Source organism: Malus domestica, chromosome 02, assembly GCF_042453785.1.
Source record: "Malus domestica chromosome 02, GDT2T_hap1".
NCBI classification, from domain to species: Eukaryota; Viridiplantae; Streptophyta; class Magnoliopsida; order Rosales; family Rosaceae; genus Malus; species Malus domestica.
The window spans coordinates 13,454,166-13,526,254 of record NC_091662.1 but is presented as its reverse complement, the minus strand read 5'-3'; the positions used below and the strand labels follow the sequence as shown (position 1 = coordinate 13,526,254).

The 72,089-nt window shown below is 37.5% G+C and overlaps 5 protein-coding genes and 1 long non-coding RNA gene across 6 annotated transcripts; 3 read left to right on the top strand and 3 right to left on the bottom strand.

Annotated features, from left to right (window-relative positions):
- Nucleotides 1-11,032: 11,032 nt before the first annotated feature.
- LOC139191167 (uncharacterized) lies at nucleotides 11,033-12,404 on the bottom strand. The gene is made up of 2 exons (XM_070811735.1): nucleotides 12,233-12,404; nucleotides 11,033-11,640 (listed from the first exon to the last, which is right to left on the bottom strand). The coding sequence occupies exons 1-2, from the start codon at nucleotides 12,402-12,404 to the stop codon at nucleotides 11,033-11,035; spliced, it is 780 nt and encodes a 259-aa protein (XP_070667836.1).
- Nucleotides 12,405-21,230: 8,826 nt separating this feature from the next.
- Nucleotides 21,231-23,038, bottom strand: LOC103402659 (dof zinc finger protein DOF3.7-like). The gene is made up of 2 exons (XM_008341414.4): nucleotides 22,740-23,038; nucleotides 21,231-22,540 (listed from the first exon to the last, which is right to left on the bottom strand). Exons 1-2 carry the CDS (start codon nucleotides 22,816-22,818, stop codon nucleotides 21,474-21,476), a joined length of 1,146 nt encoding a protein of 381 aa, XP_008339636.2. The 5' UTR covers nucleotides 22,819-23,038; the 3' UTR covers nucleotides 21,231-21,473.
- Nucleotides 23,039-33,868: 10,830 nt separating this feature from the next.
- On the bottom strand, nucleotides 33,869-34,833 carry LOC108174664 (uncharacterized). The gene is made up of 2 exons (XR_003771708.2): nucleotides 34,534-34,833; nucleotides 33,869-34,418 (listed from the first exon to the last, which is right to left on the bottom strand). It is a non-coding gene; the product is annotated as an uncharacterized lncRNA (long non-coding RNA).
- Nucleotides 34,834-44,494: 9,661 nt separating this feature from the next.
- Nucleotides 44,495-48,441, top strand: LOC103402652 (autophagy-related protein 101). Its single transcript, XM_008341402.4, has 7 exons — nucleotides 44,495-44,742; nucleotides 44,848-44,884; nucleotides 45,649-45,734; nucleotides 46,255-46,350; nucleotides 46,520-46,685; nucleotides 46,776-46,941; nucleotides 48,063-48,441. The coding sequence occupies exons 1-7, from the start codon at nucleotides 44,710-44,712 to the stop codon at nucleotides 48,136-48,138; spliced, it is 660 nt and encodes a 219-aa protein (XP_008339624.1). The 5' UTR covers nucleotides 44,495-44,709; the 3' UTR covers nucleotides 48,139-48,441.
- Nucleotides 48,442-56,182: 7,741 nt separating this feature from the next.
- On the top strand, nucleotides 56,183-56,857 carry LOC139191163 (secreted RxLR effector protein 161-like). The gene has a single exon (XM_070811728.1). The coding sequence runs from the start codon at nucleotides 56,183-56,185 to the stop codon at nucleotides 56,855-56,857; it is 675 nt and encodes a 224-aa protein (XP_070667829.1).
- Nucleotides 56,858-57,849: 992 nt separating this feature from the next.
- Nucleotides 57,850-59,080, top strand: LOC103402642 (methylesterase 10). Its single transcript, XM_008341390.4, has 3 exons — nucleotides 57,850-58,291; nucleotides 58,441-58,581; nucleotides 58,671-59,080. The coding sequence occupies exons 1-3, from the start codon at nucleotides 57,890-57,892 to the stop codon at nucleotides 58,950-58,952; spliced, it is 825 nt and encodes a 274-aa protein (XP_008339612.3). The 5' UTR covers nucleotides 57,850-57,889; the 3' UTR covers nucleotides 58,953-59,080.
- The last annotated feature ends 13,009 nt before the right edge of the window (nucleotides 59,081-72,089 follow it).

The following is a 72,089-nucleotide window of genomic DNA, read 5'->3' as shown; positions in this document are numbered from 1 at the left end:
GAGTTGAAATCCATACTCGTAGAAGACTCTCGCACAAAAAAGGTTTTTTCTTTATTTTCTAGTCCATTTGAATATTTTTCATACGTTCTTATTATTAGAATTTTTTACTTGCAAAGGTTCTTTGATAAAACGTATAAGCAAAATATAATGGCTAGAAATTTAGAAAATTCCACAAGTGAAAATTCTAATGTTCAAGAAATGGGATTGCGGAGATCCGTGAGGCTAAATGCGACAATAAGGGGAGCGGCATCATCATCACGAGCTTCCACCATGGGAACCACCGTGGTGGCTACTTCGGTAGCTACCCGCGGCGAGGTCCATGGTGCCTTCACCACGGCCACCATGGGAACCACCGCGGTGGCTACTTCGGTAGCCACTCGTGGCGAGGTCCATGGAGCCTTCACCACGACCCGGAGATCCGTAAGGCAAAATGCAACAATAAGGGGAGCGGCATCATCACCACGAGCTTCCACCATGGGAACCACCGTGGTGGCTACCTCGGTAGCCACCCACGGCGAGGTCCATGATGCCTTCACCACGGCCACCATGGGAACCACCACGATGGCTACTTCGGTAGCCACTCGTGGCGAGGTCCATGGAGCCTTCACCACGGCCCGAGCCGTGCCATCCAAGGCTCACGGTACCAAGACCACGATCCAAGCCGTGCCATCCAAGTTCACGTGGACCCAAGCCCAAGCCTCGCATTCACATGCACCGCGCATTGAGCAGCCTGCTCCCGTGATCCAGCCTGCTCCCGTCGAGCAACCCACTCCCGTGGCCCAGCCTGCTCCTGCCAAGCAGCCCACTCCCGTGGCCCAGCCTGCTCCTGCCAAGCAGCTTACTTCCGTGGCCCAGCCTGCTCCCGCCAAGCAACCTGCTCCTGCCAAGCAGCCTGCTTCCGTGGCCCAGCCTGCTCCCGCCAAGCAACCTGCTCCTGCCAAGCAGCCTGCTCTCGTGACCCAGCCTGCTCCCAACGAGCAGCCCACTCCCGACGAGCAGCCCACTCTCAAGGCCCACACTGCTCCCGTGGCTTGCCAAGCAGCCCAAGTCGGCCCAAAACTATCTCAACCATCTGGACCTACCATCGAGCCGGGGGCATTCTCACCACATTTTTTTACGGATTTGACATTTCCCAACTCAAATCTCGCGCCCGGAGTCTACCACCCTTCCACTACTCAAGGAGGCGCATTCCTTCCAAGCTCTTCCAATCCAAATGGCGAACAACACTTGTCTCGACAAGTCATAGAGTTGACGAGCACCCTTGCACAACAGACAACTTTGGTGAATCAACTTTTGCAACGCATCGGGATCCAACGTGCCCCGGATGAGGTATCCCGAAGTAGGACAAGGGCAGACGAACCTTTCCAGCAGCATCCCAGCAAGCAGCCATTCGACCAGCCACGAGCTGAACGTTTAGGCAGTGTACATTCCCGATTGGGCCCCCGAGATAGCGTATACTCCCGTCTTAGCGCGCGGAGGAGCGTGTACTCTCGACTAGGCCCACAGATGAGCATACATTCACGGTTGGGGTCACACTCCGATAGTCAACATGAGCAACCTTCCAGACAAAGTGTTCATTCGCGGCTAAGCCCACAAGGAGCATCATCCACCTCACATCAGAGTAGGCAGCACGACGGACGGAGAGAAGCAGTCACTCAATCCAGCTCAAGTACAACCAGCAGCCTGCGAAGAACTCGCTCGCCTGCTAGGAATGCACCATATGCACTGCATCTGCGGCATAGACGAGCCAAACACATGGAAGAGCAGCCTAGACCAGCAAGTCATGGTTGGGGGCAGCCGAGAGCTGCACTACCCCAACAAAGGAAAATTCAGGAAGAAGTAGAAAGACTCTTGACCAAGCGATTGCATGATTTCCAACGCAACGAGGTCACCAACGAGGCACTACGACGGAACATGACCAACATAAGCAGGTCACCCTTCACGGACGAGATCGAGCAGGCAGAGCCTCCACGAGAGTTCAGCATGCCACATTTCACATCTTTCAAAGGGGATGAAGACCCGGAGAGACACTTAAAGCGCTACCGAAGCGCAATGATCCTTTATCGAAACAACGATGAGCTCATGTGCAAGATATTCGCCACCACTCTACAAGGCGAGGCGCAAGATTGGTTCTACACCCTACCACCACAATCCATCCGGGATTTCTACGAACTTTCTTTGGTTTTCACCAAAGAATATTCATCCTATCGCTCAATAAAAAAGAAGTCTGATCATTTGTTCAACGTCAAGAAGAACCCAAAGGAGTCACTTCGCGACTATGTGAGGAGGTTCAAAGTAGAGAAGGCAAAAATAGTCGGATGCAACACTCGATAGCTAGAGCAGTCTTCCAAAAAGGACTTCCAGCAGACCACCCGCTATTCGGAAAATTGATCATGAAAGAAGATCTAACTCTGGCAGACTCTTTTGCTTTGGCAGAGAAGTATGCACTTTGGGATGAGGCTCGCCAATGCACATTCAAGGACTTGAAGAAGTACCCGACATCACCTCCCTAGAAGCAGCGGAGGACTTATTCACATGTTTGACGTTATCTAAAGTAGCAATAAGCTCTACCATCATACGAGAAGAGATGGGGGCCCGACTACCTGTATTCCACAGTTACCTGTATTCTACAGTTCAAAAGCTCTCATCGATGTTATTAAAAATTCAAAAGTTAACTTTGGCGATAGTTGTTGCAACCTAGAAACACAAATTTTACTTTCAAACGCATGCAATCATCTTAATGACGTACTATTCTGCCCAATCCAGACGCGCGACGATAAAGGCGTAGACCCTGGCGGATGTAAAGTTTTCTGACGAACGTAACACTGGAAAGACACACTTGAAAGTAAGTTTTGTCCTCGTCACCCTGAAAGATTCTACATAGGAGCAACATGTAACGGCAGTTGAGTACCATTTCTTGCTGCGCATCACACGGCCCTAGCCGACCCTTGCTCAATGATTCAACTCTAGAGTGGCCCAATACCGGCAGTTGAACATCTCCTGTTGCGTGTAACATGGCCCCATCTCCACAACTCCCTACTGCGCCTTCACGCCGAGCCTAGGTGACGCAACAGAGCGGCCCAACGATGCCTCAGAAGTAGCCGAGCACACTCTAGCTGCGCCTACTCCACCCGATGGAGACTTCTGGCATTTGCATGTCGACGGCGTAGAAAAGCCTTCATCACTGCCGGCAGAGAAGGCTCCAAAAAGATGGATCCCATCTGGGAAGGTCCGTACAAGATCAGCAAAGTAGGGGGCAAGAGTAATTACACCCTCACCACCATGAAGCGGCAAAAAGATTAAAAAAAAATGGATGGCCTACAATCTGAAGAAGTACCATGTGTGACCTCCCGCTACATCAAAACCCGAAGACTCAATAAGCTCGACGGGCACCACCTCACAAGCTGAGGACTATCCAGTTGTTATGCAGTTCCTACCTTACAGCTAAAGTTCTCGTTCGTTTCACTCGTTTTTCAATGAGGAATTTAGAAGTAATCACAACTTGGCTTGGCTGCATGCTTACAACAACTAATCACTCTTGCACTTCAAAAGAAGACTGCACCCTTCTTAGGGACTCATCGCAGGAATTGCGCCCCCCGAGGGACCAACCATGCTCTCCAGTGCGAGAGGGTAAACCAATTCTCCGACACCCATATGGGTCAGCTCTCCAAGACGGGAGGATAAACTTTACACTCCGAATATCCAGACGTGGATGAGCCTGGCTGCCCTAGTATAACTAGATGCACGATGGCTTGCGCCGGGATTCCTAGAAGTAGCCGCAATGGTCTTTTTCAAGGTTTAGCTAACTGAAGGATTTTGGGTCTCTTGGCCTAATCCGTGGGGAACTGGGCCCTAGAGACGGAGAGGGCACATTACGCAGTACATCCGATGGACGGCTGCCCTGGAATCCTAAAGCTGCTACCGAGTGCACTAAGGTAGCCTACGGATTCCGGAAGACTGCCTACGGCTTGCCCTTCGAGCAGTGAAGCCGCACTAGACTTATACAACCGCACATTCTTGTGAAAGGTTAGACAAGCTAGCGCGCATATACGAAGTTTTATCCACTGCCGACATGCTACGTAGTCGATAAGCTTCACCTCTGCCAAGCGCGGAACAACCTACACCAAGTCCTAAAGTGTTGTGATACTTGCTACGCAACCTACGGAATTGAAGAAAGTTAAAGTTAACAGCCTAGTGGTTACGCGGACTTGTCTGCTTCTGTAAGTAAGGCATCCGACTGCCAACCCTATGGCTAACAACTTTGCAAAAGTTCTACACCAACACCTACGGCTGCATAGGCTACGCGAGTTTGTCTGCTTATAAAAAAGTAGCATGCCTGCCACTGGTCTATCAAGTTTAAAGGTTAGGGCATGAACAAAAGAAGTGAAGATGAAGAAAAACGAAGGAAAACATGTTTATAAACAACTAGCAAAGGTTGAAGGAGTTCAAGCAAAACAAAAGCTACAAGGAAAAACGAAGAAAATCCTAAAGGCTACCTAAAATACTACACTACAGCAGCTTGGACATTCCACGACTACTCGGTCGCCACACCTTCAACAGCCGTAACGCTCTTAGCAGCGGCATCATCCGACGCTTCATCCCCGGCTGCCCCAATATAGGCACTAACTTCTCCAACTACTTCACCAATGGAAGCCTTAAAAGTAAAAGCAAGCAAGTCTTCCGGAGAAATAGAGAAGCTCATCCACTCTCTTCTTAGCATAAGTAGCGAAACGAAGCTCAGAAATTGCAAGCTTAAGATCTTGAATCTGAGGCGAATCAATCTCAGCAGCAAAGGGAGCAGGCTTTAGCGCCACTTTAGCAGCAGAGTCCACCTTACCACTGTTCATAATAGCAAGTCTCTACAAAGGTGAACCGGACTTGGCTCCCAAAGAACGTCCTGGTACAGACTTCGGCACTGGGGGCATGATAAAACCTTTACGCTGAGTAATCTTATCCACAATTGTACTAGCCATTCTCAACATGGAAGACGCCACATGCTCAGATCTAGCAGCCTTACATTTCTTCCCATTGGAAAATCATGTCAATCACATACCTCTCGGTAGCAAGCGGACCCTCATGAGCAGCAGAAGAAGTCTTCAGTTTTTTCTTAACTGGCATCTCATGAGTAGGCGGGGAAGATCTCTTCTTTCCATCTTCATTCATAGTAAGCTCCACAACAGCGATCAGACGAGCCAATGCATCCGCCTTGATCCTCTTTACCTCCTCTTTCTGGAGCAGCCCACCTTTCTTTCGGCAAAGAGGACTAAGCAGCCAACGACATTCATGGTACTCAGCAGGGGAGCTCAACCCAGCATTCCAACAGGCAGGAGGCCTGCATGCCCAACATTCCAGCAGCCCATGAGACCCGCAATCTCCTTATTTCTCTCAATCACCAGCCTGGCCCGAGTCAGGTCCAAGAGCCCAAAGGACATGAGCCATGCGGCTCGCCTAGCACTGCGCCCCAGCGCCACAATCCGCGACCCTAGTTGCACAAGCTGCCTTTTGGCTCAAGCCAAGCCAAGCTGCCCAAGCAGTGGTCCCTGCCACAACATCTCCTCGGCCCATGCCGAGCCAACTCCTGGCCCCTGCCAGCCTATGTGCCGCACCACCCCGACGGCTGCCCCGCAATAGCACTATCCAAGAATAAGGCAAGAAAAATTAATTTTTTCTTACATCGGTGCGGCACAAAGAAGACGAAGAAAGCAACGAAAGACGGTCCTTTGCACGGGCAAGATGTAGAAGATTGCTAGAGGAGGGGGAACAAATATCCTCTAAGCTATCTCTCTCTTGTAGGGTAGAATAAATCACTCTCCAAAGTTGATTTAATAACCCACTTAAGGTGACTTAAATAGGCTTTGAGAGAAATTTATTTCCCTTTCCTAGAAGGATCTAATTTCCTATTAAAGAGAGAATCAACATCAAAATAGGAAGCAATCTTAAGTTTCCTAAAGCAAGAAGATCTCTACACCTGCTGCCCTTTTTTTGCGAGCAGCCCAACAGGTGTGGGGGCATTTGTGGAGCCAAAAATATTCACTAGGCGACACGTGGACTTTTGGACAAAAGAGGACAAAAATACCCTCGAGGCATACCGGGTTTCCTACACGCGAGCAGTAGAGAATCATTTTTTCAACCAAGTCAAAAGTGCCCAAAATAGGTATCAACTTAAAGCCTAATTTATTCATATATTTCCCATTTCATTATTTAGCTAATCAATTAGCTAAATAATATACTTATTCCTTTCATATTTTATAAAATCATAATAATTGACTAATTAAGGAATTAATTACCTAATCAATCCCTTAATTGTCAATTTGAAACATCCATTCAAACCTAAAAAATAGAATAGGGCCGGCTACCCCATTCAAAACCTAATACATTACCTTTTTTCTACCTTTTCCATCATCTCTTCCCTTTTATTAGCCAATTAACACCATAAAGCACAAAAACATTTCCTTTCATATTTAATTAGCCAATTAATTGGCTAATTAAACCTAAAATAAACCCTAAAATCCCACCTAGTAGACCGGCCACATTCCCTCTCTTTGCTCCACACCTTTTCAAATTTCTTCCACTATATTAGCCAAATAATGATAACCATTCAATTTAGTAACTTCCCATTTATTTCTATTGTATTTTATTAGCCAATAAAGTGGCTAATAAAACCAAAAATTCACCCAAAAGCACACAAAGGGGCCGGCCCTTTTCTTGAAAATGTGGACCATTTTGGTCCTATAAATAGTCACCCATTTCTACCAAACACTCATTCCAAACCTCTTGCAAAAATTCAAAAACACTCTAAACACTATTTCTCTCTAAATTTCTAACTTTGGCATCGGAGGTTCTTCGGCCAAAGCCCCCCCCCAATTCATCGTGGGCGCGTGAGGCTTTTGGCCTTAACCTAAGGTGCTAGTTGTTTTGTAGGTGCAAAATCGTCCAAGATCGAAGAGGAGAAAATTTGCATCCACAGTATGCTCTGAACACGTTCCTAAATTATTAATTCATTGTATTTTAAATTTCTAACTCCTATTTATTTCTTATTCTTAGCCTTTGTATCAATTAATGGCTTTCGTCACCCTCGGGTGTCGGTCAGCACGTGCCTATCTTGGTATTTGAGGAATATCGGGATCGGGACGTGTCAGGATGTAACAATAGCAATGTCATTGGTGAGATGTTAACAATAAGTCAAAATGCATGCTCAGAAGATCGGCTTTCAATTAGTCAGTGCAGTTAACCACATGTTGCATTGAATTACATAGCACTAAAGCAATGTCTACTAAGAAAAAAGGAAATTAATTATTTTTATTTTGGTCAAATTAGATAACTTTCATTAATTAAAAAAAGCTAATACAATTAAAAAAAAAAAAAAAGTAGCTAATACAAGAGATAGAAAGCTCAAAGCAAACCAAATGAAAGTATAGCCTAAAAGAAAATATAACATAAAACCAAGGTCTAAAATATCGATGATATCGGAAATATTGGTAGTCCAAAAACATGGAAATTTCGATAGAAATATCGGGATATTATCGATATCGATAAAAATTGAATAAAAACCATGGAAATTGTAAGAAAAACTTGGAAATTTTTATTGAAACTTTGCATGATGTTTATTTAGTCAATTATCTATTAGTTTATCACAAAAAATTGGAAGGAAATGCATTGCATGATGGATTTACCTGATTTAAGTTGATTATATAGCGAGCTGGCAAACATTGTGAGTGTAGAAAATATGTATTAATTAATGAAAAAAGTTTAAACACACCATAATCATTTATATATAATGAATTAGTACAATATTTTACACTTTATACATTGCATGGTAAGATACATGAGTGACTTAGTACCACATAGAGTTCCTATCAAGGTCTAAAATATCGATGATATCGGAAATATCGGTAGTCTAAAAACACGGAAATTTCGATGGAAATATCGGGATAATATCAATATTTTAGACTATGCATAAAACCTAAAGAGAGAGAGCCCAACAACAAAATCCCTGAATCCGGAACACCAATGCCTTCACCACAAAAGATGGGTTGCCATCGCAAATTCGCCGCCACCATGAGAGCTAGTCCATTGGGGACCAATAGGCCGGCACCCAGCTTGAAAAATGGACCAAGCTCCGTTTTTTTTGCTCCACCCCAGCCTAATAGGCTGGCACCTAACCCAAGCTAGGCCATAGGCCGGCCTAAAATTGACAGACCTAAGAGACAGGCCATCTGACGTCAGGCTTGCGTCAGCCTAACGTCAAAGCCCACTGAAAAAAAATTTTGGGTTAGGCACGTGTGATACACACTTGAGTGGGGGCGCATCCCTAACAAAAAAAAGGTGTGGGGCCCGTCGTTGTAGTGTTATGGGCTCAGGTAGGGGCCCACCAATTTGCACCCATGAGTGGCCATGTGGCTCGTTATGGGCCGTTGGATTTCCAACAACTAATTTTCTGGACCGTTAGATTTCCAACGGTAAAAAAAATTTGATATTCAAACGTAATGGCTAGTTAACTTGGCGATTGCTGGGCTGTCCGATCCGAGATCAACGGTCAGCGTTTTTCGTTCCCAAAAAAAAAACAAACAAACAGTAAAAAATATGACCGTTGGTCCACGTGTCAACATCTGGACTGTTGGATTTCAATCTTTTTTAAATCCAACAGTCCAGATTAATTAAGTTAATAAAAATTATTAAAAAATAGAGAAAAAATTAAAAAAAATTCTATAAATACCTAACCATCATCTTCCACCTTACACCACATTTCAATATTTTCAACACTTTCAACCAAAGCTTTCATATTATTTTTCGTGGAAAAAAATGACTACGTGGAAGCTCATCGAAGATGTTACGTTGTGTGAATGTTGGGTTCAAACTATTCATGACCCGATTACAGGTAATGAGATGGATAAGTGAGAAATGTGGAGTAAAATTATGGAATCGTTTTGTGATGTACATGGAAAAGGCGCCAGAAGTAGTCAAGGTCGTCAAGGTCGCTGGAAAAAACTCAACGCATCCTTTACTTGTTGGAAAAACGCTATCTCTCATGCTTCCGGTAATCTATGTAGTGGGACAAGTTTAGCGGATCAGGAGACAATATTTTTATTTATTTATATGTATTCCACCCGCATCAATATTTTAATTTATTTATTTGTGTTATACCCGCATTTTATAATACTGTCTTATCTCACATTTATATACACTACAAGCACAAGCATTCTACAATGCAAATAACCATAACAAATCATTCAACAAATGGGAATATTGGCAAATTGTCAAAGATTGCCCCAGATACAGAATTGTGGCAACCAGTCCAAAAGTTGTCATGCACGACATGGGTTTACATAGTTCGCCAGAAGCAGACACGGCCGAACAAGAAGGCATCACATTTGAAGATACGGAAGGGACGCCTGAAGAAGTGCAGGAGACCCAGCCGACTCATCAGTCCCTCAGGCCTAAAGGAAAAAGGCAGCAAAGAAAAAAGGTAGTTCTTCCAAAAATGACTAGATATGAGGCAAAAGCTGCGACTATGGCACAGGAAACGGCTAGATATGAGGCAAAAGCTGCAACTATGGCAGCAATATTAGCAACTACTAAGAGACGTGATGCGGCTAATGAGAGACAAAGAGAAATACTTAATCGAGAAAATCAAATGCTTAGAGAAGAAATGACGGCTCAAGCAGATCGTGACACTATAAATAAGTCTCTAATAGGGATGTCTCCGAATTCTAAATATTTTTGGACATTAGAAAGAAAGAAAAAGACATGGTGCGAAGGTGGCATGCAAGAGATGAGGAATCAAGTCGAGAGGGTTCTAGCTACACATATTGTAGCAATGAAGATCCTAGCACCACATATCCTAGCTCCTCAAACTTTGTATAATTTCTTATTTATTTTTAGTACTTAATTTAATTTCTTATTTATTTGTAGTACTTTATGTAATTTCTTATTTATTTTTAGTACTTTGTGTAATTTCATATTTATTTTTAGTACTTTGTGTAATTTCATATTTATTTTGAGGCTTTGAAATCCAGGTCCAAAAATATAAAGTGTTTTTAGGGGTGAGTCCAATTATCTAATTATATGTTTTTATTTCGTTTATACTTATTTTATATTTTCTAAAAATATTAAAAATCAATTAAAATCTTCTAATATTATGCATTTTCCAACTCCAAAAAATCTAGTCAATATCTTATAACAAAAAAACTAATATACTAACATAAATCTATCTACAAAACATTCTACCCTAACTCAAGTAACAAATATATGAATGTATATTATACCTATAACTGAGATATAAAACCTAACTAAAAGATAGAAAAAATAATAATAATATACCTACAAACAAGACACATTAATCTATGACAGGATGCTTATAAAAAGGAATTTGTCATATAGATAGATAAAATACAATTAACCTGTGATATAGGTTGATTATAAAAATTAAAAATAAAATCTACAAATGGGGTTTAAAGCAGGAGGAAGAACAAAAAATAACAAAAAAAGAAATAAAAAGAAATAATCAAAGAGATAATTAAGAAGAAATTTGATTTTTATAATAATTCTTATCATTGAAAAGATAATTATTGATGATTAAATAATTAAATTTAAGAAATTGGACTTATTTTAATAAATTGGACTATTCCTAACTAAAAAAATTGGACTTATATCAAGTTTCCCCATTTATTTTAGTATTCTGTATAATTTCTTATTTATTTTTAGTACTTTATGTAATTTATTTTTTATTTTTAGTACTTTATGTAATTTCTTATTTATTGGTAGTACTTTATGTAATTTCTTATTTATTATTAGTACTTTGTGTAATTTCTTATTTATTTTTAATACTTTATGTAATTTCAAATTTATTTTTTGTACTTTATTTAAACACATCAAATAAGATTACATAAACTCACCAAATAAACTTTAAAAAAAAAAAACACCAAATAAAATTACATATCCTCACCAAATAAACTTTAAAAAAAAACACACTAAATAAAATTACATAAACTTAAAAAAAAAACACACTTTATTCTTCAACCACAAGCTCATTTTAATTATCTTCACCTTGTTGCAATCCCCACTGATTCTCAATCAAGTCTCTCTGACAGCTTATATGCCAATATGACTCTTGCACTGAAGTGTACCGCTTAATGATCAATTGATTGTAACTTCCATCCCGTTCCAACGACTTGTGTTGCACGGGATTTTCGGTCCAGTCATGAGCAAAGTAGATACGTGTTCTTGAGTTGTTCATCGTATCCAGCTCATATTCATCAACGACATCATAATCATACTCATCTTCCACAATCATGTTGTGGAGAATAATACACGTCATCATAATGGATCGAAGAGCCTTGACATCAAACATTCTAGCAGTAGCCCTGACAATCGCCCAACGAGCTTGCAAGATACCAAAACAACGCTTCACATCCTTCCTACACCCCTTTTGACATTTTGCGAAGTGTTTTTCTTTTTCACTCTGTGGATGTGGCACTGTTTTGACAAACGTTGTCCACCTTGGGTAAATTCCGTCTGCAAGGTAGTATGCTCCGTCGTATTTATGGCCATTAACCCAATATGTGCATCTTGACGCTTTTCCTTGTAGCAGTTCGTCAAATACTAAAGATTGGGCAAAGACATTTAGGCTATTTTGAGCTCCTGGAACACCAAAAAAAGCATGCCAAATCCATGTATCAAATGAAGCCACCACTTCCAAAATGATACTTTTGGCTCCTTTTTTGTCGCCATAAGCTCCTTGCCACGCACTTGGACAGTTTTTCCAAGTCCAGTGCATGCAATCAATGCTTCCAATCATGCTAGGGAAGCCTTGCATCTCACCCTTCCTCAGAAGCCTTCACATGTCCCTTGGCGTGGGGTTTCTGAAGGTACTCATTGGTGTAGAGGGCTTCAATTGCAGAGCAAAATCGCATCTATTTTTCCCATCCTCGCGATCTTATCCACTTGACCTGCAGATACTCCATATGCAAGCATTCGCAAGGCAGCTATAATTTTTTGCTAGGAAGAAGACCTAGAACATGAAAAACATTCTCTTTTTGCACAAAGTATGGATAATGGTTGCAAATAGTACTCATGATTTTGTTGAACAAACTTCGTTGCATTCTAAAACGATGTCTAAAAATATGATCAGGGAATACGTTGTTGGGAAGAAAATAATCTTCCAAGAGATCTTCACTTCGTCTTTCCCTTTTTCTATCGAAGTTTGCGGCACGTATAGGTTTGGCTATCTGACCCATAGCTTCCATGACACGACGGGAATGTGAGGCCTGAAACCTTCTATGTTCATCATCCTCATCCTCTTCCATTGCGAAAGCCTCATCTCCACCTTCCTCAAGATTGAACAATTCTTCTTGTTGTGCCAACACTTTTTTCTGTTGCTCATACAATCTCTTTGACAAAGACATTGTAAGAACTCAAGATTTAAAAACAATGAAGAAGGATTGAGTTTGATGTGTGAATGAAAATGGATGTAGGGATGTAGGGTTTATATGGACACAAAAAGAAATGATGATATTCTGGACAATGCCACGTGGCACTACATGATTGGTTGAAAATCTTATCGAAATCTTGGCTAAATTATTGTAAATAGATAGTAACACATGGCACGTCGGGATTGGTTGAAAATCTTATCAGAAATCTATCCATCAAATGTTACGTTCGGATAATGACACGTGGCGTGACAAGATTGGTTGCAAATCTTATCGAAATCTTGGCTAAATTAATTGTAAACAGATATTGACACGTGGCACATCAGGATTGGTTGAAAATCTTATCAGACATCTATCAACAAAATAGTACTTTCGGATCATGACACGTGGTGAGACAAGATTGGTTAAAAATCCTATCCGAAATTAAAGCTACATTTTTTAATTTATTATTTTATAAAAAAACAAAAAATAATAATATTTTAAATAAGTTGGGTGCCAGGGCATTTTGTAAGGGTGTAGATCGTTTATGCCAGCGCATTTTTTAGGGTGAAGATGCTTTTGGCCAATTACTGTTCATTGGATCTATCACTATTCACTGAGTGGATCAAAAGGGCTGAGTGTTGCATGTTTTTTAGAGGTAGACAAGCCACTTGTGCAAAACGTTCTCATAATCCTACCAAATAGTGTGATTGGCACTTTAATAACACTCAACACCAAAGAGCACCGTCTTTGAGAAATACACGATGGCCAAGTAGCAGTGGTCGGTGATGAAGGACTGACGACAGAAGAAACATTCGAGGAAGAAAAGGGCATAAAAGTCCAAATCTAAAACAAACTCAGGAAAGTTAAGACAAAGGCTCAAAGAACACTAGAAATTGAGGGCCAAGAGAAATAGAAATGCATAAGGCAAAGGAAATGCAGAAGGCAAAGGAGAAGAGGAAGAGGTAACTGAGGTTAGCAAGGAAAGAGGGGTTGCCACCGATCCTCACCCAAGAGCAGGAGTCGGCGGCCAGAGGGGAGTTTAGGGTTTTTTTTGCTAGCGCGAAGAAAGAGTAAGAAATGATTGCATGGCTAATTTCGTTGCTCAGATACTGAAGGATTCAGTTCCAAGCTTTATATATATTTCTGTTTCTCTATAGTCGATTGATTTGAAGCAGTTTTTGTTTAGTCCATTCTCTCATTATTCTTGGAAAGCATTACATAAATTGTGAATTCCTTAAGACATCCAAATTGTAAAGTGCAACATTGACTAATTCAATACCCCAATCATTTGGTAAGACATTTACCTTTTTTCATATTTTTGTCTAATAGCAGATCTAATGGTAGCAAGCATGCACTGATCCATTCTCTCCTTCCTCACCTCGGCACTGGAAACAGAAACACTTATTAGGGGCCAAACAAGGAGTAACTCTTTCCTAGGAAGGAGACACGCAATGTCTTTTATAGACTTATAGTGTGCCACATGTAGCGTACAACTATAATTTTCCTGACAGTGCTTATAATTGGATCCTGAGCTCAAGATGGGAATCTTCATGAGCAACACATCAAGGCTGTTGAAATTTGATCCAACGGCTTCAAACAAATGACCTTTCTAAAAGTTATAATAATTACAGCCGTTGGATCAAGTTTGAACGGTCCGGATGGGCTGCTCATGAGGATCTCCATCCTAAGCTCAGGAAATGATCCAGTTCCTAACATAGAGATGTGCAATTAATAAAAAAGTAGAGGTGATACTTGCCCCTTGCTTTGATTCCCCCTCCCTTTAGCCACAGTATGTGTGTGTGTGTGTGTGTGTGTGTGTGTGTGTGTGTGTGTGTGTATCCAAATTATTTCATTGCATGCTTTCTTTTTTTTTTTCTTGTTTACAATTCTTTTTGTTTTATGCAAGTGATAATGAGGAGAGAGAATCGAACTTAAGACCTTAGATGTAAGGGTAAGTGCTTTAAGTATCTAAACTACAAGCACATTGTTTTCATTTTCTTGTGTATAAACAAGGGAAATTTGTGGGCCTTTGGTGTTAGCTTAATTGGTGAGGGAGGGTTGGGTAATTGGATAGAATTAGATTATTCCATCTTTTAACTTCCGCCAATGTAACTAAAAAGTAGCTATAACTAGCAGATAAAAGGTGATGTCCCATAATAAAATTAATAGAAAACTAGATTTTAATCCTTAAATAAGATAAAGTTTAGAAAAATGTCTTATACAAGATTAAAAATTGATTTTAGTCCTTAGACTCTATTCAATGCCAGGATATTAAATATCTCTCTTTTTTATTTATAATTTTATGGTGTTCATAAATTAAATTTTATGAAAATATTATAAATTTTAATTCTCATTATGGTAAGCATCTTATATAAGAAAATATTTTTGTAAAGATTTTTCGGTACACATGTTTTTGCATATTTTCTTATGTGCCACTAATTCATTACAATATATCTGGGTACGAACATTTCAGTACACTAAGTTAGTATAATATGTGTTGATGTACAAAACCGGAGGTCTTGGAACAACGTAAATCTGACCGTGAATCTATAAGAAATGTAAATAACACAAGATGTATCATGGTTCACCCCAAGGTTTGGGCTACGTCCACATTGATTGTATTGTATTTCTCTGAGAAGTGAGGGAGAGAGCCTCTGTAATATGAGAAGGGATCTGAGAAGGTTTCAAGCCTAAGAGTTGGCCTCAGAAATGGCCTCCCCTAATTGTGAGGGTGATGGGTTCTTTTATAGAATAAGGATTCCTCACTTATTACATATTTGCCCTTTCCTTTATCACATAATTACATTTAAGTCCCCCGAGTATTTGTACGAGATCTAAATACGAGGCCCTAAATATGGTATAAACAATAATCCCCCAAGTCTTCAGTCAAGAGAGTCTTTTGGCTGGAGATTTGAAATTCAGTCCATGTGTGGGCCAAAGTAACTAGATGTTGTCTTGAACTGATGCTCGATATGAGGCGGTGCTCAATCTGAAATGATGCTCAACTAGAAGTAGCACACGTTGCGAGGCTGCTCGGCTCGTGGCTTATGTTGCCTTGGTTGGCTCGGCTTGTGGCGTTTGAAGGTGAGGGAGTCCCTTTTATAGAATAAGGGCTCACTCCTCAATACATAGATGATGGGCTAGAGTTGATGCTCTCCAATGATGGTGAGGGAGTCATTTTTATACAATAAGAGCTCGCTCCTCAATACATGAATGATGGGTTAGGAGTGATGCTCGCGGCGAGACGGTTGTTCAGCTGGCGGTGATGCTCTCTAACGAAGGTGAGGGAGTCATTTTTATAACATAAGGGCTCGCTCCTCAATACATAAGTGATGGGCTAAGTCCTCCAAGTATTTTTCATGAGTGCTCTCTAATGAAAGTGAGGGAGTCCCTTTTATAGAATAAAGGCTCGCTCCTCAGTACATAGATAATGGGCTAAGTCCCTCCAGTATTTTTCATAAGTGCTATCTAATGAAAGTGAAGGAGTCCCTTTTATAGAATAAGGGCTCGCTCCTTAGTACATAAATAATGGGCTAAGTCCCTCAAGTATTTTTCATGAGGCCCAGTTGAGGCCCAATATATGGTACATAATGTAGTCCCTCAAGTCTTCTGTCAATAGAGTCTATTGGCTGGAGACTTCAAATTGAATCCGTGTATGGGCCGAAGTGGCGGTTGTTCGGAGGCGGTATTTGTATACCCTGCACTGAAGCTTTGTAGGTGAAGCTTTGCAAGTGAAGCTTTGAAGCTAGAGCTCTGTAAATGAAGCTTATGAAGCTAGAGCTCTGTAAATGAAGCTTTTGAAGCTGATTGACATGAGTGATGCTCATAAATATTTATGTTGATTGACATGAGTGATGATCATGGATGTTGACATGAGTGACGCTCATGAATGTTTATGTATGATTTGGATGAGTGATACTCATGGATGTTTATGTATGATTGACATGAGTAATGCTCATGAATGTTTATGTATGATTTTATGTATGATTGACATGAATAATGCTCCTGAATGTTTATGTATGATTGACATGAGAAATGCTCATGTATGATGTGAAGTACTAGGCGTACTTTTGATCACCTGGTTGGTGGCATGAAGGAGAGTACGGGTTGTACATTTCATCACCTGGTTGGTGGCATGAATGGCTAGTTGCCAAATGATATTAGAGTACGGGTTGTACATTTCATCACCTGGTTGGTGGTAATAGCGGCGGGTTGCTGAATAATTTTTTGTAGTGCTGGGCGTACTTTTGATCACCTGGTTGGTGATAATAGAGGGCCTTGCTTTTTTGAGCATACGGGCCTTCGCTCACCACATAGTATTCCAGCCATTTATTTTGGGCTTTGTCGTTTTTTTTTTTCTAATTACCCTCTGATGGGGTTTATACAAATGTTTTCGAAAGATAATAAAAATAAATTACATCATTCTGGTGGGGTGTTTATTCCTTGCTTTTGAAGTGTCCCCATGTGCTTCCCTTTTGCTTTCTCTTTTCCACCGCACCACTCTCTTTGTCTCTGTCTGTATCTCTGCGCTGCTGTCATACATGTGCTCAGTCAAATCCCAATCTCAGATTTTATTCTCTTATCTTTCCACTGCGTCTTATTTTTTGCTTTTGCTTTTGGAGACTTGCTTTACTTCTTTTTACTTTCTGCTTTGCTCTTTTCTTTCTTTTAGAAAATGGTAGACAATAATAACATATGCCCAAAAGATGAGGTGACTATTCATGCTTGAGGATGAGGTGAGGACTCCGTCTCGCTGTTGTTGGTTGAACTGGATGGCTTGCTGCTGCTGGTTGTAGACACATATAGTCTACATTTCCTTCGTAAATTAAAGTTCCTTATTCGAACTTAGCAGGAGAGATGAGTCTTTCAAATGAGCAAGTGACAGATGGAGTTAGAGATGTTACAACAAAATAGTTAACAGTGGCAGTTTCTTTCTTTGGCCAGGATCACGAGTGTTGTTCCCTTTCTCCCAGTACTGCTGTGTATATTCACCGACCTTCTCTGTAAAGTTACATGTTTGCATTGCCTGAGAAATTGTTGCACTAGGAAGGAAAATGCCATCTTTATCGCCTGCAGCCTGAAATTGGCAATGTAAGGATCTTGCTGCTGCAGCACCACCAAATTGATTGTCCAAAAGTAAATGGTTGGGCCCTGCTACACGGTGCAGGATTGCCCGTGCCTTATTAGGTGACACTCCATCATATACATTCACCTTGCCGCGGTAGAAAATTGTCATTTTACTAACTAATGCATCAGTTGTACAATGATTTCTTGATTTTCAGGATCGGCGGGAAACTGAGGTGGTGTTGGTGTTAGGCGGTAAGACCCTCGATAGCACACGGGGGACCACAAAGCTCTTCTTCCGCTGTCAACAGCCGTCACTTGCAGGAGGATGTTGTCGACGACGAGAACACGAGTTTCTTCCGAAGTCAACTGGGGCGAGAGGTCGAGCCTCTCTGATCTCTTCTGCCATGAGACGACGCCGCACCGTGAAACATGATAAGCTACTGGTGCAATAGTAGGATCGAGAGCTGAGGAGATAAAGATTTGATTCCCTGGTTTCCTGAATACCAACCCAAAACCCAAAAAGCAAAGACCTTTATCTTCCCTGTGGGCTTGTGAAGAGTGTTTGAGATTTGAATCTTTTCTGTTTCTGGGTTTTTTGTGATTTTGTAGATTCACCCACAGAAAGGTTATGGATAGCAGGCACGCAAACCTGTAAAAGCAAGGAATAAATACCCCACCAGAATGATGTGATTTATTTTTCTTAACAGATGTATGATGTAATTTATTTTTCCTATTTTTTCGGAAACATCTGTATAAACCCCATCAGATGGTTAAAAAAAAGGGCAAAGCCCAAAATAAATGGGCTGGCATGTTGTGGAGGGCGAAGGCCCATAAGCCCAAAATAGCACCAACCAGGTGACCAAAAGTACGCCCAGTACTCCAAAATTATTCGGCAACCCGCCGCTATTACCACCAACCAGGTGATGAAATGTACAACCCATACTCTAATTTGGCAACTAGCCATTCATGCCACTAACCAGGTGATCAAAAGTACGCCCAGTACTTCATATTATACATGAGCATTACTCATAACAATCATACATAAACATTCATGTGTATCACTCATATCAATCATACATAAACATTCATGTGCATCACTCATGTCAACATTCATGAGCATCACTCATGTTAACATCCATGAGCATCACTCATGTCAATCAAACATTCATGAGCATCACTCATGTCAATCAAACGTTCATGAGCATCACTCATGTCAATCAGCTTCAAAAGCTTCATTTACAAAAGCTCTAGCTTCAAAAGCTTCATTTACAGAGCTACAGCTTCAAAAGCTTCATTTACAAAAGCTCTAGCTTCAAAAGCTTCATTTACAGAACTCCAGCTTCAAAGCTTCACTTACAAAGCTTTAGTGCAGGGTATACAAATACCACCTCCGAACAACTGCCACTTCGGCCCATACATGAATTCAATTTGAAGTCTCTAGCTAATAGACTTTATTGACCGAAGACTTGGGGGACTACACTATACACCATATATTGGGCCTCAACTGGGCCTCATAAAAAATACTTGGGGGACTTAGCCTATTATCTATGTATTGAAGAGCAAGCCCTTATTCTATAAAAGGGACTCCCTCACTTTCATTAGAGAGCACTCATGAAAAATACTTGGGGGACTTAGCCCATCACTTATGTATTGAGGAGCGAGCCCTTATTCTATAAAAGGGACTCCCTCACCTTCATTAGAGAGCAACGCCGCCAGCTGAGTAACCGCCTCGCCGCGAGCATCATTCCTAGCCCATATTTATGTATTGAGGAGCGAGCCCTTATTCTATACAAGGGACTCCCTCACCTTCAAGTGCCACAAGCCCAGCTAACCAAGGCAATATAAACCATAAGCCGAGCAGCCTCGCAACATGTGCTACTTATAGTTGAGCATCATTTCACTTTGAGCACCGCCTTATATCGAGCGTCAGTTCAAGACAACATCTAGTTACTTCGGCCCACTCATGGACTGAATTTCAAGTCTCTAGCCAAAAGACTCTATTGACTGAAGACTTGGGGGATTACTGTTTATACCATATTTAGGGCCTCGTATTTAGATCTTGTACAAATACTCAAGTGATTTAAATGTAATTATGTGATAAAGGAATGGGCAAATATGTAATAAGTGAGGAGTCCTTATTCTATAAAATGACCCCTCACCCTCACAATTGGGAGATGCCATTTTCCTAGGCCAACAGAGACCTCACTCTCTCCCTCAGAGGCTCTGAATCTCTCTCCCTCACCTCTCAGATAAATACAATACAATTAGTGTGGACGTAGCCCAAACATTGGGGTGAACCACGATACATCTTGTGTTATTTACATTACATGCAGATTCACGGTCAGATTTACGTTGTTCCAAGACCTCCGGTTTTGTGCATCAACAATATGTTTAGGTACGGACATTTCAGTACATTAGTTTAGTATCATATATTTAGATACGAAATTTTTCAGTACACTTATATTTTTGCATATTTTCTTATGTGCTACTAATTCACTACAACATATTTAGGAACGGACATTTCGGTACACTAATCTAGCAAAATATATTATGATACGGATGTTTAGGTACACTAATTTGAGGAAGTAAAATAAATATAATGAATTAAAATGTGTATAATAATAAATAATTTTAATTTTAATGTAATGACATTAAATAAGATACCTATTAAAACAAAAATATAATATAAATTTGAATTAAGTACTCATTAGAGGACTAAAATCAATATCCAATCTAACACTAAGTTGTTATTGAATTTTAATCTTCTTCAAGGATTAAAGTTCAAAAATCCCTAAAATTAATTGGTTATAAGGAGAGACCAATGTCTTATTAGCCCTTGCAAGCTTTGTTCCATTTTGATTCGTAGCAAGCCCCTCATCAAAACTTCCTGGATTAAAGCTTTTATACGAGTAAAAAACATCAGAGCTGAACCTGATACATAATAAACTTTAATCCTTGAAAAGATGCATGCTCATGCCAAAAAGAAATGCAATCTGTGGTAATAATTATTGTTTGAGCAAGTTCCAGAGGGCAATTAGAGCAGAAGCAGAGACCAGTTTTGACAAGGCTGCAGTTATAGAAGGAATCGTCTGACGGCCGCCTGAAATAAGAATCAAATTGCTCCGAAAAAAGGGAAACTATTTCCAAAGGCTGCAAATTTTATACTTCATTCTTCACTTTCTCGTAACCAAACACTACTCTCCCTGAATCTGCATGTGCCCTCCACCACACCAACAAACACCCTCGCATAACTAATAAATATATTAAAGACAGTTTTAACGAAACAGTTCCAGTACTCTTCACTTTTGACGAAAATGATATTTTTACTCTAAAAAATTACTCCTAGTACTATTCACTTGCAACACATTTTTATCATTTTGATTAAAACTCAAAGTTTTCAAGCTATTTTCATTAGTTTTCCTTATATTAAAAGACAAATCTTAAGCAAATTTTTTACAAACAAGACTTACTTTGCTCAATTCTCTCACTCAATTTCAATTAATTTTCAGATACTCCTATAAGATCTTTATATTAAAATTGTTACAATCGCTAATTATTGTTACAGTTCTAATAAAATAAGCAGGATACTAAAGAAAAAAATGTGCATAATCATTTTCCTATATAAACCGGCCGAGAATTACGCACCAAACTAAGTTTGAAAAATAATCCAACACCCCAGTATCAGGCATCCAATTAAGCAGAGCCCCTTATAATTTATGGCAATTATAATGTGATGATAACATCAAGGACCACTAACAAGTAACAAACGTTTAATTTAATTTCTGGTCCTTAATTGTTACACCCTCATATCCTTTACACCTTAAAACACGCATACAGACAGAGAAGAAAGAGAAGGATTAGCTATTAGCTACTGATGATAAAGCCGTAGTAAATATCACAACCCACACAAACATAATCAAAAATAAAAACCAAATTAAAGAAAAATAAAACCCAGCTAAGCTAAGACAAAGAAGAAATCTCCTTAGATAAAAAGACTTAATGATATGCACCATTGGTTGTTGGAAGATCTGACGACCACGCGGTAAACGCCGGGTTCCAGTAACCCATTTCGCCACCGCCAACCACCGGAGCCGAATCCAAAATCGATGAGGTGGAAGATGAAGACAATGATGAGGAGGATGAAGACATCACCACATTATTTAGATGGTCGGAATAATAACTACCTGATTGTGATGTTGTTGATCTTAGCCTCTGAAACAATTCTTGTATTCCAATATTGCTGCTTTGAACTTCATGACCAACAATGAAACCGTTTTGTTGGTGATGGCTTGGAGGTGGCTGATTTTGGTTGTTATTGTTTCTCCAGAAAGAGCTGCACAGACCAAGTGAAGGAGCCTCGCATACTGGATCCAACCCCAGGGTTCGAGCAGTACTCATTGCAGCTGGCTCCGTAGTCATCATGTGGGACCCAATCATATTATTCATGCCTCCCTCTTCCTTCACATTTACAGAATTACAAAGTTGATTAGGGTTAGGGTTTTGATGACTGGATCTTAATAGGGCTAGTATATGAGAATTCTGGGGCGAACCCCACTGTATTGGGCTTGCTTGGACCTCCTGCTCGAACCCCCCACCTAATCCTGACCGGCCAATCTCTGACACGACCGTTTTCAACTTCCCTGCGGCGGTCTTGCCTATGGAAGCCGTTGACACGGTGACACTCTTGTTTTTCCTACACCCGCCGCCAATTGGAACGTTCCGGAGGGCCCCTCCTTTTGTCCAGTAGCGGCGGCAGGTCTTGCAGAAGTGGCGGGGTTGAGTGAGGTTGTAGTTGTTGTAGTAGCAGAACTTGGTGTTGGAAGAATCGCATCTTGGGCATCTCAAGTTCTCCGTATTTGATAAACCTGTCGTGGTTGTTGTGGTGGCGGTGGTAGTTGTTGAGCAAGAAGGGGATGGTGAAGAAGAAAGAGAAGGTGAAGGAGTAGTACCACCATGAAGGGAGAGCGATTTCCTCTCTCCTCCTCCTGCTATGTTATTAAGGCCTGCACCTCCAAACAGTTCTTGGATCATCTTAGTTTTTTGATTTACTCTTCTTTGTGGATCTACAACAATCCAAAACACAAAGAGAAAAGGAAATAAAGATAAAATCTTTTTTGAGTAGTAGTACTTAGTGGAGAGAGAGCTAAAGAGATGAGAAAGTGGTTTTTGTTGTGTATTTTGTATATGTGTGATCTAGCTACTATATATATTATGTGAGAGGATACTGATTTGGAATATAGATATTCAAATAAAATGGCTTACCTTGAGTCTTAAGACTTAAGTTGTACGGGAATTTGTTGGCAAAATATTCTTGGGGTGCAAAAGAATGGAAGGATTGCATTGTGGAGGAAGCTTTACTATATATAGATTTAACATGATCATGTGGAAGAAAGTATATATAACAACTTTAATCTATATAGTAAAACAACATAAAGTGGTATTTAATTTTGGTGGATTTGGAATTCAGTTGTGGGTGGTTTTTGGAAGGAAGCAAATGGTCATCCAACTTATATCCTATGAAAAAATATAATTTTTGGAAGGAAACAAAATTATATTTTTTTTTTTCATAAGGGAATAATTTTTCAGCTAACCGATCATTCTACTTTTGTCCTATTAAAAAAGTATAATGTAGACAGACTGCATTATTTCCCTAATGATTCCAATAACAGGTAGCTGAAGGAATTAAATATGATAAGGAAAATCAAAATCACCTTTTCTTTTGTAATCTCCATGCAGCTCTTACGGCCTTGCCTAACCAACTAAATATGATAAGGAAAATTTAGTCACTCTAGCTAGCTACAAAACTAGTGTGCTAAATTTCTGATTAAAAACTAAGTGAAATGATAAATTGAGCGAAACCCAATTCTGTTTTATCCAAATCCTAGGTGTTTGTTAAGTAAAAAAACTTATGTCTTCTCAATTTTTTAGAAAGTGGGGGGCTTAAATTAGTGCACAAGCGCTTTTGCATTGCATCAATTAGAAACGAATTGCTTGGCAAATGGCACTATAAAATTTACTGGAAGTGGGGAGTACAGAAGAGAATATATAATGATTATAGCAATCAAGTTTTCTAAAAGAATAATCTTTGTTGTGTGTGGAGGGGTCTTTTGTGTTTCCTTCCTGAAAATGCTGTTCGAGAATCATCATCATAAGTTCGAGGAGTGGGCTAATCACTTGGAAGTACGTGTAAAGCCAATGTCCTACAGCAACTACAAAGCCACTGCCCGAAACTTATGGCTTCAATTTTGCCTTCCCCACACACCCACATACATTACACAAAAGAGCTAAATAGCAGATAGCCCCAGCTGATGTATATTTGATGGCCAATGTGTTTGGGTTGAACACATTGAGTAACTTTAAACCTAATTCAAGTAATAATTCGAACGTGTGGTTTGTTGTCTGAGATCAAGTACTGCATGAGCACATTTCATTTGCATTTGAAACACTCATCATTGTTTCTTTCCAACAACGCAGTCCATAATCCATGAAATCATTTTGTTGGTAATAATTTGAAAATTACTGTTCGTGAGTGAGTGGACGGTTCTGGATTATTGTTTTATTTATGTGCGGCTCATGGTCAGATGATCTATACGAAATTGTCTTGTGCTAATCACTTACGCGTTGGCAATTGAGTTTAACTTTAATCTTAACATCCAAAGTCTCTAAATATTATTAATTCACGAGTTATAATATGAATTTATTATATTAAGAGGAGGGGGAGATTTAGAAACTATTGCAGTACTTTAATGAATAAATGATTTTCGAATCTGGAATGCATGGATGAAAACTAAACACCTTATCTACTAGGATATCGAACTATATGCATGTTATAATATGAATGTACAAGAAATATTGTCACATAATTACATGATAGTAGTGGTCACTTAGATTGAGTATTGAAAAACTTTCGTGCATGGAGATCATTGCTAGAGATAAATTAGCTGTCTTGACCAGCTACTTAATCAGATCATGAACAAGTTCACATTGGTCATATACGTTAAACTTATTTGAATGTTGATTAGGCGTGCAATTAACACTGTGCCACCTAATTAGCAATTACATCAGCATAAGACAAATTGAAAATTAATCAGGTTGATGTAACCCTTATCGGTTAGCTAGATGCTCATTCAATCACTCTTCAAGTTTATGTGGACCAATTATGATCCAACTCTGTAGCAACAAGCACAGTATAAATGATACATGATTGTGTGAACGAGTTGCCTTCGAAGAACTTGTGGTTTTGAATGCAAATTACTTTGATTGGTGTCAATTAGGATTACTTGAAAATCTGGAAGGAATATAAGAAGTTAATTAAAATGGGGTATGTGGGGTCTACATGTCTCAAATTTCTGGAACCATTTGTCAATCGCCATCTTGATTTGAAGATTGTTGCTATATGAAGATTAAATCTTATCGTTACAAGATAACAAAGTGGCTAATGTGTGATTACTGATTTATATTGGAAATTTCTACTCATAAATAATAATTTTCAATTGAAATTCTACCGTAAATCAAAATCTAATTGATTCCGTGAAGCATGTGAATGGATTAGTTAGCGGGTAGGCCCAAGACAGGTTAATCTAATAAAACCTAATACTAGGTTCATATTAAACTAGATAAGAAGAAAGAGATAATGAATGCTTTCTCTCTGAAGCCTTCAATTTATATATGTATGTGAAACTTCGCAAAGTTCTTCCCATCATATTTCTTTCTGGCCATTCACATTCTATCAACTCACAATAATTTATTGTTAGCCATTGTGATGTTAAACCTACTTCCTCTGCCATAGTATAGATAATATTGTTTGTTCACAAAAAGAAAAAGAAAAAAAAACTCACAATAATTTAATGGGAAAATAGTGATTTTAAACATAACGACACTCAAATTCTACAAAGAGAACATCATATACAATATTGTAAAACCGTAAAAATCCATATTAATGATTGTAGGACCAAAAAATTGAAGATAGCTAGACTTTGTAAAAGGTACGTAATGGAGAGAAATTTTTTAGTATGCACTGTCACATAAAAATTGTACATTGACGTGTCATAATTAGTGTAATGACATGTTTTTTTTTAATTATTAAATAAATACATGCATTAGAACATGAGCTAAATATGTTATCATTCGACATGTAATTTTCAGACTAGAAAAATTAGGGGGTGTGCTATCCACACACCATTTTTTACTTCTCACATACTGTCTTAATTTTCAGCAGTCGGATCAAACGAATTGAAAAAGATTAAATAATAAAAATTAATAAAACAGTAAAAAAAAAATGTGCATGGATATTACACTCTAAAATTAATAGTGCATATATACATGGTAAAGCAAAATGCACTTTACTTGAGCAACAGGCACATCAAAGCCAGAACTGATCGATCAATTTTCATCTTTGACCAAAGCACTACAATCGGGTCAAGTCTCTGAACAACAATGACTACCCATGAAAGGAAGCTGGCTTTGAATTCAAAGGACCTTATTTTTGTTCTTAATTCATGAACACATGCATACATACAAACGGAAATGATATCAATTTAAAGAGACACTAACAACACATTCACACACCATATATATATATAGCATTTTATTGCAGTGACAGAAAGTAATCATATATATGCATTTTGACACAGTTCGATTCTCACCGATCACTCTCTTTCCTAATAACTAATAATTGAACTCTCTAAGATTATCATTTAAAAAAAAATAAAAAAATAAAAACCTTTCACACATATTGCACTTTGCTTTCTGAAGAAAACGAAATGTGAATGAAATAGGAAGCCAAAAATAAATAAATATGGTCTCCTGAAAATGAAAATACATAGAAGTTCCAGGCTCCTTTTCTTCCTTTTATTTTAGGAAAACTAATGAAAATGACTTGAAAACTTTGAGTTTTAATGATAAGGAAAAAATAAAGGGTAAAGTGAATAGTACCAGGATTGACTTTTTAGTGTAAAAATGTAATTTTTCGTTAAAATAAACAATACCGGGTGCTTTTCGTTAAATTTCCCTTTTATTTTTTGGTTGGTAAGTAAGAAATTAAAAAAACAATTATCTGGAAATTATTGAAGAATGGATGGTGATAGTGCAGCTACGTATGTATCTGACCGCGCGTGCCGTCCGGAGCGCGAGACGTAATATTATAGACGAGGAGCAGACCGACATGCTTTTACCAGTGGAGGTCGGGCAGCAGAAGACGACAGAAGACGTCTATGACACAAATGGGGTGGGAATGGGCAGCGCGCGCGGGTTGACGGGCAGTGCGGGCAGGTAATCAAGGTCGCCGTCAATGTTGGTTGTTGGTTGAGTGGGGCAGTCGTCCCTCGATCCTCGGGCCCTCTTTTGCTCTACTATACCTCTGTCTTGCTCAGTCCTTATCAGCTGCTTTTTCTGCGTTCTATTTCTATGCAAATCCATGATTCGTTTCGTGCCGAATCTCCCTCAAAATCTAAACCCATGTTTTTATATTTTATTAGTATAATTAACATAAACACATAACATATCTATCATTTGTTCTAAAATAGCTTGACAGGCTTCATGGTTTGGTTGATTTGTCTCGTTCGGTTGTTAGAATTGGTTTGGCTTGAACTATTCATTAGATTCAGTTAAATGTTGGAGAAAATATGAATGTCATTAGACTCATTAGATTCACGATAATCTCTTAATCATTGGAAAAATTAGTATCCGGTCCTTAATTACTAATGTTCTTTGATTGAAACTTTATTAGTTTTCAGATTTTGATTAAGGTCCCTAGTATTAATACAATAATGAATTCACATGTCAGTTACATAATTTTTAAAATAAAAATTAATAATTGATTTAGGATTTTAATACTCACACTTTTATTAAACTCCTAAATAATTTTCAATTCAAAACATTTCCAAAAAAAAAAAAATTAGAATAAGTTTGTACCCCTTAATTTTTTTATAAAAAGGTTTCCTTTTTTAATCTTATATGTATCCATTCATGTAATTTTTAAATTTTTAATCTTAAAATATACCCATTCTTAAATATATCAATTTGTTGTAGTAAAATGTACCCTTTTTTTATATAAAATCTATTCAATATTTTTCTAATTCATTTTTAAACTTATATGGGTACATTCTTTTTCTTGATTTGAGAATGTATCCATGTCAAATTTAATCAAAGAAATTTACTAATATTATTAAGTCTAATATCTATTATTTTTTGTGTGGTTTTGAAGAATGTACCCATATTTTGGTACAATAATTTTTTTGTTAATTTTAATGAATGTACCCATGTTTATATACATACACACACACACAATATATTGGAGAGTATAATTTATATTTTAATAATTTTAATCCACAGATTATGGGTTTTTTTATTTAAAATCTCATTAATACAAACAACTATAAATTTCAATTTTTAATTTAAAAAATATAGTAACATACATAGAAATACATTATCACATTAATTTCAGGGACTTCGATCAAAAATTGAAAACCAACAAGATTTCAGTCAAAGAATATTGATAGTTAGGGACTGTATCCAAAGTGTCCCTAATCATTTTTGTGGGAGTTAAGAGGAATATCTTATTTTATTTTTATGATCTTTCATATCTATAATCATTCACGAATATCTCTTAATCATTTTTGTGGGAGTTAAATAGAAAACAAATTCTTTATGATCTTTCATATCTACAATCACTTAAAGGAGATGTTCATGTTTTTTTTTCAACGTTCATTAAATTTAGTGAGTTATCGAAGCAAAATCAATCCCACACAACAAAAGAGGCCGTGAAGTCTTTCAAGAACTTTTGGACAACCTAGAAACACAAAGAAATAGCCCAATTTGAATCATAATCGCTAAGGGACTGTTTGATGACCATTGCGTTTTTATTTAACTAAAAACTTATTTAATACACTACTTTTAGTTTGCAAAATAAAAGATTTTTTTTAACAAACAATATTATCTACACTAAGGGGGAGGGAGTGAACTTAGCCTCATAATGGGGCTAGTAATAATGTAGTTCAAATTTTCCTTTGGCAAGAATTGAACCTAAGACCTCTCACTTACAAGTGAAGAGGAATACTAACAGATCGTAGTACTAAGTGGCTAATTAAACCGTATTTTAAAAAATCAAAAAAAGTAGTTTCATTTTTTTATTTGTAGTTTTCTATTTTTTTTTAATTGAAAAAATTGGAAGTTGTTACGTACCGAAAGAGTTTATAGTTAAAAGAAAATCAAAACAAAAATTGAGAACAAACTAACTACCGTAGGTTACGAAAATCTGTTTTGAGTAATGTTGTTTATCACATTTTTTTTGTCCTATGATGTGGAATGTGAGAGTATCTTCAATCATGCTCTCTATCTTTAAGATAATTTTTAGCTCAAAAGACTATAAATTTACTTTAGGAGCTCCCTATAAAATTTCAAGTCCAACCATACTTACTAATTTAGGGAGTCATCATAATTGTGAACCAATAGAAATAATTTTTTTATTACAATTTGGATAATTAATGCTAATAGCTCCATTCCACTTCTGAGTAGAAGCTCTTAGACCATCTCTAAGATGTCAATTTTTTTTTTTTTTTGAACAAATGATAGTATCTACACTCAGGGGGTGCAGGAGTGGGCTAAGCCTCATAATGGGCTAGCAATAATGTGGTTCATATTTGCCTTTGGCAAAAATCAAACCTAAGACCTCTCACTTACAAATGAAAAAAAAATACCACTAAACCAAAATACTAAGTGGCAGGAGATGTCGAATTTTAAACATAAAATTTAAATTTAAAGGCTTATGTGGCACTTTGATCTTTTTTATATTTTGTTCTCTACCCAAAATGTCAAATTGAAACTATTATTTATTGCATTATTTATTTTTATATTGTAATTTAAAACAAAAATAATAATAAAAAAGGCAAAAAGCATTTATTAATCATTAAAAATAGATTTGAAGTTGCTATCAAATTTGATAGCAACAACCTTTTGATTTCAATCCACGTCATGCCACGTAGGAATTGGCATTCCGATTAGAAATCACTGAAGTTGTCTTCTTTTTTTTTGTACTTTTATTGCTGATGTGGACTTTCTGACTTCTCTTTTGGAGATACTCTTAGAGTTTTTGCTCTCTTAAGGGCATAATAGGGAATGTGATTGGAAATGATGAAATTTTCCAACTTCTCACCATATTTTGGCTAAAAGCTCAAGGGCCCATTAAAGTGTTTATTTTTATATATACTCAATTTGTAGAATTTTTGAAAGAGACGGGTCGATGGCCCCACTTCCAACAACACCAATATTATCCTCAACTTGGTAATTACCACCTGCCTAATATGTCAAGTGTGAAGTTTTCTCACAAAGGCCTCGGTATTAGTTAATATGGTGTAATCATATTTAAATCATTGTTCTTCTTCCCTCTAGCTGATATGGGATAACCAACATGCCCTTGTACGTGGAACCCCAATTAGTGGGTCATATGTGGAAGATTCACACATCGACAACCATATTGAGTCGAGTCGGGACTCACCCCCAACATGATGGGTCGAAGGGGACCCACCCATCATCGTGCAGGGCCATAGGGGAACCACCTAATCACATGGCAGTATGGGCTCGTCCCCTGGCTTTGATACCATGTAGAATTATCAAATAGACAAGCCAAAAGCCCGCTTTCAACAACACAAATATTGTCCGGAACTTGTTGATTATCACCTGCACAATCCGTCAGGTGTTGGGTTTTATCACAAAAATCTCAGTATTAGTTGGAGTGAGGTTAGGATATTTAAACTCTTATTTTCTCAAAGATACAGTCGATGTAGGATATTTCAACAAGTCCGCTCACGTGGAACCCAATTAGTGGGACACACGTAGAAGATCGACACATCAACAACCACGTGGAGCAAATGGGACTCACCCTACATGCGGGGCCAAGGGATACATCATCATCACACGGGGCCAAGGAGACCCACCCATCAAGTGGCAGTACTAGCCTGCTTCTTGGCTCTGATACCATGTAGAAAATATCAAAGAGACGGGCCAAAGACCCACTTCCAACAATATCAATATTATCCCCAACTTGTTAATTACCACTTGCAAAGTACGACAAGTGTGAAATTTTATTACAAAAGACTTCAGTATTAGTTAAAGTAGGGTAATCATATTTAAACTCTTCTTTCTTCTTCCCTTTGGCCGATGTGGGATAGCCAACACAATTACAACGAGAAAAGTTTAATAAATGCTAATGAGACTCTTTCAAATTGGGGTTGTCCATGGACTCTCTGTCATCTTACAGTTTAAGTTAATTTATGTGTCAATATTATAAAATATTGTGCCAAAATAACATGAGATGACAAATAATTTATAGAGATTACACTTTTGAGAAAGTCTCATTTGTATTTCTCTATATTTAATGTACAAATTACTCATTTAGTATTATGATCTAGTGGTATTTCTCTTTACTTGTAAGTGAGAGGTTTTAGATTTAATTCTCTCCAAAGACGAATTTGAACCATATTATTGCTAACCTATTGTGAGATTCAGCCAACCTCCTCTCCTTAGTGTAGATAATATCGTATGTCAAAAAAAAAATAATGTACAGGATTAGATATGACATGATGAATACATGCATGTAGATCTGGCATTCGTGTCGTGTTTTTCGTGTTCATGTCGTTTTCGTGTCATACCCGATATCTTAACGGGTCGTGTCATGTAACACCTGTTAAAATAAATGGGTAAAATGACCCGACCCCATAATATTAACAGGTAATATGACCCGACCAGTTACACGTTAAGGAAAATATATTTTAAACCAATAAATAATCAAATGAAAAATATAATACTAAATAAGTATATACCATATTGTCACATCCAAAACATAAAAACGCAATTTTCTTTTAAGTATATTTTCACTTACCTAAAGTCTTTAATAGTTTTTTAATTAATGTAGAAGTGTAAAAAATATAGAAAAAAATATATAAATGTTCGTAATGACAAGTTTTACAACTTTCATGAAGAGTTTAACTTCGAAATTCGCCATTATAATCATATAAATCATAGATCAAAATTTAACCGTTGATTGTTGTTTACATTTACACTTATTGTTCTCATCAAATTTTGTTTTTTTATTTTTTCTTTTCAAATTTTCTTTTTTGAAAATTTGATCTATTAGAGGATGCAGGAAGATGAACAGTTTGGATTGTTGATATTATATTCAGAGTTTTACGGTTAATGAAAATATTGCTTGATGTTTAGTTTCTACAAACTATATGACATCGACTCATATTTCAGTTAATCGTAAATATCGAAACGTGATATCAAAGATCTGAACCGTTCATCTTCTTACATCCGCCAGATGATCATGTTTTAAAAAAAAAAAAATTTAAAAATGAAATTCAGTAAGAAGAATAAAGCGTAAATAACAATCGATGGTTAAATATAAATTTAAGGTTTATGAATTATAGTGTTGGATTTTGAAGCTGACCCCTTTATGAAAATTGTAAAGTTTGTCACTATGAGTGATTGTATAATTTTTTTACATTTTTTACACTTCTACAATAATTATTATTAATTTTGACCCTCAAATAAAAAACATTATTCATGAAGGTTCGGAGGATTTTTAAAATCTAAACGATAATGTAAGTGTAACAATTATCTATTCGTGGATGAATAATAATGAATCACGAGTGTTTATATGTTCTTTCACATTTTTCATATTTGTATGTATGTCTTCTTAGTTCTTGCCTATACAAATACTATATTAGTTTATTTTAATTTTAGACAACAACATGTTAAGTAAAATTTATCATAGTAATGATAATAAGGAACTCTCATAACAAAAATAAATAATGACTAAAACTTTTTTTTAGGGGTGTGATATCCACACACCCCATTTTACTTCTCACACACCCTTCTAATTTTCGGCCGTCGGATCGGATGAATTGAAGAAGATCAACGGATAGAAATTAATAAGGGTGTGTGAGAAGTAATTTGGGGTGTGTGGATAGCACACCCTTTTTTTTAAACTTATATAGAATAATAATACAAAAATATATATTTAATATAGAATATATTGTATATATTAATATGGCTATTGTATTTTATAATAAATCTTTTAGTAATTAAACTTTAAAATTATCAAAATAATTTTTTTCTTAACAAGTCAAAACAGGTTACCCACGTATTACCCGCGTGTATACCTGTTAAGAATCCGTTATTAACAGGTTCTTAACGGGTCTCCCGATAATGACCCGATAAGTTATCGTGTTGATCCAAAATTCATTATTTTTGTGTCATTTTCATGTCGTGTCAGAAACTATCGGGTCTACATGCATGTGGGTTGGGAATATGGGACGTCCTGATGTGATAAAATTCCATATTCTAAATAGACCCCGACTAATGCGTATGTGTCCTCTCCTTATGGGGCAGTACAGCTTTTATAGGGCTCCTCACCCTTCGTCCTCTTTTGATTAAAGTGGTCAATAATTCTCTCTCCACCCTCTCTCTCGCTAGCAGCATGTCCCAACAAATATTCCTGTCATTTCCTTTGTACCATTCATGCAAGTGGAACCATAAATCGTTTCTCGTATCAAATCTGCTAGTTTAGGAGTTTAACGATTGATGATGTACACCTTATATATTGTTTAATATACAACACACGGTTTCCAAGTTATGAACTATGTAGGTTTGGCTTTTCTCAGTTCTTGAGTTAAAATAGATGCATTAAATCACATAAATTCACGATTCCCTTTGTTTTAAACAAAGACTATGCAGCAAAATGCAAGTCACAAATATTACCATAAGAAAATTATCCATGATGTTATGATCACTTTTCATCAATTTTGTATTACAAGAAGGATAATTTGAATTATACATGCCGTGAACTATCAAAAATGATAATTTTAAAACCAATAGGGACAAAAGTACATTTTCCTTGCAAAAAAAAATTCAAGTACTAAATTTGTGAATTTAGTGATGATATGACTGTGACTCGATTTGGATTATTGATCAAGCTGATTGTAGTATATACAAGTTTATAGGCTGATAACACTACAAGCATTTCTCTATTTTATAAGTTAAAAAATATCATAATCTCTAATATGTGGGTGCAAGTCGAACTCAATATCAATAAACAAAGTTACACAACAAAAACAGAATCCTTTCTAGATGAAATTTATTCGTTAGGTAAAATAAGATTTCATCGTCTACTCTTTTGCCCGACAAAATTCGTTGCGAACATCGTCGATACAGATTTTACCCGACAAATTGTACATAGTTGTTTGGCAAGCCATAGTTTCTTGACGAGAATATTTCGTTGAGTAAAGTGAGTTGGCCAAGTTTGCCCGATGAATAAATCTTGCCCAATCCCATCATTTCGTCGGGTTTCCATTAACAAAATTTTTTTTTAAATATTATGTCAGACGCAAGTAATCGTCGTGAAAACCTTTAAAATTTATTTTTAAAAAGAAATTCTTAGTTTAAATTATATTAATCTAAAAATAATTATTCGTGCAAATGTATATAAAAATCATAAACTAAGTGCGACTACTGGGGTGATTGGTGGAATGGCAGCTGAAAATCGCTAGAAGGATCCAGAAGGTGAATGCCAGAGGCTGCCATTACTTGGGTCATCTCAGCAATGTGTCGTGGAAGGGGCCTCCTCTCGCTGGCATGCAGCTGCTTTTGAGCTTCTTCTCGCTGGCGCGCTCCTTCCCAAGCTTCTTCTTCTCATTGTCGTAGGTCCGTTAGCTCAATCTCCAATTGCTGCAGTATGGAAGACATCCCGCTTGAAGTCTGAGACTTAGATGAAGAAGATCTCCCGAGGTCCCGAACCCGACCTACTTCTAGGTCGTGGAGTTCTTTTCCTTTCCATCACACAACCCCATCTATCAATAACTATAGAGACACCTCTAGATTGGGTGTCAGCTCCTCCATTGGCATGTCCGGTTGCTGCTGGTAGAGGTTGGCGAGGCACTTGTCCTTCTTTTTAGACATAAAAATAAATAAATAAATAAAACCAATTAAGATTCCCGATCATAAGTTTAAAACTTTGAAGTGTAACGAATTTTGAAATTAAAATTTTAAGTAGAATACTTACATAAATGTCATTAACCACCTGGTTGCCATTATGATCATTCGTATCCCCAAGCCTCGACTTCCGAGAAAAACGAACCCTTATCACGTCGTTCTTGGACTCGAAAAGTGAGGGGATGAGAACAAGAGTGATAAATGTACGGCTTCGCTTCTCGGTTAACCTTATTTGCAGCCGATTTACGCTGTAAAATAAAAAAAAAAATATTAAATTTTAATTTTTAATTTTTTTTTTTTAAGAAATTAGGGCTTTAAAAATGACCACACATCCACTCTCACTGGTCATTCCTCTCTGCAAACTCCGGGGGTGGATATTTTTTTAAGAAATTAGGGCTTTAAAAATGACCACACATCCACTCTCACTGGTCATTCCTCTCTGCAAACTCCGGGGGTGGATGGTTAGGAGCTTCAACAGAAAATGCTCTAGTACAGGTACTGCTTGTACTTCCACTCCTCGGTGGGAAATTACGTTTGCCTGAAGAAAATTTTAGAGTATTTCTTCGGTAAATCCTTTAATATGGGGGGAAGTTGATTGTATACGTTTGCCTGACAAAAGTAACACTGTGGCCTGACAAATTTATGTACGTTTGCCAAACGATCTGAACCTACTTCGTCGAACAAACATAAAATAAAATATTATTTATTTATTTATTTATTTTCAAACGGTTAAAAGATAATTGAATTTGATTATCAGGTTTTTAATCTTTGGTTTTACTCACAATTAGCGTTCTTAAATTTTTTATCAAAATCGGAACTAAAATAACTGATAACTTCTAATGATCCGTTTGTACGCATCAAGGGATTTCGTCTCATTACCTAATTCCCGAAGGTTCGTTTTTGGTATTTTTGACGTATGCGATCTCAAAGTATATGCAAACAAATTTGACTGTTGGATTGTTGAAATTAGTTTCGTAGACTATGTATCTCGTCAAAACAATATTTTCAACAAATACTTAGAGTTAATTTTATATTTCCATTAAGTAGAATATAAGATTTTTGTGGTAGTCACTGGTATAAATATTTTAAAGTGATGATCAGGTCCGTTCATTGTATTCTTCTAGGGTCAGAAGTGTAATTGTAAAAAATCATCATATCGAAGCTAAGATAACCGTTAAATCAGAATTTTTCGTTTCTAAACGTTGTAAGATTTTGTCACATTACCTAAGTCCTGAAAGTTTTTTTTATGGTAAGTTGGCGTATGCGATCTCAGAGCATTCCAAACAAGTTTGATTGTTGGATCATTGAAATCAGTTTCGTAGATTGCGTATCTCGTCAAACTAATAGATTCAACAAACACTTAGTTTATTCTATACTTCCATTAAGTAGAAAATAAGATTTTGTGGTAGTTAACCACTAGTGTAAATATTTTAAATTGATGATCAGGTTCATTCATTGTATTCCTCTGGGGTTGAGACTGTAGTTGTAAAAATCATCAAAATCATAGCTAAAATAATAATTAAATCGTGATTTTTCATGTCTAACCATTGAGGGATTTCGTCACACTACCTAATCCTTGAAAGCTTGTTTTTGGTGATTTAGAGTATATACAAATTAATTTGTTGGTTGGGTCGCTCAAATCAATTTTGTAGACTACAAAAATCATCGAAGGAATTGAATATGCCAAAATGTCCCTCACCTTTGCCTGAGGAAATAGTATATGTTGCCCTACGAATTGTATAAATTTGCGCAACGAAACTTGAATGTTTTGTCGCGCAAAGGTTGCCATATTACTCGCCAAGTTTTTCCCTTGGCGTGAAAACTTTACCCGACGAATGACACTTTGCCTATCAAACTACTTTCGTCGGATAAAAGCCTCTAAAGAAATCAAGACGTTAACCGCTTTGTCCGATGAACATTTGTATTCCGTCAGGTAAAGTTATTTGCTTCACGAAAGTCGGTTCATCAAGCAAATTATAATTTCTAGTAGTGTTATAAGGGGACCGATGCTATCATATAACTGTATCCATTATTTTCACAAATAGCAACTTGAAATAAATATATGAATGTTGCTAGCTCGTACATAAAATATTCTTTGGTCATATAGAAGGGGCCGGATGCATTGAAAGTGGGTTGTACTGAATTAAACCTTATAATTCAGCCACTTTCTGATGTAAATGCCCTAGGGCCCTTGATTGTCCTAATCAATCTTACCTACAATCACGAAAACATTAGTCCCTAATCTGGATTTATTCAAAATCTTCAACGTCACATAAAGGACATATTTTGTCATTAGGGTTTGTTTTCTCACTACTCTCTTGGGATCCTCAGTTATATCCCTTTCCAAACTGTTGAATGCAAACATTATCTTTGCGTTTTTGTAAGGATATGCATATCATATCATATCACAGAGTTGCAGCTAACCTGCTAGCTGGGTTACTACTACTAGCGATCTAGCACTGCTGAGAAAAGGTCGACACCAAATTCCTTCAAAGGATAAAAATGGATGGCCCTTAATCCTATAACATTCCTCTTACACGGGTCCCCCCTAGGTTGAATTATTTACAACGGAAATGAAATGAAATAGACAAATAGCTAGGTCATGCTCAGCAAAACCTAGAGGGAACAGAGTGTAGCTAGGGACTTAGGGTTTCAAACCTGACAATTGCTAGGATGGACAAAATCCATGGTGCAGAGGAAGCATAGATCATGTCCCTTGACAAATCTATGCATGCATGTGGATTGGTGGTTATTGGATATATAGCAGATCAAGAACTTACAACAGTGAGATAAATGAGATAAATGACCTTTTAGGCGGAATTTTCTATTGTGTTTCGGATATCCTAAAATTTTAATTGTTAGATTATTGGCCCAAGATACAAGATACATTGATTAAATTTTTGCAATTGTAATTTTCAAATTATAGTACTTCCAAAACGGTATAAAGTTTTTAGAACTTAGGCAAGCGAAATAATGTATCACTGACAAGTCTAACATATCGTTGTAAGATAATGGGATTCTTGTGTACTATTATATAACACGCGGTTCATGACCAAGGTCTTGTTAATCCTTTTAAATATTTCTATTATCAAGATTGAGATTTTCTTATTTTGTTCTTTATAAGAGTTTGTGATCAGTGGCACGCAACTACATAAATATATTTTTTTTTAGTCAAAACATAATTTTTTTTTCTTCTAGAAAACCATAATTAGATACAGTCACTACCATGGTTAATTTCATTTGCACCCTATAAATTGGGATAATTTTCTAAATGTCATAGATTTTAATTTTCTTATATTGCATTCTGAGGTATCGAAATTGTATTGTGCGTTTATTTTGATTAATCGTATGGTAATTAATAAATTGATGACATAGTAAGTTTGAGACTCTTATATAATCTAACATGTAAGTCACATTTACACTTCATTGACAAAAAAAGTGTATTATTTTTATAGATGATTAGACGTCCAAAAAGACAAAAGGTAAACTAATACAATTTTCAAAACTTGAGTGCAATGTAAAAAAAAATTAAAACCTCACAACTCATTTTAAAAATTACCCTAAATCTGAAGGGTCTAAAATATAGTTAGTTCAAACACGACTCTGAGTTATTAGGACGCTAAATTCATACTTTGTAAAGGATTAGACTTAGTGCCTGATTTATTTGCAAATAAACCTATCTAAGTGGTGGTATGGTATCAGCTGTATTGTAAGGCCTGAATTATTCTCTACCAAAACAGCTGATGGATGGAGCCCATGTGATACTTTTTTCTGATGGGACTACTGCTGATTTCCCATCACACAAATAATACAACATCTAAATCAGCGTTCTACCACGGGATTAACTTAAATCAGCCTGCACTAAATAAGTATATATGTGTTCCCTGGACCTATATGATTAGGTACGCTCCAACAACTCCCACATTTTCAAGACATATTTGGAGCCGTCATAGTTTCACATATTCATAGCATGCAACTTGCTGCCAACTGAGGTAACATTGCCGATAAGAAAGAGTAATATTAGGGAGAATAAATTTATAGATTAAATTTACAAATTAAATAATATGTCATCAATAGGAAATGAGCACATTTATAAACTTTTAAGTAATATTCCAATTATCAACTTTCATGTTATTTAGTTTACAAAATTTAGTTTCCCTAGTATTACTCTGTATGAAATTATGGATTATTGATATATAAAAATCGAGCAAACTTTGAAACTTGAGCCTCAAATTGTGGATAATTAGGTTATCTAAGACATGCGTGTTTTGGGTTATATTATAATTCATATAACAATAATGCTATTCTTACCATATTTTGGTACCACAATTGTATAACACCTTAGGTGTAACATCCCACATAGACCAACGGAGAGGGGGGTGATGTGCCTTATATGTATATGCCCACCTTCATATAGCACGATGCATTTTGGGAGCTCACTAGCTTCGGGTTTTGTTAGAACTCCGAAGTTAAGCGAGAATGGGTCAGAGCATTCCCAGGATGGGTGACCCACTGGGAAGTTCTGCTTGTGTGAGTTCCTAGACACAAAACCGTGAGGGTGCGGTCGGGGCCCAAAGAGGACAATATCATGCTACGACTGAGTCGAGCCTAGGTCGGGATGTGACATTACGTGGCATTTGATGTGGATAGCCACATCATTTAAATTAATTAGCATTTAATTTTAAAATGTTAATCAATAATTAATAAAAATATTGTTAATTAAATGATAATTGTGGTATACGAGGAGTCTCATTCTTCCACCTAAGATAATTTAAGTGTTTTAATTAATAAAAAATTGAAATTAAATGATGTAGCTTGTCTAACTCATCTGTCACCTAAGATGGTAAAAAAATGTGGTATAAAATTATGGTAAGAATAACATTACTCTTCATATAACCCTAAACTCTTAACTAAGAGAGCTATTATTGAGACTTCAAAAAATTTTGGTTCGCACTACAAGTATATAGAAATATAACGGAAAATACACTTTTATTATATTTATTATTAATGAGAATGGGAAGATTGGAAACTGTTACATTAATTTAGGAGACTTTTAAATTATGGGTAGAAACACAACAATAATTTACCATAATATTGGACCACATGCAATGGAAAATACTCTTAAAAAGTGTAGAATGACTTTTTAGTGAAAGAAATTTCATTAAAAATAGTAAAAAATGCACTTATGACAGACATGTTAAACGTGCCTCTTAAAACAACTGAAGAGACTATACATGTCAAAAGAATATCATAGTATAAGCCCTACAATTACAAACACATCAAAAATACAATACGGTTCTTCCATCATGAAGGACCTTTAGTCCTAAATCCTAAACTCTAGTCCTAAATCATTGCAATCTCGAAAACTACCTTAGAAGCTCCACGAGAAAAAGACCGCACCACTGTCTAATAATTTTGCAATTTTAGCAGAAAAGCCCTGCTACGAATTCTTCTTTTTGTTTTACATATATCCTTGCAGAAACTATTAAAATATAATCACTTTCACATTCTCATCAATCACTAGATAATTTAGTCCTACCTAATGCAATTAAGATTGTGACCTGTGTCAAGACTCAAAGATTAATTGATGGGTTTTAGGTACTCCGCATCAGTCCAAATCACGTCGGCAGTCGGCTGGCACCACTGAGATTATTACCTTAAGCACGCTCAGTTTCTCAATGCACATGTTAATGCTCATTATTCTATATATGGATAATATGTATTAATGTCAAAGTTCCTCGTAAGGAGACAAAAAAAGTTCCAATTATAGGATAGGAATAATCGATCGTACGTCGTTTGTCTTCTCCAACTACCCAACACCGTATCGTCACCGTAGATTGCATATCTTCATCTGCCCGGTGGGTTTTGTGTGGGTAAATAATTAAACATGCTTAGTATTTTGTGTCGTAGTTCTATCTTCAATGGTTTGGCTTCTATATAAACGTCTGTATTTGAATTTAATAAAATCTTCTATCATTTGACAAAAATATAATAATTAAACAAGCACAAGTATATTATAAAAATAAAGTGATTTATGCTTACTTTTTTTTTAATCTTTGTACATTTTTATATGTATTTATTTTTATAAAAATTAAATTAAAATATAGTAAAATAAAATCAAGAACATGAATTAAGAATAATAATAAAATGCAGCTAGTCATTACATCAAAGGTCCATTGTTTGATTAATTGGATGGAAATAGTTGCTTGCAATATTGCTACATCTTTCTTTTCCACAAGACAAATAATTTTGATTTGTATTCCATCATTGGAAGACTTTGTGGGTGACAATACTTGAGGCTGTATCAATTTCAACTAATTAGAAGCATAAATTTGGAGGATTGGAAGACTTTGTTGGTATCAATATTTGAGGACGTTAACTTTCAACTAATTAGAGGCATAAATTTGGAGCATTAGAAGACTTTGTGGGTTACAATATTCAACATTGGTATTGTATGTATCACTTTCAACTAATTACTAGAGGCACAAATATGAAGGCTATATATGGTTGGTTTCTTCATCTAATTCTGTCTTTTTATCATGATTCATTTCCAGCTTTATTGTTTGATGGCGACATTATTGTTTAAATTTTCTCCCTTGTCAACGACAACATAATACTGACTTGTTTAGTACATATTGATGTTAATATGTGACATTTAGTCTCTTAACGTGCACAATGGTGAGTCCAATTTTGTGTTGCTCAATTTGACTATGACTACTTCATCACTTATCTAATTTCTTAACTCTAAGAAAATGAGCACATTAATTAGAATTGGACTCCACAATGATATGAGTCTAATAATATTATCTCACGCCAATCTATTATCTGTGTTTGCACTCTTCAAGGGATTGTCTAAGATACCTTTTCACAATTTAGCATGCATTGGAAAGATGTATTTATAGTGTTGGAGAACAATTCAAAATAAAATAAAGGAAATAATTACATGAATTAAAATGATTCTAACTTGATTGAATCACATATAGGAGGTTAGTGCAAAAGCTATGTCTTTCGAACAGCATTTCCGTCCCATTCTTGTGCTTGTGATTTTACGACGTCTACTTGACTAGGATACAACTATCTAATTCTACAATCTGCACTGGATTATAGAATTGGTTGGGGTGTGCTATCCACACACCCTTTTTTACTTCTCACACACCTCTTGTTAATTTATGTCTGTTGATCTTCTTCAATTCATCTGATCCGACAGCCGAAAACTAAAAAGGTGTTGGAGAAGTAAAAAGGGGTGTGTGGATATCACACCCCTATAGAATTATGGTGAATTGCTTTGTGTGTTTACTCTCTGGAAATTTTGTATGGAAGAGAAAGAGGAAAAGAATGAATCTGTTGGAAACTGAGACTGCAAATATATAGGTTGTTTCATACCCTTTCAAATACCCATTGAATGTATTTGAAAGTGCACAACTCTTTCTAAAAGATGTGTATCTTAATCAAAACATTTTTTAATTAATATGTTAATTAAAAATTTAATTCGAAATTAAAATTAATGAACTCTGATTAATTTTAACTTCCCCCAAGGCCTAAGGCCCTTGTCTTGATTAATTTAAATTAATTATATTAAGTTATATTACACAAGCTTAATCCACACAACCATAAGGCCCAAGCTTATCCATTACCAAATGGTCCAATACCTAACTACTAGCATAAAAGACAAAACATATATAAATGCCCCCGATGTGGGACATGGAGTCTCAAAACTCCACCAATACCCTACATTTTGAGATGACTATTAGGTCCTAGAGAAACTAGGATATGAGAGTAAACAATAGATATGACATACATCAGGAGAGGTGTCATTTGGACTTAAACCTACCTTAGTATATATTTATCGGATTTACCAGATGACGCAATGAATATAAAATTTGGAATTGTTCATCTTTGCAGTAAACCAAGATGATAAGAAAAACTAAAGGATATATATGGTTACAATATTGAAGATTGGTATTGCATATATCACTATCAACTAATTACTAGAGGCACAAATATGAAGGATATATATGGTTGGTTTCTTCATCCAATTCTGTCTTTTTATCATGATTCATTTCCAACTTTATTATTTGATGGCGACATTACTATTTAAATTTTCTTCCTTGTCAACGACAACATAATACTGACTTGTTCATACATATTGATGTTACTATGTGACATTTAGTCTCTTAACATGCACAATGATGAATCCAATTTTGTGTTGCTCAATTTAACTATGACTACTGTATTACTTATCTAATTTCTTATCTCTAACAAAATGAGCACATTAATTAGAATAAGAGTCCACAATGATATGAGTCTAATAATATTATCTCACGCCAATCTATTATCTGTGTTTGCACTCGTCAAGGGATTGTCTAAGATACCTTTTCACAATTTAGCATAGATTGGAAAGATGTATTTATAGTACTTATCATGGTATAGGAGCCCAAATATCAACGAAAGTTAGTACTTTTTTAGATGCGGCCAGTTACTACCAATTCTCAAGCATCAATTTCAGTGGGTTCTTTTCGAATCTAATAGCCGTCCCACTGCAAAATGAGGATTAAGACGAAAATGGAATGAGGTTTTTCTAATTTAGTACGTTAATATAATTTTTTTTCAAAGCAATATGAATTTCAGGTACATCATATGAGATTTATGAGAATTAGAGTTTTTTTTTCTCCTTTTTTCTAATTAAGGATTTAAAGTGAGGCGCAAGGCTTATGCCTTATTCGCCTTGCCGCTTTGCCGCCTTAACGGATGCTTAACAGATGTAAGTCACTCTTTTGGTGTCATTATTTTACTTGTTTAGCTTCTAGTTGGGGTTTTGGTTGTAAGAGGGATATTGTCTTTAATTTGTTTTAGCCAGTAAAAATATTAAAAACCATCTTATAGACTCTTACACAATGAGCCAGTTTGCAAGGCCTTCATTACTATAGTTCAAGACAAAGGTCCAAGGTCTAGGGAGGGAGGAAGATGAAACAAGCATGACAATTAAAAGTGGGGGTGTGATATCCACACATCCTATTTTACTTCTCACACACCTTTTTAATTTTCAATCGTTGGATCAGATGAATTAAAGAAGATCAACATACATAAATAATTAAGGGGTGTGTGAGAAGTAAAATAAGGTGTGTGGATAGCACACCCCTTAAAAGTACTTTATCACTGAAACTATGATACTTCTGACCACCCCATCTTGAGATGAGAAGAATTAGATAATACATAGTACTCACTAGTGAGTATTTTATGGAGAAGAGATCCTTTTTGGATCTCTTCCACCAAGGCCACCAAATCAAGTGATCCAGGCCTTTCAAATTTCATCTAACGGGCCACCTATTTTGACCCCTTAAAAGTTATAATAATTTTTGGCCGTTGGATGAAATTTGAAAGGCCCGGATCACTTGATCCGGTGGCCTTGGTGGAAGAGATCCTCTAATCTATGTACTCATTTTTTGAGTTGGCCAATCAAAAAATGACATGTGTTCCTTGTTTTTTAATGCCCAAGAAAAATTAATAAGTATGTCCATTATTTTTGTGTTTATTGACACTCTTAAATAGTCATCATTATTTTGTTTGGAATAAATTGAAATGATATGAGTGCAAGATGATTATTTTGGTTGAATAAGAGCACCCACAATTTATCTTATAGCATTTGTTTTTGTGGTTGCTATTGCAGGCATGAGCGTAACCACATTGGTTAGAGCGTATGCATTCTGCCTAAATCTGAATTCGAATCTCCATCCCCATAGATAATAATAGATCTGAATTTGAATCTCCATTCCCATAAATAATTTAGACTAATTTAATGTAGAATATCGTCATTTCAAATGGGAAAAGAAATATGGAGAGCCGAATGAATAAATTTGTGGTTCAAATAGAACCCATAGAAACAACATTGGGCCTACTCCTAATTGGAGGAAAAAAACTACAAGCTTCATGTTGAGTCTTGGCCCCATTTATCAAGCCCAAAAACCACCAAAAAGGCTAAAAGAAAAGCCCAACTTTAAAATAAAGTTTGCACCTCCTCCTCCAACATCACCAAGTTAAAATCCGATTAAGATTAAACTTACAGTCGAAGACTTCGATTACTTCAAAACTTAACACAAACACACACTCCGATCAAAAACGTAAAAGCGTTTAACTTACGCCAATCGCTCCCCTCACCACCGCGAAATTTCCACTCCAATTTCTCGCAGAAATCTGGGGTTTCCGTAATCGCTCTGAATCCCAATTCACTGCCATCGCCGAGAGCACCATGAACTGTGAAGTTTGCCAGCTCAAAGAATTGGTATGATTCTCTCTTTCTCTGTGTGTGTGTGTGTGTGTTTTTCTTTTCTAATAATTTACAGAAATAATTTTTTATTTGAAAATTGGAGTTTTACTGCTGTTTCAGGAAGTCGAGCACTTTGAGATACGGGAAGTTCTGCGCTGTAAGTTAGCAATAAAAAATCATACTTTCTTTGACATTGAATTTCAAGTAATTTAATTTGTTTGGTTTTTTTCAACTTTGTCTGTGTATATGTATTAGCTTATGTCTCTGTATTACTGATATCGAAAACTCTGGAGCTTAAAGATTTTAGTATGTAGAGATTGTTTGAACAATTCAACTTCGATACGTGTTTTAGTATAATTGATGTTAAAGTATGTATCTTTATGTAAAATAATGTTTGCTTAAGTGAGGGAGTGTGTTTTCATTCATATTTGGATTTTTAGTTTCGGGTTTGCAGTGGCCTTCAGTCATCTTTTTATGATTCAATAACGATATTGAATAATGTAAACTGTACTTCAAAAATCTATGGTTGTAATGGAAGTAAAGAACTTTGAACTTTTCTTTTACATACTTTATTGTGTTCTCTGCCTAATGGCAGTCAAAAGTGGGGATCGAGAAGTTAAAAAAAGAATACATGTTCAAGGAATTGAGCTTGCAAGTGTGAAAATTTTGTTGCTGGTCATTTCTTAAAGTTTAGTATAGCATAGCATAGCATAGCATGATGAACAGAACAAATGGGTACCTTTTTGGTCTTTAAAGCCATCTCAGTTCAGGTCTATTAGGCTTTCAGATTGGTTTCTAAACAATTATGTTATTCTTCTCAGGTTCTCCTCTAGTTACATAGGATGCAAATTCCTGCACTCACTGCGCTTTCAGTATATTTGTTTTTCACGTCAGCTTACAGAACTTTATACTTGAATGTAGGCATACTTCACACAATTGTGTTTCATCGGGCTTTGGGTCTTGTGCGGCCCAAAGATGTTGATTTAGAACTTTTCGAAATTACATATGTAAGTACTTTCTATGCTCTATACATTGGTTTCTTTTGATTCAGACCTTTTCGAAATATCATTCGTGCACATGCATCTTAGTTAGCAGCAGTTAACTTGGAATGATTTTTTCTTCTCAGTTTATTTGTCCCAGCTTATTGGATGAATGAGAATGATTATAGGGATCAATATTGATGTATTGCATGACTTTTCCCTTTAACCAAATAGTACTGTGTTTTGACTTCCCCAACTGAATTATACATTTACCAGCATGCTTTTCTTGGAGCACTAATGCCAACTGAAAATTCTTACAATCGCAATGAAACTTCAGCTGGAAATTAGTTTTTTCATCATGTTTGTTTGTTTGTCGAAATTTTGCCATCAGATCCTGTATATTTATATTTTGAGATGAATCTTTATGATTATAATGCTGCGGATTCTAATCATCCTCAATGTGGGAGTGGGATTGAGCTGATGTGTACATTCTGATCTTAAGCCTCTGATATGTGTGTATTGTGTCTAAATCTTCCTTTTTGTCCAGGTGCAATGCGGAGATATTGAACTTGAGAAAAAAATAGATGAGAAGATTGAGCAATTCATTAGTTGGGTAGAGAAACACCCAAACAAGAAAAGTCAGGTTTGTGCTTGCCGTTGGTTTTAAGTAATCATCCAATCACAAGTAAAATTTATCAATTCTAGGAAAGATAATTCTTGTTCAATCATTATTTTGAATCACTTGTTTGATTTCTCAATATATATTTTTCTGAGAAAGTTTCCTACATTAACTGCCATGATTTGTGATGCAGGTCTGCTTGTCTTTCTTTGAAGAGAAAAACAAACAGGCAACTTGGTTTACGCACAAAACAGAAAGGTTATACTGGGAACAATGGTATATAAATTTGAATGTGGCCCAACACCTGAAAGTACATTCGGGCAAATCTCATAATTCTAAAGTTGTAGTTGATCCAGGAGGTACAATTATCGTGTACTGAATGTGTATTCTCTGATGCTTCACTTTCTGGAAGCTATGCTGACACTGACATGTTTGACCTACGAGTGCAGAGAGTGCATTGGATGAGAGAATGGCTCGCAGAGCAGCACTTGAAGCATCTCTTCATGAGGTTTTGTTCCAAATAATAAAATTTGTGAATGAGAAGAAAGATCATGTTCCCCCGATACCACATACTGAGGGTGTAGTCTATTTCCCTCATGAAATTACCATCCCAAGGTTGGTTCTGCATTTATTCATTTATCATTTGAAACTTGATACATATATCTTACATGTTGTCTTTGACTGAATAAAAGGAATATATAATCATTGACTCTAAGAATAATTGTTGATATTACATAATGTAATTATCTTTATAGAATTTTGTCAAGGCAGAATGCGGTTGGTATCATTGATGCTAAAGATAATTGTTGATCTTATATAATGTAGTTATCTTTGTAGAATTTTGTCAAGGCAGAATGAGGTTCGTAGTTATCTGATGCCATCTATTGCAATGCAATAATTTTACTAGGAAATGCCTTGCTGCCAGAAAAGATTTTTCTGTTTGTGGAAATAGAATTTTATGGTAATTTAATATATGTACTGACAATTTTATTTTAATTTTAATTGCCTTACCTCAACTAAACTTTCCTTGGTTATATATGCAGTCGTAGTTTTTGTTCATGGTATTGGAAAAGGAATTCTGTTTGGTCGGTAGTATGCTCAGTGAGAGAACCAGCTTGGTTCGCTACGCTCATTTATGTTGTATTTTGTTATGTCTGTACACTACACATGTGAGCAGATGTACATTTCTTAGCAAACACAGGGTTGCATGTCTGAATGCATGAAAAGGTAGGCCAAAAGGTGACGGTTGATTCATAAAATGGATGTCAATGCCATAGAGTCATAGACAGTCCAAATAAACACATGATCAGAGCTTTCATTGGCCATATTGACAAGTTGAATTGGCAACGTGCTTTATATAAAAGAAAGGTTAAGACACAGTTGTGGATTGAGTTTGGTTAAAACATAGGATTTAGGAATTAGTGTTGTATGAATCAGTTGAAAAACTGTACGTTCTGAACCTCAACCCTGATGTGGATCCAATTTATTATGACTTACATAAATGTGACTTTGTTATACCACTTTACACGTTCCATCCATCTACCAAAACCAGCATGCTGATATAGGTTGGAATGCGATTCTAGTTAATGTACAGGTGAAGCCTATGTCTACGTCCTTGTTTCTTAACAAGAAGTTGTTATTGTTATTGGTGCTGCTGTCATTGTTATGATTGTTTTAAGAAATCTCTGAATCTCATGATTAGACTGCTGATTTGATATTTGTGTTGCCTTGGTCAGTTCCTCGGATTCTGCATTTGGGATGGACATGATCAAGAGGATGCTGCATACTGGCCATCCAACCATGCTCAGCTGATTATCTGCTTTTGTGAGCGCATAACGTGTTTCTAATCTGCTCCAAAAGTAAGTCAATTTCCATGTTCATGATGACTCGAAAGGTCCACGAATGTGTTAAACCGATAATCTTTTATGAGCAAGGTTTGTTTCTATGTAAAGTAAACTCGAAGTGCGTAGATTGTTATTATCTTTATGTAAATATTCCCTTCTTTCACATTCTATCTCCATTCATGTGTGTTCATCCTTTCTGGATCGTCCATTGACCTTTATATATTGAATTGGGGATTTTTCAATCCCGGTGCATGGCAGCTTAAAAGTTTAAGGTGAAACTTTGTACATTTTAGTATTTTGATTGAAGGACATTTGTGGTACACTATCGCTCATAGTTATGTGTACAATTTTAGTTTTTCTTTTTATTTTTTTTGCTTTTTAGGTGAAACGATAGCAATTTTTGGTCGGAAAAGATAAATGCATTAATCCGATAGTAGGTCACAGGCCAACTCAAAGGAAGGAAAAATAATCCAAATACATTGGGGGGAAATAGATACGTAAAAGCCCATCCCAATTAAATAAACTAAAACGAGAATCCAAATTCCTAATTTCCGACCGCAGAAAGCAGCGTCCGTTGCTATCATTGCCACAAAAGTATTGTCAACAGCTACCAAACCAACAACACTAGAGAAAACAATCGAGTGGTGAAAACGAACAAGACATCGCAACACAAAAGTACCAAACCTAGAACAAGAAGCACATCACATCCAGATTTCTTCACCAAAGACGCATAACCAAAAGATAGTCACTAAATACAAATCCCATTCACGAATCCCAACAAATATATACAAACACACTAACACATGGATAAAAGGTTAGGCTAAGGGGGGTATATAAAACACCCTTACTTTGGCCGATGCCAAGTGTATGGGGTGGGGATTGTTTACGGGGAAGGGTGGTAGAGGGGAAAAGTGAGAGGAGATGGAGTTTTGGGTTTGGAAAAGAACGGCCAGAGGAGAGGGAGGGGTGGAGAGGAGGGACATGAAGTCCAAAGGCGAGACAAACTCACGGAAAAAAATTTGAGACAAAGCTCAAGGAAATTGAGAAAAATCTCAGGAGAAAATTGAAAAAGAGAGAAGAGGATCAAGAGAAAGAGGGAAAAAGGAGAACAAGGAACTTGTACAAGGATAGCCACTGGCACCCAAGCCAAAGGCTGGGGCCAACAACAAAGAAGTTTGCAAGGTTGAGAAACTAGAGAGAGTCTCATGCGTAACTGGTTAATTGGTAATCATGATTCATAAACTATAGCAATTGTATTAGAACTGTAAGGGCATCCTATCAAATTTATTATGTTCTCAACAAAAAAATGTGTCCAAAGCAAAAGAAAAAAAAAGTCAACTTGGCCAAATTTAATAGGACCTGGCTTCTCTGCCCTCCCACTTCCCATACACTCTCATCCCCTCCTATTTGTGCGGTCACCGTTAAGCCACGTCAATATTTGATATTACTACTATTTTTTGTCTTATTATCTCTATAAAAAAATCAATATAAAATGTTGACGTGACTTAACCGTGACCGCATAAAATAGGAGGGGATGAGAATGTAAGGAAAGTGAGAGAGCAAAGAAGCCGGGTCCAATTAAATAGCCTTTATATCGATCAATATGTGTGTGTGACAATTGAATAGCCTTTATATCGGTCAATATGTGAGTGTGACAAGTACCGAAGCAGAAAATCGATACAGTTAGCACACAAAATTTGGAGAGTTTTTTAATGCACTCGAAACACAAGATGATACATTATGTATCATAATATAAGTAAAAAGATGATTATTTTTCAGTGTCATCTATTTATATTATGACATGTGTACCGATTTGTGTTTCGAGTTAATGAAAATTTTCTTTAAAAGTTGTACAATCTTTATGGTTTCTGTAATTTTATGAACTATCAGCCATATTATTTCTCTGCATATTTTTTATGTTAATGTTAAAAAATATTGTGTCAAATGAGATGATAGAAATGACTTTCCTTTTAAAAGAGTTTTTTTTTTTTTAGCATTCCTCCACTATAAATTCAATCGTGCCAGCTATATGTTCAATTACTTCAATACCTGTACCAGCTTCTATCATGATTTCACGTCAGATGTCGGTATAATAATTCGATCGCAACGAGACAAATTTCCAAATAATTTCAAAAATTTAAAGTTTCATGACACGTATTTGAATTAAAATCTTATGTGTTTCCTTCCCACCACTGAAAATATTTTAGATTTGAGACGCCAACTTTAGCGTGATTCAGTTATACGAACGATCTAATAAGATTAGCACATAATTTGTAACTTTTGGGATATATATACGTGAGAATCATACAATCATTTATATCACGTGTGATTATAGCACTTATTTTTGTTTAATTTATTTAATTTGAAAGTAAAAAAAAAAAGAAAAAAAAAAGAAGAAGAAAATGACAACTCGTAATGAAATAAAGGGACAATCACCATTGACATTTCAACAATTTGAAGTTTCCAAGACGTGACAAATTTTCCTTCAATTGACACAAAGTGGATTCTAGCAGAATGATTGAGAATACAGTTAACAAATGTGGAAAAATAAATTATATTCAAACACTTCAAATTACTTGTAAATGTTGCACTCATATTTAGAATAAGAATGTGATTTTGTAAATCCTAGGAGATATGAGAAAATATCTTATATTTTTATTAGGAATAGATTACCTATTAAATGTTGTAATCCTAAAGGGAAAGGTTTTTACCTATCCTATTACTATAACTAAAGGCACAATGGGGTGAATAAAAAACACCTCACAATTAAATCAATTTCTCTTCTCTCTAATTGTGGCCGGCCCCCTCTCTCTATAAACCCTAGATCGTTCAATCAAATAGGCTTACAACACGTTATCAACATGTTCTTGCGAGAAGCTAAGGAACTGACGCATCATAGGAGGAGGCTATCATCCACCAAATTTAAAGGCTTATTTGTTTTCTGCTAATCAGGTACGTTTAAAATAAAAGAAGATATTTGAAATATCCACAAAGCATGAAAACATTCCCCATGATGCATGAACCTCTCTATGTTTATATTTTCCTTTCAATATATATTTGTTTCATGCATCGCACAATTAAATTGTTACGTGGAATTTGTGAGTCAAACTATATAAAATAAATTAGAAGCAAATATGGGTTTCCTAAACCCTAGGTTCGAAAGATTGGGTATTTTTTTGTCTTACCGTGGGATGGCATCACCCTGATGCCCTTGGACTACTTGTGTAGCCCCTGTTAGTTTTGCTGCTTTCTTGGACAAAACCAAGCCTTGGCTTGGGTTCCATGTCGCACGGGCCTGTAGCCCTTCCCCCTTGCCATCGGCCCACGATTTGCATGCCGCAACCCTATGGTTGCTGGGCTTTGCAGCAGCCCTGTCCCACGCACATACAGCCAGCCCATTGAGGCTGGGCTTAGCTTCTCACGCTAGCGACCAAGGTCCTAGCCTTCGCTGGGACTCCTCGTGTGCTAGCCCACAAGCTAGCGTGAGCTGGGCTTGTCCTTGTGCCACCACACCCAGGCCCGTGGCTTGCGGCCACTGTGCTGCTTTCCTGCAGCCAACTTGAGGCCTTTTTGGGCCATGCCTTTTAATCAAGGCACCCAACCCGAGCCCAAATTATTTTGGGGCTATATTTTCGATCCAATAATATTATTTTAATATTATTTAGCTTCTACAATCAACCCCGTATGCCCCGATTTATTAAATTAATTAAAAATGACTTGCAGTCCATTGATCTGATAATGAATCCAAAATTATTGACCTGAAGATCACTTTTGGACATTCACAATTCAATAATTTATTTTTATACCTTGAACCATCACATACTTTCGTAGTAACGAAGCTCTCACACTTGAGTTCCCGAAGAACCTTAAATCCACTATATTCAAATTAGTATATTGCATTATGTGTTTCTTGCAAGAACCTCTCATTATGAACTAATTGTTCATAAAACTAAATTGAACCTGTAGTTTCAAATTTAGTGCCTTTGAAACTCGAAGTTTTCATTCCAAAACATACCACATGAAACCTGTAGTTTTCATGCATAAATTAAACCAATACATGTCTATAGAACCTGTATGTTCTACGATATATGTCTATGGCTTACCATATGACTACTCACGTTTTTCCCTTTGTTTTAGGGACATGTCAAACTTGAATAAACTCGATTTCTCTGGAAGAAACTATCTGAAGTGGGTTTAAGATATGAAGCTCCATTTCACTGCAAAGGGCATTAGAGCCACCATCGAGGCACCTATCGCCGACAAACCTGTTGACAAAGCTCAGAAGGCTACTGCAATGATCTTCATTCGAAGACACATCCATGATGCACTGCAGACTGAGTATCTCGTTGAGGAGGACCCACGCACCTTCTGGCTTGCTATAGCCGACCGTTTCGATCACCATAAAGACATATACTTGTTTGAAGAAAGACACGACTGGCAGCATCTTTGCTTCTAGGATTTTAAATCCGTGAATGAATACAACTCTGAAGTTTGTAGAATCCGTTCTTTGTTGAAATTATGCAAAATGGAACTAATCGAATCAGATCTTCTGGAGAAGACCTATTTGACCTTTTATGCCACCAATATTGTCTTGCAGCAACAATATAGGGCACAAAAATTCACCAAGTTTTCAGATTTGATCTCTGTTTTACTTCTCGCTGAAAAGTAGAACCAGCTTTTGATGAAAAATTATCAAGCTCGACTTACTGGTTTGAATGCCGCGCCTGAAGAACATATGACCTATTATAGCAGCTATAAATGACGAAAGAATCGTCGTGGCCGTGACAATGGGCAATTGTTGTGGATCAAATGATCATTGGTCACGCGTATGCCGAGCTTCCCCTGAGGTTATTGCCAAGTATCATTCCCGTCGTGATTTTAACTTTGCACATGTGGATCATCCGGAAGATGCAACTACATCAATGAAGATATCAGATTTTCAGGAGGCATCATCACCTATGGATGAATAAATTAGACATGTTTTTAGGTTGTTTACCCCTATTGGCTGAACCCATTAGGAGTGGCCGGCTCTACCCCCTATTTTGCTAGGTTTATGGTTTAAGGTTTAATTTTGAACAATTTTTCTAAGTATTTGGAATAATTTGTTTGGTTTTGGTTTGTTTTGAATTATGAATTGTTATTTGAATGAATATTATTTTCTAAAATTGCTTAATTGAATGAATGGACTTATATTTATGCATGTGACCAATTCAATCAATTTATTTCTAGGTATGTCTAGTGAGGAAGTTAGTTGTCTGGCAGATAGTGCAACCATGCACATCATCTTACATGAACGACACTATTTTACTAACTTCATACCCAAGAAAGCTCATTTGACAACTCTTTCAGGCTCATCTAACCTGATTGAAGGATATGGAAAGATACGTATCATGTTGTCTAATAGTACAATTCTGACCATTAAGGAGGCACTTTATTCTCCACGTTCTGGAATAACGTTGTTGAGTTTTAGAGATATTCGAGATAATCAATATCATCTTGAAACCACTGAAGATCATGGTTCTGAATTTCTTTGTATCACTTCATATGAATATGGCTAGAAGCATATTCACGAGAAGTTGGAACGCTTGCCGAGTGGGTTGTACATCACAACCATTCGCGACATAGAAGCCCACAGTGTGGCCGGCCTTATGCCTGAGTTCCAGGACACTTTGTTGCTTTGGCATGACCGTCTGGGACATCCTGGAAGTGACATGATGCTTTGTATCCTTAAATCTTCACACATACATAAGTTACATCCCTATGTTGGAGTTCCACCATGCAAAGCGTGTTATTTAGGGAAGTTGAATACTCAACCCTCATATACAAAGATTATTCACGACCCCCCTAAATTTCTTAAGAGGATTCAAGGGGACATTTGTGGACCTATCCAACCAACATGCGGACCATTTAGATACTTTATGGTGTTGGTTGATGCATCGACACGATGATCACATGTTTGCTTGTTGTCCACATGCAATGGCGTGTTTGCTAAACTCCTAGCTGAAATCATTAAGCTAAGGGCTCACAATCCTGATTATCCGATCAAGTCAATTCGACAGGATAATGCTGAAGAGTTTACGTCACAGACTTTTGACGATTATTGCATGTCAGTAGGGATTGATGTGGAACATCCTATGCCCTATGTTCACACCCAAAATGGCCTGGCAGAAGCTTTCATAAAGCGCCTTCAATTGATAGCTCAGACTTTGGTTATGAGAACCAAACTGCTGGTATCTGCCCAGGGCTATGCAATATTGCACGCAGTTATGTTGGTCTGCCTGAGGCCCACCGCAATCCAACCACATTCACTGTTACAGTTGGTCACTGGATACGAGCCTAACGTCTCGCATTTACGGGTGTTTGGGCGCGCCATTTATGTGCCAATAGCACCGCCACTACATACCAAAATGGGTTCTCAGAGAAAAAATGGGAATCTATGTCGGTTATGATTCGCCATCAATTGTTCAATACTTAGAACCCTTGACAGGAGATCTTTTTACCGCATGTTTTGCGGATTGACACTTTGATGAGACAGTTTTCCAGTCGTTAGAAGGAGATAAGCATACTAACGTTCCTGTAGGACGCCGCGAATTATCGTGGTATGCTTCCACTATATCTCATTTAGATCCCCGCACTGTCCAGTTTGAAACTGAGGTGTGACGAATTATAAATCTTCAGAGCATTGTTTAAAGTATGCCGAATGCTTTTAATGATCTAGCAAAGGTGACAAGATCACATGTACCCGCTACAAACACACCTGCAAGGATAAATGTACCCCGCGTACGTCAACAACTCGCCTGGGAAAGCCAGACTGTCCCCGAAGGTAGGGAGGCCGCACCCTCCACCCGGCAAGGTATATTGGCGGCTAGCCAATCACTTGCTTCGACCCTGAAGCGTGGCAGACCCTTTGGTTCAAAAGATTCACAACCCCGGAAGAGGAAAATGGCACAAACTAGTGACCTTAGTTTGAATTCGACCATCGCTCACTCATCTGTTCCAACGCATGAGGTTATTCTAGATTACGGTGATGCTTCATAAAAACCATGTCGGCCTCCCGAGAATCGTGAGATTTCGGTCCACTACACAGTATTGGATGAGGTTTGGAATATGAATGACATGATTGTCGACGATGCATTCTCGTACTCAGTAACTACTGACATCATGCTTAGCGATGACATTGAACCATGTTATGCCGATGAATGTCGACATAGAACCGATTGGTCAAACTGGAAACAAGCAATTCAGGTCGAACTCGATTCACTCGCGAAACGTAAAGTACTTGGACCTATCGTTCCTACATCACCACGCGTGAAGCCTGTTGGCTACAAGTGGGTTTTGTGAGGAAGCGTAATGAGAAGAATGAAATAGTGTGATATAAAGCACACCTCGTAGCGTAAGGATTCTCTCAGCGCCCTGTGATTGATTGCGAGGAGACGTATTCCCCCGTAATGGACGTTATAACGTTCCATTACCTAATCAGTTTGGTAGTTTCTGAAAAAATGAATATGCAGCTTATGAATGTGGTAACTATGTATCTTTATGAGGATCTAGATACAGAAATATACATGAAAGTTCCAGAAGGACTTCCATTGACTGGCTCAAATAGTTTTAGACCACGAAACACTCTCTTAATTAGGTTAAGGAGGTCACTCTATGGATTGAAACAATCCAGGCGGATGTGGTATAACCGTCTGAGTGAATATTTGACAAGTCAAGGTTATATGAACAACAAACTATGCCCATGCGTGTTCATAAAGAAGTCACATTCTGGATTTGCAATCGTTGCAGTTAATGTCGATGACATGAATCTCATTAAGACTCTCATAGAGCTTGAGGAAATTGCCGCACACTTGAAATCGGAATTTAAGATGAAGGATTTTGGGAAAACTCGATATTGTCTCGGCCTGAAGATCGAGCATTGTTCGGATGGAATCCTAGTACATTAATCGAACTACACCCAAAAGGTGTTGGGTCGTTTTAATGAGGATAAAGCGAAGCTTTCGAGTACACCCATGGTCGTTCGGACTCTAGATGCTAAACGAGATCCATTCCGTCCAAAGAAGGACGAGGAAGAGATTTTGGAACCCGAAGTTCCTTACCTAAGTGCAATTGGGGCTTTATTGTACATGGCTCAGTGCACTACACCTGACATCTCTTTCGTTGTGAATCTATACGCTAGATACAGCAATGCGCCCACACGTAGGCACTGGAATGGTGTTAAAGACATTTTCCGCTACCTCAAGGGTACTACGGATTTGGGCTTGTTTTATACCCGTGAATCTTCAAATGTTGCCGCCCCCTATGGTACTTGGATTGATTCTCACCTTATTGGTTTCACAGATGCTAGATATTTGTCTGACCCACATAAAGCACGTTCTCAAACGAGTTATGTCTTTACCGTTGGAGACACCGCTATATTCTGGAGGTCTACCAAGCAAACGCTAGTTGCGACTTCGTCTAACCATACTGAGATTTTTGCCCTACATGAAGCATCGCGTGAGTGCTTTTGGTTGAAAGAAGTTATGAGACACATTCAAAGCACTAGTGGTCTTACATCAGTTGTTGACCTTCCTACGACGATCTTTGAAGACAATGCAACATGTATTGAGCAGTTGGAGAAGGGATACATCAAGGGAGACAACACCAAGCATATAGCGCCGAAGTTCTTTTACTCACACCACCACTAACAACATCAGAACATTGAAGTCAAGCAAATTTGTTCCCAAGACAACCTGGACGATCTCTTAACCAAGTTGTTGCCTAAGTCTACATTTCAGAAGCTCGTTCAATGAATTAGTATGTGTAAATTATCTGAGTTGAATCGCTTGTAGTTCTCTTATTTAGAAGATATGTCTAACTCAGGGGGAGTATCAAGAAGCATACTCACATGATCTTAATGTACTCTTTTTCCTACGATTAGGAGCATTTTTCCCACTGGGTTTTTGCTAATGAGGTTTTAATGAGGCACCCATCCTGGGATGATCATACTTTGATGGGTTCACTACCTAAGTCCAGTTTGACGTTCGTTTTAGACATTATGCATACTTCTCACTTTTCTCCTTAGTCTATGGGTTTTCCCCATGCCTTGGGTTTTATCTTAGCGAGGTTTTGTGAGTTTTACTGCAAATGCATACTTCACTTAAATTTGAGACTTGCGATCACCTGTTGTGCCGATGACTTCATCAACTATTCTATCTTATCTGCTGAAAATCTGATGTGATGGTTTGTTGAGTATTTACACACTCAAGGGGGAGTGTTGCAGTCATATTTAGAATATGAATGTGATTGTATAAATCCTAAGAGATATGAGAAAGTATCTTATATTCCTATTAGGAGTAGATTACCTATTAAATGTTGTAATCCTAAAGGGAAAGGTTTTTACCTATCCTACTACTATAAATAAAGGCACAATGAGGTGAATCAAACGCATCTCACAATTAAATCAATCTCTTCTCTCTAATTGTTGCCGGTCCCCTCTCTCTCTCTAAACTCTAGATCGTTCAATCAAATAGGCCTACAATAATAAACATTTTTTAATTTTTTTAATATTTTTTGACACACCACTAACATTTAGTAAAAAAATATTAAAAATTAAAAATATGTGTGAAAAGTAATTTGAAGTGAGAATACAATATCTCATTTGGAAATAACACGCGCCAGCCATCCTTATCCTTTGGCGCTGCTTCTGTTTGTTTCTTTTTCTCCTGATTGCTGTATATATGTTCGCACTGCTTTCTCATAAGCTACTATCAAGGAATATGCAGAATGCAAAGCACTTCGTTTTGGTTCACGGCAGTTGCCTCGGAGCATGGTGTTGGTACAAGCTTGTTGCCCTACTCCGACATGCTGGCCACCGCGTCACCGCGTTGGACCTCGGTGGTTCTGGGATCCATTCCAACCAGATTCACGAGGTCACTTCCATTTGGGATTATGTCCAGCCATTGATGGAGTTCTTGGGTTCTATTCCTGAAGATGAGAAGGTGATATTGGTAGGTCATAGTTATGGCGGCCTTCCTATATCTTTAGCCATGGAGATGTTTCCTCAGAAGATTTCGGTTGCTGTTTTTGTCACAGCCTATTTGCCTCATTACACTTTCCCCCCCGGAGTCCTCATACAAGAAGTAATTGATTTTTGTATTTCTTTTTATATTTTGATTCATTTGTTACCATTTCATTTTGAGTTTAAACTAGCTAAAAACTGAAATGGTTATTAAACAAGCTCTAATTTTTCTTTTGGCTTTGTAAATTTTTTGTGTGATGGAAATCAAAGTTCTTGAAAAGGACCTCGGCGGAGTCGTTATTGGATTGCCAGTTCACATTTGGACAAAATAACCCGGAAAATCAGTTGACTTCAGTTCTGTTTGGTTCACAATATATGGCAGCCAAATTGTACCAGCACTGCAAACCAGAGGCTAGTTTTCTTACCTTACCCCAGATTAAATCCTAGTGTCCCAATGGTTGATTAAAACACAGTCGTATTGGTTTTATCTTTGCATGCAGGATCTGGAATTAGCTAAAATGTTGATAAGGCCATCTGGGATGTTCTTGGAAGACATGAACAAGGAAGGGTTGCTTACAGAAGCGAAATTCGGGTCGGTAACTAGGGTTTTTGTAGTGTGTGAAGAAGATGAGGTGATGAAAGAAGAATTTCAACGGTGGATGATTGAGAATAGTCCGAATGCAGAAGTGAGATTGATTAGAGAAGCTGGCCATATGGTCATGCTAACAAAGCCTATAGAACTTTGCCAATGCTTATGTGAAGTGGCTATGAAAACACCATAAGATGTTTTCAAATCTTCAATAAACCCAAATTGTTCCCTTTTTTAACTATTGTAAAGGGCACACTCTTTTGTCTTTTTCAAGTTTTTTCTCATTGCTACTCAATTTCTACAGTGTTATCAATTTTAGCATTTTGACGTTTTTTATTGTATATTTTTCCATTAACTATTTACGTGACTCACTTCCAAAAGGCAATCAAACACCACAACATCTCGTTAAGGGGATTTTTTGTAAGAAATTTATTTCCCTTGAACAATTTGGGTCTAACACAAAGCGGAATTGTCAAGGCAATTACCTAGGCAACCTAAAGAAGGTCTAACCGAGCATTACTCTTATCAGATCAAAAAAAAAGGACGGGAAAATATTCTTCCGAAAATGCCCTTAACGAGATGTTGTGGCGTGTTCTCATTGTCTTTCGCTTTTTAGGTAAGGCAGTCAACGGAGGAACATCCAGCTAAACACACAAAAGGATGAAATTGGTAGCATATCAAAATTGTGTGGCAGTATGAAAAATTCAAGTCATGGCCATTTTCAAAATCATCTAAAACATGGAGTATATTTTCACATATCTCCTTTTTTGTGTGGATAGGGGAGATAACAACTACACACTTTTTAGCTCATTTACACATTTATTTTTATTTTGGTCATCAAATTGAATAAAGTAAAAGAAAATAACGCTTAAAATTAAATAATGGTGTGTAAAAAGAGAAATAAGTAGTGTGAATATGATTTTCCTTTCAATATATATTGTAATCTCTACTATGTAGTGTGTTGTTTAGGTACATATAATGAAATTATGAAAATTTGGTAGTTGAAAGATACAGAACAGGAGCATGATCATGTGACAAAATGCTATTTTAATAAAAAAAAGGAAATGGTAAAACATAATGGGTCCACGAAAAGCACTTTAGTTCTCTATTAATGCATCCAACAATTGTCACATATATAAGCATGTGACTGACTTAGAGTGTTTATTATTCCAATTTAGAGTTGAGAATATTATTCTACGTCAAAAAATGAAGTATTATTCTAATCGTTAATTGATTGGAGTTAAATGCTCACATTTTACTATCAGCGTTCTAAGTCAAATATTGTTTTTGGTGAAGGATTGTGAAAGTTGGAAGAAAATTAAAACGTGTAGCTTTATTTGGGAGTGCGTCTCTTCTCTGTGATCATTGATGGGTTGAAGTCACTAGGTGGCCTCGAGGGAAATGGATCCTGTCCCTATCCCATTTATTTAATCCATCAAGTTCGGAGATCCAAATCATTAAAATTTATTCAAACGGTTAAAGTTATTATAACATTTAAAGTAGGTTCCTATTTATAATTGATAGATTAAATTTTAATAATCCGAATCTTCAAACTTAATGAATTACAAGAAAGTGATTCTGAGGGGATTTCTTTCCGGCATCCCGCAATAACATGACGTAGAAAAAATTATTTAGCCGCCAGCACAATGGACAATGATAAAGTGATGGAAAATCTTGTCGTCAAAAGAATTGCGAGTTGGATATTTTTCCTCTGGGATACCGGCCTCATCTTATCAAAAGAAAAATTCAAAGAAAATCAGATGATGCTTGGGTATTTATTGACATATTATGATTAGCGCTAGTTCTAGTTGGGCTTGAAAAGAGACGTTATTAACAACATATTATGATTTGTTAAACTTTTAAAAGATTAACTTTAGCCAAGGTTTAAAATATCAATGATATCGGAAATATCGGTAGTCCAAAAACACAGAAATTTCGATGGAAATATCGGGATATTATTGATATCGATAAAAATTGAATAAAAACCACCGAAATTGTAAGAAAAACTTGGAAATTTTTATTGAAACTTTGCAGAATATTTATTTAGTCAATTATTTATTAGTTTATCACAAAACATTGGAAGGAAATGCATTGCATGATGGATTTAACTGATTTAAGTTGATTATATAGCGAGCTGGCAAACATTGTGAGTGTAGAAAATATGTAGTAATTAATGAAAGAAGTTTAAATACACCATAATCATTTATATATAATGAATTAGTACAATATTTTAAATCTCATTGCATATATAATGAATTGTACTAATTCATTATATATTTTACACTTTATATATTGCATGGTAGATTGTTACACCCACCCTCGATTTAAATTGTATTTTCACTAAGTTTGAGTTTATTTTACTTTTAAAATTGTTTTTGAGTCTTAATAGGTGTGCCACGGGGCCCACCTTTGTTTGTTGCTCCCCGGGTCCAAGCTTTTCTCTCTCTCTCTCTCTCTCTCTCTCTCTCTCTCTCTCTCTCTCTCTCTCTTTTCTTTCCCTCCCTCACACTCTCTTCCTTTTCCTCTTCTTCCCCGAGTCTCTCTGTGTTCTCTCATCTTCCCGTCGAACACACACACATACCTAGTCATCGCACATCCTTCGTAGTACTCCGTCAACGGCATCATTATCACCATCTAAACCTCGTCTTTCTCTCCCTTTCTCTCCCTTTCTCTCGGTGCAGCTAGGATAGTGGAACCCAGGAACTCTCCGGCGAGTTCTCTTGATCATTCTCTGGTTAGGTCAGCCCCAGGTTACCTCAATTCATCTTGGATGTTGTGTGGTTGAGATCTACAAAGTTTTATCTCATTTTTTTTAACAAGCTAAACGAGATCGACCTGGGGAAGACACACCCAGCTCCGGCGAGGCCGTGAGTGTTAAGGAACTTTTTGAACACCTCCGACCGTTTCACTGCAAACGGAAGGAATAAAAACATTCCTCTCATCTTGTGTTTCATTTTGATACCTAGATCGGAGTCTACGGTGCTCTTTTACAGTCGGCCAGAGATGTAGAAGCTTTGGCGTTCTTCTCTGATTCGCACCAGTCTTAAAATATCGCGATATTATCGATAATATCGCGATATATTGACGATAATTAAGTGGATAAGTGTAAAAATATCGCCCTCTCACAAAAATAATATTATTAGTGAAATATCACCGATAATATCGATATTTTAGACCATGACTTTAGCATATTAGTGTAAAATTCAGGATATTAGTGAAAGATTTTAAGCACATGTTGCAAGAATCCTATGTGGACTTAACAAGTTAGGATAAAGGAGAAGTAATAGGTTGGTAATACAAATCAAATAGAGTTTGAATACGTATAAAGCTACATCCTATAATTGAGGAATACACTTCCAACATGCATTTGAAAATAAGCACTAATCACAACTGCTCCACACACGGTTCGATTGGGTGCAACAGGTGAACAACCAACCCTCCACGATAGATGGAAGTTGGCTATCATTGCATCTATATAAATGAATTCCCTGCTCATAGAGAAAGGGTTCTACGTTTAGGGGGTCTATCACCATTATAATATAAAGGTCTCTAAGTGAGTAGAAGAGTTCTTTTACAACCACCATGTCTTTGACAGGTAAGTCTTCTACTCATATACATTAATGTGTGATTTAGGGTTAATGTTGAGTTTAATATTAGTTCCAACATTTGGTATCAAAGTCAACTTAACAGCCCTAAATCCATTGTATAGTTATACTGCATGATTATGACAGATAGACATTCTGCCCTCCACATTTGTGTACAACCACTTTCATATCTGAGATGGACTGATCAGTAGTAACCAAGGATTTAAATATCGGTAATATCGGAAATATCGGTAGTCCGAAAACACGAAAATATCGATGGAAATATCGGGATAATATCGATATCGATAAAAATTACATGGAAACCACGGAAATTGTAAGAAAAACTTGGAAATTTTTATTGAAACTTTGCAGGATGTTTATTTAGTCAATTATCTATTAGTTTATCACAAAAAATTGGAAGGAAATGCATTGCATGATGGATTTAACATTATCAAGTTGATTATATAGCGAGCTGACAAACATTGTGAGTGTAGAAAATATGTAGAAAATTGTCTGAAATTGTAAAAAGTGATTGAACAATTAGTTAGGTGAGTCAGATCACACAGGCACACACACATAGACATGCCATCACACACGCACACAGATCTCACACGCATACGTCTCTCTCTCTCTCTCTCATTCTTGATCCTTCTCTCTTCTTCTCTGAGGCGCCTGAACTCTCTTCTCCCCCTTCTCCATTCTCCCACACACACACAGATCTCCCACTCTCTCAGACATGCCATCACACACGCACACAACACACGCACACAGATCTCACACACATACGTCTCTCTTTCTCTCTCGAATTCTTGATCCTTCTATCTTTTACTCTGAGGCCTAAGCTCTTTTCTCCCCCTTCTCCATTCTCCCACACACACACAGATCTCCCACTCTCTCTATCCTTCTCCCACACACACGCACAGAGACCCAAGGTCTCTCGATCCTTCTCCCACTCTCTTGATCCTTCTGCTCCTCAGTCCGACAATCTCGAATCCCTCTTCCTTTTCAGAAACCAGCTTTCTGGGTGTCGCCGCCGTTGATCGTGGCTCTGGCGAAGTCGGAATTGGCTCAGTCGTCTGTGGCGGTGCGCCGCTGAGCAAGAAGTTGGCTCAGTCATCTGGTTCGTCTTCGACTCGAAGAAAACAAGTTTTCAGGTGAGATTCCATTGAAACCCTAAACCCTAAACCGACATCACATATGTTGAATCGTTGATTACCTCTTGCATGCGTGAAATTTGAAGTTTATATGTGAAATTGAAGTTAAAAATCGTGTTTTTGCAAGGTTTTTGGGACGAAATCAGCTCGGGAATAGGCACACCATCTTCGGCGTTCTTCTCCGACGTTCGGCTCGGAGTCCGATTGCACCGTTCAAAAAAATATCGCGATATTTTGACGAAAACCATTCGGATACCTATTTAAATATCCATTGCGCGAAAAACCGATAATATCGGCGATATTTCGCCGATATTATCGGCATTTTCTTCCATGGTAGTAACATAAAAAAAAAAAGGACTTACCATAACCATCAATAAGATAGAATCTGCCTTCAAATTGAAAAAACATTTGGTCCCGTGGATGACAAGGTTCGCAAAACCCAAATAAATTTGGGAAGACATCAACGAATTTGCGGGTTTTCATAAGGATGTTTTATCATTGTCAGTGGGTATCGAACTGTATCACTAATAAATCAAGATCATTGGGGTTGTAGTGACATCGCAAAGGGTGTGTATATCATTTGCAGTCAAACGCCATAACTTGCAAACAAAGATAAGTTATTTTGGCGACTCCAGTCTCTCCACAACTAAATTTAAAGCTTTCTAGGCAACGTAGCCCAATCTCGATCCATAGATTCGCTTGGCAATTGGGTAGGGTACGAGTTGCTCTTAGTGTTTTATTTGACATGATATTAAAGCTTTCTAGGCAACGTAGCCCAATCTCGATCCATAGATTCGCTTGGCAATTGGGTAGGGTACGAGTTGCTCTTAGTGTTTTATTTGACATGATACTAAACTACTTTAGTTATTGTTAGGTTCTCATTTGTTGATAACTATTCACCTTGGGTTTTATCTTTTCTGCTCCTATACTAACAGTTTGTAGTAAAATGTTTAGAACAATTAAGAACATTGTTCGAGTACAGTAAAGGAAGAATATTTGTGGTTTAAAACTCATGAAATGTTCACATTGTTTTCCAAAGAAGGGGATGTATAAATTGTTGGTAGTTTTAATTAGTGTATGGCATCATGTAGATCAGGCCATATTCTTGTCCAAAGACTTGTAATAATTGCATGATAAGATCCTTGAATGATGGCTATACAATGAAGGTGAATGGCAATTTATATCTCTTGCCAAAGGTGTGATATAAACATGCATTTAACAATCACTAATGGTTGTTTCAAGTTTTTCATGTCTTCAACAGCCAAGAATTTTATTCACGACAAGAAAAGGAAAGATAAAGGCTCTTCTTGATAGGTGTAGAGGTCGCGTACACCCGAGCGTACTAGATCATGACACACTTGCTCCCGCATTTACTCTATCTCCAGTTCTCGGTCTCCAGACTGTTGGTATTTGAGTTTACGAACTAATACCAAATATATGGGTGATACTTCATTTGATTTGTTGTTATTGTCACTGATAGTGTTAATTAGTGAGTCACAGATTGAGAGTGTGACTTAATGATGATATATTTATGAGTGATTTAATTTGATTGGCATCTGAATTTTGATGGAATCAACCTATCACTATTTTGGTTGAATCTGATCCAAAACCCCTTTGTTTTCCTATTATCAAGTTATCAATTGCTCAAAAATTGTGTATGTGTGAGTAATTTAAAGGAAAAATAGAAATACTTGATATCGATTTGCAGTGCATGTAATCGATTCATCTATGGGAGTAAGAACCATCTATGTTATTTCTATATGTGATTGGAGCCCGACAAAACCCTTACAAAGAAGTTAGGTTGCGTTTGGTTTTGGATGTCATTCCTAAAAACAAAAAAAAAAAAAGAAAAAAAAAGTATGCTTAATTGTTTTTTACCTCTTTTGTTGATCTTATTGTGAAATAAAGCATTACGTTTTATAAGCCGTGGGTTTTCACTTTTCACTTGTGCCTTCAATTATCGATTGCCCAATGTCTAGTACTTAATGAAGGATTGTAATGGGTGACTGATTGACCTTTATTTTGTTCAAATTGTGGAAAATTGCTATCCTTGTCAATCCAAGCTTGTTAATTATGCTATAAAGTACACAATCCAACTTAAAAGAACCACCCATGTGGTTGAATGAACAAAGGACATGATGAATACCTTGCAAAACACGTGGATGAGCTTTACCTTTTGATATGCCATTGATCATTATAAGTCAACTCGGTTGGTGAAGAAACATTTTATGTGCAATAGTATTGTTTGAGATTTTTCAATTATTGGATTGGAGTAATTTTGAACTTGAACTTTGGTGACTCTGTTTTACCTCATATATGATTTCCTACTTTTGTTGTTACAAAATAATGTTCATCATTTAGTTTGAGTCCAAGTGATATAATTTTGGCAATCATCTTTCTCAAAACTAAAGCTACTGTTAGCGATATTTTCTCTTACGGCTGTATAAGAGTCTACCTTAACACCATAGTTAGGGGTCCCTAGCAAAATTATAACTTGCTCTAGGCTTGTATGCTCTGAATACATTGATGAGTGGTGGTGTCATAGCAAAGGGAACCATTGTAATATGTCGATGGTCCTTGTTTTGTTCATGTGATTATAATTGTTTGCAATTATAATTGTTCACGTTAATGCTTTTCTTGATAAGTCTTATTCAGGAATGATGCCAACGGAAAATAATTAAGGTTGTAACCTTTGGAACAAATAATCATGTTACTTTAACCATAGACAAATGTTTATTAAATCTTCACTAAAGTGAGATTTTATGGAAATTTTGGTCCGGGTGCTGTTCTTTGTTTGGTAGCATATTGGATGGTAGAAGAGGTTACATTGCATGCTTTTGCCGAAACCATTCAGAAAGAGAGGAAACTAATTGGTGCTCTAGGCCATAAAAAATGGTTATATATATATATATGTATGTATGTATGTATGTATGTATGAACGAATCATGTAGTCAAATGGGTTTTCTTCAATTTCACTGATTTGTGATTTGTTAAGTTGTAGTATAAATATTATGGGTTATTTGCAAATTCTAGTTTAAAACTTTTGATACATTTGAGTGAATGCCGAGGTTTTTGGATATAGATGCATGAATTTGTCAAAGTCTTAGATGAGGTGCATTTTAGGTGTGAGTTAATTGGCATCTAATCCAAAAGTAACTTTTGATACATTTGAGTGAATGCTGAGGTTTTTGGATATAGATGCATGAATTTGTCAAAGTCTTAGATGAGGTGCATTTTAGGTGTGAGTTAATTGGCATCTAATCCAAAAGTAAATGAAAACGTGCGGATGAAAAATCATGGTTTATGAAGAGAAAATGGTGTGTGTGTGTGTGTGTCTATACAAAAGGGAGGGGGGGGGGGGGGGAGGGGATGAGGTTAAGTGGAATTTCCTTGAAAATAATATTCTCTTTATATTTAGGGAACTGAACTTGAATTGGGTGTAAAATGAGAAATATATGAATGGTTTGAGATGTTTCAAGTGTATTATTTTTTCTAAGAGAATTAAGTTGACTATTTTCTTGTCCAAAGACTTGAAGTCTTTTGTTGTTTTCGTAATCTCTTACATGACTGTTATACAATAAGGTTATACAATCCATTATCAAATGGTGGTTGTTTATGTTTCTTGCCCAAAGATGTAACATAAACATGCATGAACGATGGATATGAAAGATTTGTATGTGAAAGAAGAAGTGAGAAAAGGTTCAGTGTTGATTAAGCACGTTGATATGAAACTGATGTTAACTGATCCTTTGACAAAACCACTGATTTTGGGAATTTTCAAGGAACATGTCGCAAACACGAGTATGTATGATGATATTGGTATTGAGCAATTAGTATTATTTATGTTGATTACATGACTAGAAAAGTTCTCTTGATTCATGCTGTTTTCTTTGCATTGTGTCTGTAATTAGATTTGGACTGGTAGGCTCTTGCAAACCATAAATTGTCAAACCAATTTGGGACGGGAGAACCTTTTACGGAAAGTATACCTGTGTCAAGGTCCTCTTCAAAGCTTTGTCTATTTACAACTGGGCGAGCTAGTTGTATTTCTTATTAGGTGGTAAAGTTTTGACCGTGAACCATTATGTAGAAATAGAATCCATGGTGCTGGATGCTGCCTTTGTCTTTTGCTTGTTCTTACAAAATGGAAGTTTGAGGGCACAATAGTAATGCGTATTGGAGTGGGAATTTATTCCTAAGGATGATTAGGTGATGCTTTAACCATGTAGAAGAAAACTCCTTGGCCAAGCTAATGCTTGTTTTCATTGTGTCTCCGAGAAAGCTACATCCTATAATTGAGGAATACACTTCCAACGTGCATTTGAAAATAAGCACTAATCACAACTACTCCATACACAGTTGAATTAGGTGCAATGGGTAAACAACCAACCCTCCACGATAGATGGAAGTTGGCTACCATTGCATCTATATAAATGAATTCCCTGCTCACAGAGAAAGGGTTCTATATTCACGGGGTCTATCACCATTAGAATATAAAGGTCTCTAAGTGAGTAGAAGAGTATCAACAGGTAAGTCTTCTACTCATATACATTAATGTGTGATTTAGGGTTCATGTTCAGTTTAATATTAGTTCCAACACGTGTGACTCAATAAATGCATGATACCACGTGAGGGGGATTTTGAATTTACTGAGTTTGAAATTAGGTTTTATTTCCTTCTTAGGAAACTCATGATTCCACGTCATGAGTTTGAGAGTGTTGGAAGATATTAAAAGAAAATAGGCCAAATTTTTTTTTGTGATCCTTATGGTGAGAAGTAGTTTTAATCTGCCCCTGAGGTGAAAAAACTATTAATCATGACCCAATGGTCTCATCTATTAGAAATCTTAGGCCGAATTATAATTTCTTTCAAAACTCTATCCCCATGAATGGGTTAAAAGGTCAATTTCGTTGATTGTCTATGATCCCGACTTCGAAAAGTCGCAATGTTTAACTATATAAGGTATGGAAATGTTAGGATTTTACCATGACTTAGTTACTTTTACTTAGTGTAATGGGGTAATAGTTAAAGGGTGACTCACTACTAGGGTTTCCAAGTCGTTTGTCTGTAGTGGTGTTGTGGGGCTATATATAAGTCTCTGTAATTCCGTTTTGAAGCATGAATGAAAACTGAACTTTATCTTTTCTTTTGCAAATTTCCTTTTCTCTGTTCTTTCCCTATTGGGAGTTGTTGGAATCTACCATTTGGTATCAGAGCCCAGGTGTGCATCTATGGGCAAAAGCAAAGCAGTGACTGCAATGGCCGACGTGACCGACGAGGAGCTTGACCATGAGTTCCAGCACCAACAAATGTTCAACCAGATCCAAGAATTTCACGAATCACTGTCGATGATGAACCTCTGCCATGATGATCTTCAGTAACACATAGCCGATATACAACATTCACTGGCTGATTTGTGGGTCTATAGGGTTTGTCAAAAGCAATTTTAGGCAACATTGCTCGAAGAACTTCGATCCCTCAAAACTCCACCTCCACCCCCGCCTACCTCCCAAATCCCCATCGGCCCCATTCCGATCTCTCTGAGCTCCACCCCTTTCGCCGTCCCTCCACTTACTTGGGGTATCTCCTCACCCCAACCCCTTACATCTAACCACCCTCCCGGCGCCTACCTACCTACCGAACCATCTTCTCTCTCCTACACCACTCCCCTTTCTGCTTTTACACAGACCGTGAGCCGACCCTCCACTTCTCGGTATAACCCTCCACCCACTTCCACGAGCCTTCCTTTCCCTACCTTGCCCCATGAACCTTACACCGCTCACCCATATCATCCTTCTTCCCCCATCTTCTCGGGGCCAAAACACTTAAAGATCGAACTTCCCCGTTTCTTTAGGGAGGATCTCGATGGCTGGGTCACTATGGCCGAAGAGTTCTTAGAGTATCACGAGGTCGAAGACAGCCGCCGGGTAACCGTGGCCGGTCTCCACCTCGGTGGGGATGCTGCCCACTGGCTCTGCTGGTTTAAGATCAGATTTCCACATTCATCTTGGGCCACACTCATGACTCAGTTGCTACAGCAGTTTGGGTCCACGGATGCCTTAAAATTCAATATGGCTTTGTCCCACATCACCCAAACGGGCCCGGTTGAAACTTACGTGGGCCACTTCATCAGACTCTCTTGTCGGACCCCGGATTGGACTGAAGCCCAACTACTAGGGGCTTTCTTAGGAGGCCTCAAAGATGAAATCCAAAGATGATGTCATAGCTCAAGAACCCTTTTCCCTTGCACAGGCCATCGAGTTGGCTTGGATTTACGACGCAAACAAGGTAAGCGACCGGTTCCTCGCGTGGGGTATGCCCGTTCCCTAGCCCTTCCACCTAAACCTTCCACTTTTTTTCCCTACCACCACGTCCATCCCTCCCACGTCCCAGCCATTGCCCACACAACCCAACCCAACCCTTCTCCTGCCAAACCTGGTTTTACGTCTGACACAAGCGGAGTTACGCACCCGCAGAGAACAGGGTTTGTACTTTAATTGTGAGGAACAATATCGTCCAGGCCACAGGTGCCGTCAGTCACATGTACTTATGCTTCTCAATGACGATGTAGACCTTGATCCAGACCCGACCTTTGATGATCAAGTGCCCTAGAATCCTGTGCTAGTGGAACATCCTGAGACGCCTATTGCCCTCCATGTTATCTCAGCACCCAGACGTTCCAAGGGCCGTGCCATACGATTGGAATGCCTTATTTTTCAGTCCCTTATTCCAGTATTCATCGACTCGGGTGCCGACTAGAGCTTCCTCAACCCCCAGGTAGCATTACGCTTGGGATTGGAGATTGATACCTCCCACATAGAGGTGGTCATGGTTGCCACATGCCGCTATTTTCGCACTAATGGTGTGGCTTCCCAGGTCATGGTGAGCCTTCAAGGCTATGTATTTTAGAGTAACTTCCACCTCTTAGCCATCGTCGGGTACGACATGGTCCTCGGAGTGGACTGGCTCGAAACTTTAGGCTTCATTGGCTGGAATTTCTGACTTCGGGTCATAGAATTTTCGGTTAGGGGTACCAACTATAGGTTAGTAGGCTCGTTCCCCACACCCACACGGTCTCCTATCATCAACGAGTCCTTGAGGACGATAGCATGCGTCATCTCGTAACTCACAAGTCTACCTCCAGAACTGAGCCTCTCATCCTCATCACCGGCACTCATCCAGGCTGTACTACATCACTATGAGGATCTGTTGCAACCGCCCTCATCATTGCCACCTCACCAGGATATCGATCATCGGATTCCCCTACTTTCGGGCATTGGTCCTGTTAATGTACGGCCTTACCGTTATGGTCATGCCCAAAAGGCGGAGCTCGAACGGCAGGTTGATGAGATGCTAGCAGCAGGCATCCTGCCAAATCTGAGCCCTTTCTCATCGCTCGCTCTATTAGTGGCCAAAGGCGATGCCTTTTGGCGTTTTTATGTCGACTATCGCGTCGTTAATTCGATCACTATCAAAGATTATTTTCGGTTCCCATAATCGATGAACTACTAGCCAAACTCCACGGGCCTTCATCTTTTCCAAATTGGACATCCGGTCGGGGTATTATTAAATTCGGATGCATGAAGACGACATTCACAAGACCGCCTTTCGCACTCATGAGTGCCACTATGAGTTCACTGTGATGCCCTTTGGGCTTACGAATACACCAGCCACCTTCCAGGCCTTGATGAATACTCTCTTCAAACCCCTGTTGCGAAAGTCTATTATCATTTTCTTTGACGACATTTTGGTGTTCAGTGGCCCGGTGGAACAACATGCCACTCACTTGGCTACTGTGTTTGACATACTTCAGACCCATTCCTTGAAATTAAAGCTTTCTAAATGTGTTTTTGGGTAGAGTTCCATAGCATACTTGGGCCACATTATCTCAGCAACGGGAGTGACCGTGGATCCTTCCAAAATTGCAGCGATCGTGGATTGGCCAACCCTCCTAACATCCGTGCTCTTCACGGATTTCTAGGACTTGCCGGGTATTACCATAAGTTCATTCGCAATTTTGGCATTATTGCCAAACCTCTCACGGATTTACTCAAAAAAGACAGATTTCTGTGGTCCCCGGATGCCGACACGGCCTTCGCTGCCCTTAAGGGGCCTTATCCACCACACCGGTTCTCGCACTCCCCGATTTTTCCAAATCCTTTACTCTTGAGTGTGATGCCTCAAATGTTGGCATTGGGGCGGTGTTATCCCAAGATAGTCATTCGATTGAGTTCCTCAGCAAGCCTCTAGCACCTAAACACCAATCACTATTCGTTTATGATAAAGAAATGTTGGCAGTGGTGTTTGCAGTACATAAATGGTGTTCGTATCTAATCAGCCACCACTTTAAGATCCTCACGGACCATCAGACCTTGAAGTATTTCCTGAACCAACGGATTACCACGCCTGCACAACAGAAATGGCTCCTCAAATTACTCGGCTATAATTACACATTGGAGTATCATCCCGGGTCGTCTAATGCTACCGCAGATGCACTATCTCACCGTCCAGAACTTCTATCGTTAATGGGTCTTTCTCAGCCCATCTTCAAGTGTGTCACGAACATTCAAGCCACCTATGCCGATGACCCGC

What these genes read in the sequence shown, in the direction of transcription:
- LOC139191167 (XM_070811735.1), bottom strand. Translation starts at nt 12,404, where the DNA reads ATGTCTTTGTCAAAGAGATTGTATGAGCAACAGAAAAAAGTGTTGGCA. An exon ending in TCGTGTCATGGAAGCTATGG is followed by an intron (nt 11,641 to 12,232) that starts GTCAGATAGCCA and finishes TTGGTGTTCCAG; the next exon opens with GAGCTCAAAATAGCCTAAAT.
- LOC103402659 (XM_008341414.4), bottom strand. Translation starts at nt 22,818, where the DNA reads ATGCAATCCTTCCATTCTTTTGCACCCCAAGAATATTTTGCCAACAAA. An exon ending in CTTAAGTCTTAAGACTCAAG is followed by an intron (nt 22,541 to 22,739) that starts GTAAGCCATTTT and finishes GGATTGTTGTAG; the next exon opens with ATCCACAAAGAAGAGTAAAT.
- LOC103402652 (XM_008341402.4), top strand. Translation starts at nt 44,710, where the DNA reads ATGAACTGTGAAGTTTGCCAGCTCAAAGAATTG. An exon ending in TTTGCCAGCTCAAAGAATTG is followed by an intron (nt 44,743 to 44,847) that starts GTATGATTCTCT and finishes CTGCTGTTTCAG; the next exon opens with GAAGTCGAGCACTTTGAGAT. An exon ending in ACCCAAACAAGAAAAGTCAG is followed by an intron (nt 46,351 to 46,519) that starts GTTTGTGCTTGC and finishes TTTGTGATGCAG; the next exon opens with GTCTGCTTGTCTTTCTTTGA.
- LOC139191163 (XM_070811728.1), top strand. Translation starts at nt 56,183, where the DNA reads ATGGTCGTTCGGACTCTAGATGCTAAACGAGATCCATTCCGTCCAAAG.
- LOC103402642 (XM_008341390.4), top strand. Translation starts at nt 57,890, where the DNA reads ATGTTCGCACTGCTTTCTCATAAGCTACTATCAAGGAATATGCAGAAT. An exon ending in CCGGAGTCCTCATACAAGAA is followed by an intron (nt 58,292 to 58,440) that starts GTAATTGATTTT and finishes TGGAAATCAAAG; the next exon opens with TTCTTGAAAAGGACCTCGGC. An exon ending in ACCAGCACTGCAAACCAGAG is followed by an intron (nt 58,582 to 58,670) that starts GCTAGTTTTCTT and finishes CTTTGCATGCAG; the next exon opens with GATCTGGAATTAGCTAAAAT.